The sequence below is a fragment of the Notamacropus eugenii genome, chromosome 6 (assembly GCF_028372415.1).
Source record: "Notamacropus eugenii isolate mMacEug1 chromosome 6, mMacEug1.pri_v2, whole genome shotgun sequence".
In the NCBI taxonomy this organism is placed as follows: domain Eukaryota; kingdom Metazoa; phylum Chordata; class Mammalia; order Diprotodontia; family Macropodidae; genus Notamacropus; species Notamacropus eugenii.
In genome coordinates this window covers 198,056,468-198,128,556 of record NC_092877.1, presented here as the reverse complement: position 1 = coordinate 198,128,556, position 72,089 = coordinate 198,056,468, and the positions used below count along the sequence as shown (strand labels likewise).

At 36.1% G+C, this 72,089-nt stretch overlaps 1 long non-coding RNA gene and 1 pseudogene across 1 annotated transcript; one reads left to right on the top strand and one right to left on the bottom strand.

Annotated features, from left to right (window-relative positions):
• The first annotated feature begins 40,400 nt into the window (after positions 1 to 40,400).
• On the top strand, positions 40,401 to 46,900 carry LOC140512573 (complement component 1 Q subcomponent-binding protein, mitochondrial pseudogene; annotated as a pseudogene).
• On the bottom strand, positions 41,069 to 44,068 carry LOC140512575 (uncharacterized). The gene is made up of 3 exons (XR_011969832.1): positions 43,994 to 44,068; positions 41,999 to 42,068; positions 41,069 to 41,520 (listed from the first exon to the last, which is right to left on the bottom strand). It is a non-coding gene; the product is annotated as an uncharacterized lncRNA (long non-coding RNA).
• Positions 46,901 to 72,089: the final 25,189 nt, after the last annotated feature.

Below are 72,089 nucleotides of genomic sequence, written 5' to 3'. Positions count from 1 at the left end.
ACAGTGTTTCCACTGTTTTCTGTTATTAAGATCTCAGTTCGTTTATACCAAACAAAAATCCAGTGTTATTTCTACAGACATTATACCTGGTAATCTTTTCTCCTTTTTAGTCATCAATCCTTACGTGGCATGACTATTCCCTCTCAGGGTTTGCGTCTTTCTTACTTTAGCAGTCAACACCTTCTCCTTCATCAAATGAGGTCCAGAATTATATTATCTCTCTGTATTAAATCCATTGAGCATAATTTTCAGACTAAGATCTTTTCTTAACTTTGACTCAATTTAGCTGTAGTCTATTTATATAATATGGAAAGAAAAAACATTTAGAGGCCTATAAGATTTAGAGGTGGAAGAGGACCCAGAATTAAGTTCAGAATGAAAAAAAAATATTTTAAAATAAAGAGAGCTTTCAATGACTTACCTCAACTTTCTCTTTGTAGTTGGAGTTAAGAGAGAGGGGTCAGACAGTGTAATAGGCTTCAAGAAAAAGTCTTTAAAACAACTGTGAAAAATAGAGCCAAAATGTCATACGAGAGGAGGAGCCAGGTAAGAGAATGAAAGGTTTCCTTTGCAGCAGTTATGATGAGATAATTTTTAAAAATGAATTTAATAAGCAAGTATATATTACTTGCTTCAGCAATGTGTATTTATAGGGAAAGAGAAGGAAGACAGTAGAAGTAAAAGAGGACTTTTGTTTGGGGTTTTACTTTTGTGTTTGTGTGTGTGTATGTGTGTGTGTGTGATTGAATTTTGAAAGGAAAATGGAGAAAAGAATTCTGGGTTAGAAAGTCATGTTTATTTAAACTGGATAACTATAAAGTCAAGACTTCAAAAGGAGGAAAATGAGATCACAGCAAAGATGACAGAATTGGAGAACAGACAGAGATGGAGGTCCTGGAGGTGAAAATGAAGATAAAAAATGGGTTTAAGAAGAGTGATGCAGAGGGATAGATGGAAGGACATAAGGATCAATGAGTGTTTCCAAACTCTGGATCACTGAGGTAGAACAATCATAGATAATAATGAACTCAAGTGCCTGATTATTCCTGTGTGGGATGAGGGAAGTCACATGAGTTGAGAAGGTTAATGAATTGAGAAGTCAAGGTATTTGAGGGAACCTTAATGTTTATATTCAGGCCAGGGTTGAGTAAGCAGACAATTTTTAGGGCACCTTTTCTAACCCCCTTCATGACACCAGGAGGTGAGCGGTGCGGTCCTTAAAAGGCTGCTCAGACACCCAGGGGGCTGCCAAGTCCCACTGCTGCTTCCTCTTTTCACTAGAAAGATTCTATGCCCTGGGCCACCTGTGTGCAGGGTTGTGACTTCAGTTCCCAGTATATCCACATCTGCTGCTTCATCACTTGCCTGTTGCCATAGGGCTTTGAGGTACAATAATAAAGTGGTATGAGTGATGTCTTTGATTCATGCATAAATTGGATTTAAGGATTTAAATTGGCAGAGATGCACAAAGTCATCAGCCTCATTCTCTCCTTCAGAGTCATCATAGTCCAGTGGCAGGACAGAGTCAAGACGAATGGAGATGGCTCAGGATGCAGTGGATGATCTTGGTGTCTTCAGTGTTTAACAAAGCTCTGTGTGCTCCACATCACCTGCTTCAGTTGCCTTCATGGCCGTTGGAACAAATTGTTCTCATCAACCCATTCCACCAGGGGAAGTCTTCACATGCTTGGGGTAGACACCCCCTTAACTTACCAATGGCTTTCAGACCCCGTAGTTACCCTCAGCCTGGTTTGGCCTGACTGCTGAAATGGTTTACAGGGATGTGGCTGCTGTGCATGCTGCAGCTTCTTGGAGCCACAGATGAGAGTTGGGTGCAACAGGTGGACACAAAAGATGGAAAGATCCCAGAAAAGGACTCATCATACCAAAGATACTGGTCCTCCCTGAACACATACCACACCCCATTGGTGGTAAGTTCTTCAATTTCAAAAGACTACAAGCCAAGACCAAAGTGGAGGCAGTGTTGGTGCATGATTTTCTGTTTGCAGATGATTGTGCACTCAATGCAGCCTCCAAAGCTGATATGCAACAAAGTATGGAGCAATTCTCTGCATCCTGTGATAATTTTGGCCTAATAATTAACATCAAGAAAACATAGGTGTTCCATCACCACACCACACCACATCATTCATACATGGAACCACTGGCTACAACAAATAGAGAAGTTTTGAATGCTGTGGATAAGTTCACTTACCTTGGTAATATACTTTCCAGGGATGTACATATTGACAATGAGGTTGATGTACACATTGCTAGAGCTAGCTCAGTGTTTGGGAGGCTCAGAAGAAAAGTTTTGGAGAGAAGAGGTATAAGACTGACTTCCAAACTGAATGTCTATGAAGCCTTTGTGCTGACCTCATTGTTCTATGTCTGTGAAACATGGGCGGTCTACCAGCGCTACACTAGGAAACTGAATCACTTCCATTTGAACTGTTTTAGCAAGATTCTGAGGATCACCTGGCAGGATAAGATACCAGACACTGAAATACTTGTTTGAGCTGAACTGCCAAGCATTCAAACTATGCTTCAGAGAGTGCAACTCCAATGGACTGGCCATGTTGTTTGAATGCAAAATGTACACTTGCCAAAAAGACTATTTTATGGAGAACTCACAAGGGGCAGGTGATCAAATGGTGGTCAGAGGAAGCGATACAAGGACACTCTCAAGGTCTCTCTCAAGAAGTTTGGATTTGATTGTGCAACATTGGAGACACTGGAACAGGAGGTGCTGTGCTCTATCAGCAAAGCAGAATTGAGATAGCACAAAGGAAACACAGGATATGCAAATTTGAAGTAACCACCCCAAATATTCACACAATCTGTGCCCAGTATGTGGTAGAGCATTCCAAGCTAGTATTGGTCTGATCAACCACAGTCAGACACACTGAAACTTCACTTTATCATGGTGATGTCATTTTGATACTTTTCAAGAACATAGGACAGCAACCAACCAATGTTTATATTGCACTTCTCAAATATGGAGAAGAAAATGATGGTACTAAATTCCTTGAGTCAGGTGAGAAACTATAAGAAAGCAGGACAGAGTAAAAAAAAGCAGAAGTAAAAATAAAACAAGCAAAACAAAACCAAAAGCACTGTCATGTGGTAAAAAACAGATCAAAACAATGACTAAAAGATGATAGAGTTGAGACGGATTGGGATTTAAGAATAAGGAATGGCAGAGTGGTGGAATTCTTTTTTGCATAGTCTATGTCTCTCAGTCAGAAGGTTTCAGAAAAGAGGAGATAGAATTCCTATGTTAAAGGAAAGAAGATAATATTTGTTCTCTCTCAGATACAAGGAGAAAAGGAGAAATTGAATTGGGGTAGCTATCTATGTCAGTAAAATATGAGCAATTTCACTAGTCCCCAGTGACCCAAATGATATCACATCCAGAACTTAGGAGCATCTCAAGATGGCAAAGATGGTGCACAGTCAGAAGATACCCTGCTCATTCAGTGGGGCCTTGGCTCGTAATAATGGGGATTATGTCATCCTTAATTTCTGTGTAGTGAAGTTGAATTGGCCTATAGGCCAACTCATGGAAACTCAGAGTAGCCACTCCTGGCTATATTAGACCATGCTGGAGCTTTGGGACCTCCTTCTAGCCATGTGTGATTCTGGGCTAAAGGCCAATGAAAAAGGTCCAAACACCCTGTTACATTTGTATTGCTCCAAGTGGCACAGGGCCCAGCACATAGTATGGGCTTAATAAATGACAAAATGAGAAGTGTACCAATGCACAAGGGTGACTAGGGAAAAGATCTAAAAACAAAATTTGGAAATATCTATGGGTATTTTGAGAATGAATACTTGGCAATACAAATGATTTTTTTCTTTCAAACTCCAATATGTATAAAATGAAGCTCTCTCTCTCTCTCTCTCTCTCTCTCTCTCTCTCTCTCTCTCTCTCTCTCTCTCTCTCTCTCCTCTCTCTCTCTCCTCTCTCTCTCTCTCATGCACACACACACACTCACTCACACACACATGCACACATACAAACCCAAACACACTCAAGACATCTCATGTAATACAAGAATGTGGCTTTCTCCTTCCTTCTGAGACAATGCTGCTTATGCCATTCTTTTAGTGAATGGATGTCCTTTCATGTTTCCGTAAAACATTTTGTCTTGCTAATGGCAAATATATTAAAGCAATGAGGGTTTAGAAATATCCACCATTATTATAAGTGCTCCTCTGTGGAAGCAATGAAAGCCCAAAGTTTCCTAGCCAGGAAAAGGTCTGATCCTTCCAGGAATAACAATGGGTATAGGGACAGGACTGGATTTTTTATTCATTGGGATAGGGAAATACCAGATGAGGAGATTCTCTCCACCTATGCAATTCCACACCTTCTCTAAAACTTGTAGTTTTAAAGAGCTGACAAGATCTTTGAAAGGTTAAAATTAAATATAACTCAATGTAACTTATCTAGGATCACAAAACTAGTATGTGTTCAAGGTGAGATGTTTCCCATAATCAAACTAGTAGTTCAGTTGCTAGGAGACCAAATATACAATCCCTAGCTTTATTTAATTCAATAAAGAACAATCTCAGGTCTGAGGCTATGTACTGGATAAGGAGTGGGAACAGAAGAGAGCAGCCACTGTAAGACTCTTAATCCAAAGTAAAGCCTCAAATTCAAACCTCTACCAGATTGGGAGACGGGGAAGACCAATGGGAACACTGCAGTTCTGCCACTCTGAACCTGAAGAGATGTAGCTGACAGGAGCTAGAGCCAATAGTAATGTACTAAACCTCCAATAAGGCAGCCAATAGGTTTATTACCCAGACCCAAGTAGGTTTAGGAACTTTGTCTCAGACCAAGAAGGCAGCAGATTTCACCCTAGATCAGTTTGGGATCAGTTTGGCTTTGGGAATACTGAAATTTTGCTAATCCCTTTTGAAGACACTAGAAAACAGAAAATAAATAGGTTTTTTCTTCTGATGATAAGTAGTACCTATCTAAAACCAATAGCCAACATGAGACTAAGAATAAACTAGAGGCCTTTCCAGTAAGGTCGGAGAAAAAAGCAATGCTAACTGCTATAACTATCACTACTTAACATAGTGCTAGAATTTCTAGCTCATGCAGTAAAACAAAAATGAAGGAATACATATATGTAAAGAGGAAACAAATAATAGTGTAGCTTATTGTAATAGTATTTTTACCATAATTACATATCAAGAAAATTTTTAGCATTTATTTTTACAAGGCTTTGAATTCTAAATTTTTCTCCTCCCCCTTTCTAAAAATCGTAGGCAGTTTGATACATGTACTATTATGCAAAAGATATTTCCATATTAGTCACAGCTGTTAAGGAAGAAACAAATAAAAAAAAAGAAAAAGAATAAAGGGAAAAAAAAACCCACGCATTCAGAGTCCATTAATGTTTATCTGGATATGGATAGAATTTTCCTTCATAAGTCCTTCATACTTGTTTTAGATTCTTGTGTTGCTGAGAAGAGTTGGTTACCACAGAAGGCTGCTGATTCTTCATACAGTGTCTTCCTTGCTCTGCTTATTTCACTTTGTATCAGTTTGTATAGGTCTCTCCAGGTTTTTTGAAATCTGCCTGTTCATCATTTATTATTGCAAAATAGTATTTCATTATATTCATTTTTCACAACTTGTTCAGTCATTCCTCAATTGATGGACATCTCCTCAATTTCCAGTATCTTGCCATCATGAAAAAGGTGCTATAAATATTTTTTTGCACATCTAAGTCCTTTTACCTTTTTTGGTGATGATTTTTGGGACACAGACCTGATAGTGGTGTTGCTGAATCAAAGGGTATGCACACTTGTGTTGCCCTTTGGGTATTGTTCCATATTGTAGTCCAGAATTGTTGGATCAGTTTCTTCACCAGTCGGACATTAGTGTCACAATTTTCTCACATCCTCTCCAATATTTATCATTTTCCTTTTTTGTTTTATTTGCCAATGTGATTGGTGTGAGGTAGTATTTCAGAGTTATTTTAATTTGTAATTCTCCAATCAAAAGTGATTTACAGCACTTCTTCATGTCTTTAGATATCTTTGACTTCATCATCTGAAAAGCTGATATCTTTTGACCTTTTATTAATTGGGGAATGGCTTGTATTCTCATAAATTTGATTCAGTTCTCTATATACTTGAGAAATGAGGCCTTTATCAGAGACGCTTGCTGTAAAGATCGTTTCCCAGCTTTCTGGTTTCCTTCTAATTGTAACTGCATTGTTTTGCTTTTGTTTTCATTTTTGTACAAAAGCTTTATTTAATTTAATATGATCAAAATAATTGTACATTTTGTAATGCTCCCTGTCTCTTGTTTGGTCATGAATTATTCCCCTCCCCACTGATGTGACAAGTAGACAATTTCTTACTCTTTTAATTTGAATGCTTTATAGTCTATGATACCTTTTAGCAAGATATAGTTTCTTTCCTTATCTCTTTTAATTAGGTCTACTTTTACTTTTACTTTGTCTGAGATCAGGATTCCTTTTTTTTTTTTTCTTTTACTTCAGTTAAAGCATAATAGATTCTTCTCCAGCCCCTTACCTGTATTCTCCGTGTGACTCTCTGCTTCAGGTGTATTTTTTGCACCCAACATATTGTAAGATTCTGGTTTTTGATCCCTGTGCTGTCTGTTTCTGTATAGTGGGAGAGGTCATCCCATTCATATTCACAGTTATGATTACTGCCTGTATATTTCCCTCCATCCTATTTATATGGTTAATTTAGGGAAAAAAATCTAGATAGATGAAAATTAATTGAAATAATGATATTAGCAAAATTCTAAGATATAAAAGAAATCCACGTAAATCATCAGCACATCTGAATCACCTACAAACATCAGCAAAAAACACTACAAAGATGTGTGGAAGAATTTTGTAACACTTCCTTTCTAATAAATTGGAAAATATTAAGAGAGATTTTCTTCAGACTAAAACTCAAAATAAGACCTTTCTCAAGCAATTTACTTGAGAGTGGTAACCAAATTATTAAACAAAAAATAATTATTGTTAATGTATATCATTGCCTACCCCATCCCCCCAAGTGAATAAATTGTTGTGCTACTTAAGGGTAGTTTTCTCTATTCTAATCCTTAGAAGCTACTGACAGTATGATTCATCTTTCTCCATTGAGAAATGGCTAAGATGTTGATCAAAGGAAGGAGGGCCCTTGATTTATTCCTAGAAAATACTTAAAGGAACTTGTCTAGGTGGACTTGGATGGTGAATTGGTTACTCAACTTCTGTTTATATACCAAGTACATTCATTTAACTTTTTGTTGTTGAATCATTCTTCAATTGTCTCTAACTCTTTCTGACCCCATTTTGGGCTTTCTTGACAAAGATACTAAAGAGGTTTACCATTCCCTTCTCCAGCCCATTTTACAGCTGAGGAAACTGAGGCAAATAGTGTCAAGTGACTTGCCTACAGTCACTTAGCTAAGACATATCTGAGACTGGTTTTGATATCAGATAGTCTGGACTCCAGGCCTACTTGCTGCCCACGTATTTGTTATTGTTTCTGTTGTGTTTGTCCTTCATTCTCAAAGAGGACCATGACAGCAAGATGATGACATGACTTGCAATTGACTTTGATTTGTGTGAAGGAGGGCGATGCAAGGTCACCAACCTCACTTTCTCCTCCAGAGCCATTTGGATCCAGTGGCCTGATATTCATCAGGATGACTGGAGCTGGCCCAGGATGCAATGGGAGACCCTGGCCCTTTCAGGTTAAGGTGTTATCACATTCTCACTTTAAGTGAGAGCAGTCTGAGGTAGGAGGGATGTAGGCTACTGACTAGCATGAATGGAAGGGCTTGTTTGTGATTTGTTTAAGGCACCTGGTTTGTGGGAAGCCTAGCTAGGGGAAGGCTTGGGGATGGTGTTGTTTTATGCATTGTTATTGTGTATAGATTTTTGTGACTATGATGGATTTTTATTTAATGTAAATGTAAAAGGTAATAATGTAAATGGCAAATGTAGAGAATGCCTGGGACAACATTTTTACATGTCAAAAAGCTAAAGTCTTGCTTCTGGGACAGTAGAAATTATGTGTAGAGGAAGTGCCTTAGAGAGATTGTGGAGGATGTATAGACATTCTATAGTCAGTTAATTAATAACATGTTGAAGGGAAAGCTCATTGATTTGTTAGTGAGATATTTTTTAAGAAGTCCTGTAACCTTAGGCCTCCTATATTTTTCTCACACTCACTCTTAGTAACCTTTGTGACTGACTCCTTCAACCACACCTTTAAGTGAGAGGCAGTGTGGTGCAGAATGTGAGATCAAACTTACATCCTAGTGATTTTGACACATCATCAAGATGATCTTCCAATGTCCTGGCATTTCAGCGTTTCGGGTCTGGACTATACTCTTCAGTACCACATACAGTTCCCTGAGGATTAAGCAGCAGTCTGTTGAGGGGAATGAACCTCAGGACCCCAGTTCAATAGAAGGACTCATTAGGCAGTGATAATGTATCACACCATGTATTTGGTAAAATAAATACTATGTGGGAACTGAGCTAAATTATGAATGAATAAAGTATTTATTAAGCATTTACTTTGTGCAAAATATTGTACTAAAAGGTGGAAATAAAAATAGAAAGGTAAGATAGACCCTGCTTCCACAGAGTTCACATTCTAATGAGGAAGACAGCATATACAAAAAGTTTTCAGCTGCAACTAAGGTAGAAAAATCTCATGGTCCTTAGAGTGTGGTCACAAAGAAGATGTTAATGCTTCACCTTTAAAGTTATTTCCACTGAGAAACTCATATCAGTTTTTGATTTTAAACCATTTAACTCTGTGAAAAAATAGTAATCAGAACTTTCTTTACTGGGTCTGAAGAATCTGTGGCTATGGCACCAACAGAAATAGTTGCCAGGCTGCATCTCTTTTGCTTCCCAGAATGATGACTGAGGTCACTGGGCTTGAGACAATGATACTTCCAAGTTCTAGGCTATATTCAGAAGAGTCTAAGGGGAGATGTTGGTCAAAGTTGTGGCAGTAAGGGTGGCTTAACCTGTCCAGTACCTGTTGGCTCACATCTTTCCTCCAGGGTGCCTTGCTGCTTCCCTAGGATGATTGCCTACCTTGTGAGCTGCAGTTGTTTAAAAGATGGAAGATACAGCTTGTCTCTTTTCCATGTAGTTGCATCTCCAGACAATAGCTGTGAGGGCTGGTCTGGAAACAAGGCCAGTGGTCTGGGGAGTCTTTTATGCTTATCTACCTGTTGGTAACAGTTGATCAGCAGTTATTAGTGGTGATGAGGAATGTGAACACCTTCATGATGATTTTTCTCTTCAGTGGTGGCTTTGGAAACTGAAATAGAAATCAATCAATATTATTCTAAAGGTTCTCAAGGTCAGATCCCTGGACCATCTCCTTTAAGGTATAAGGGGGAATGGTGATCAATGAGATTTATCTGGTACATGTTTCCTCCTGGTTTTCTTTTAGAATGTCTTTCTGCTTCAGTTAGGTTAATTTTCTAGTCCTGTTGGTGGCACTTAGTTGGAAGTTGGTGGAGATGGCTGGTACCTTCTCCACAAACACTTCTGTTCCAATTGATGGCTATGAGGACTGACCTGGAAGTCTCCACCCTGCCTTCCCAGACGTTGGTGACACATAGGAGATTGGGACCCAAGGTTTTAAGGATATATTTGTGCATTTCTTCTTAACATATCTTTGAAGTAAATATTCCTTTATAAAAGCTAACAAAATTTAAGTGGCTAAATTGAACTGAAGCCTAGTCAAAAGCCCCTAACAGTGTAAGTGGGAAAATAGGGGATCAAGCTCATGACAGTAGAGAAGAGAGTCTCTTTGACTCTTCAGGGTTATACCCAATTCCTCATTACACTCATATAGCTATGACATATAACTAGCCACAGTTGATGAAAATCCAGAAAAGATAGTTATGATCATCAAAATTCTTGGTTCAATCACATGATTCAACATCAGAAATTGATATGGTTCCATATATGAAAATGACATTTAGGAATGTATATTATTATCTGCTTTGCCACAACACCCTAAGAAAGACCACATCTGAATACAACCCTGGCTCCAGCAAATCAAGAATAGGTCTTCAGAGTGACTGAATTAGCAGGAGCTCTGCTGCCCCTGGAGTTATTGGCCCATAGACAGAAAGTGTGAAAGTCACCTATTTCAAATTCTGGGAGCCAACATGGCCGAGTAAGCCATAAGTTATTCTCACCATCCCTTATTGACCTTGAAAAGTCAAGAGAATATTGTGTCAGGAAATATTCTGAAACAGTGGAGTCAACAGAATGATGAGGCACAGCAGTCTTTTAGTTCAGAACACTAGGGGTTACGGGAAAGGTCCCTCTTAATGTGGATGAAGGAGACCAGTACAGAAAGGGAGGCATTCCAGCAAGCCAGGGTTCAGCTTCACCTCACCAGAACAATGAGAGATTCTGAATCCCAGGGTGGTGGAGCAAGTAAACACCAACACCAGTCACATACCACCTACTAACACCAGCTCTAGCTCAGCACCAGGTAAAATTCCAGTCTTGAGTTATCTACACCTGTGGCCCCAGAACACAAAACCAGTAACCAGGCCCCCAGCCCCTAGCTTGGAACAGTGTCCCCTCTGCCCAAGAAACACAGATCAACTTTAAAAGCCAGGAAAAAAGACAATATGAGCAAAAAGCAACAAAGAAAAATAATAATCATAGAGAAGAATCTTGGTTACAGAGAAGATCAAAACACAAATTCAGAAGAGGACAATATTGTTAATATTCCCATATCCAAAACCTCCAAGGGGAATATGAGCTGTTCTCAAACCAAAAAAGCCTTCTTGGAAGAACTCAAGAAGGATTTTAAAAGTCAAATTAGAGAAGCAGAAGAAAAATTGAATAATTCCTTTAAAAATGCAGTTGACAGAATGTAAAAATGTACACTGATGAAAACAATGCCTTAAAAAGTAGAATTGGCCAAATGGATAAGGAGGTACAAAAGCTAAGTGAAGAAAACAATTTGTTAAAAAATTAGATTTGCGAAAATGAAAGCTAATGACACATCAAGACACATCAAGACATCACTCAAACAAAATCAAAACAATGAAAAATAGTAGAAAATACCTCACTGGAATAACAACTGACCTGGGAAACAGATCCAAGAGAGATAATTGAAGAATTATTGGTTTACCTGAAAGCCATCATCAAAAAAAAAAAAAAAAAAAGAACCTAGACAGCATCTTTCAAGAAATCTCCAAGGAAAATTGCCATGAGATCCTAGAACCAGAGGGTAAAATGGTTATCAAAAGAATCTACCAATAACCTCCTGAAGGAGATCCCAAATTGAAAATGCCAAAAATATTGTAGCCAAATTCCAGAAATAGGAGGTCAAGGAGAAAATATTGCAAGCAGCCAGGAAAGAAAAAATTCAAATTTCATAGAACCATAGCAAGAATTATGCAAGACCTTTCAGGTTATACATTAAAAGATTTGAGAGCTTGGAATATGACATTTCACTAGGCAAAGGAGCTTGCATTACAACCAAGGATCAACTTCCTAGCAAAACTGAGCATAATATTTAAGGGGAGGAGATAGATATTCAATTAAATAGGGTACTTTAGAATTTTCCTGATAAAAAGATCAGAGCTCAATGTAAAATTTGATCTTTAAATACAAGACTCAACAGAGGCATAAAAAGATAAACAGAGAAGGGAAAAAATGTCATTCAATAAATGCAAACTGTTTATGTCCCTACATAGGAAGATGATACTTATAACTTTCAAGAAGTTATCTTTATTATGACATTTAAAATGGATAAACATAAACAGAGGGGATGGGTTTAAAGTGACTTTGATGTGATGATAAAAATCTTAATTAGTTGGTCAAAAGAAATTGTAATGGGAGGAAAGGAAAGGAGGAGGAAGAAAAGGCTAACTTGCCTCACATGCAGAGGCAAAAATTTATATTACAGTAGAGGGAAAGAGTGGAGAGAAGTGACCATTATTTGAGTTTTAGTCTCATCAAATTTGGATCAAGGAGGGAATAATATACTCAGTTAGGTACAGAAATCTAATTTTTTTTCTATAGGTGGTAGAACACAAAGACAGGAAAGAGAAAAGAAAAAAGAGGGGGGATAGAAAGGAGGGCAGAATGAGGGAGATGGTGCTCAAAAGCAAAACTCTAGTGAGGTGGGGAAAGGGATAAGGGAAAAAGAAAAGCATACATGAGATGGAGAGAGAGAATGGAGAGAAAGAGAGAGAACATAACCATGACTGTGAATGTGAATGGAATGAATTCTCCCATCAAAAGGGAGAATTAAGCACAATAGATTAAAAACCATAATCCTACAATCTTCTGTTTGAAAGAAACACATTTGAAACAGAGGAATACACACAAGGTAATGCTCAGAGGATGGAGCAGAATATGTTATGCTTCAGCTGAAGTAAAAAAAAAAAGCAAGATAGCAATTCTGATCTCAAAGTAAAAAGAAAAAGAGGTCTAATTAAAAGAGATGGGGAAGGAAAATACATCCTGCTAAAAGGCACCATAGAAAATAAAGTAATATAATTACTAAATATATATGCACCAAGTGGTGTAGCATCCAAATTCTTACAGGAGAAGTTAAGAGAGTTACAGGAAAAAGTAGCAAATCTAGTGGGGGACCTCAATCTTTCTCTCTCTGAACTAGAAGAATCTACTCAGAAAAAAAGCAACAAGAAGTTAAGGAGGTGAATATAATTTTAGAAAACATAGTTATGGTATATTTCTGGAGAAAACTGAATGGGGATAGAAAGGAATATACCTTTTTTCTCAGTGACACATGGCACCTCCACAAAAAATTGACTATTGACTAGGGCATAAAAACCTCACGATTCAATGCAGAAAGACAGAAATATTGAATGTATTATGTTGAAATAAAAATTATATGTAATAGAGGGCCATGAAAAGATAAACTAAAAATTAATTGGAAACTAAATAAGTTAATCCAAAGAATGAGTGGATCAAACAACAAATCATAGAAACATTCAATAATTTCATCCAAGAGAATAACAATGATGAAAAAACATACCAAAATGGGATTCTCCAAAAGCAGTTCTTAGAGGAAGTTTTATATCTCTAAATGTTTACATGAATAAAATAGAGAAACAGGAGATCAATGCAACTAAAGAGTTAGAAAAAGAACTAATTAAAAATCCCCAATTAAATACCAAATTAGAAAGACTGAAAAGAGAGATTAATAAAATTGAAATTGAGACAACTATTGAAGTAATAAATAAAACTAAGAACCAGTTTTATGAAAAAAACAGTAAAATATGTAAATCTCTGGTTAATTTGGTTTTTAAAGAAAGAAAAGAAACAAATAACCAGTATCAAAAATGACAAGGGTGAATTCACCACCAAGGAAGAGGAAACTGATAATTAGGAGCTATTTTGCCAAACCGTATGCCAATAAATTCGACAATCTTAGTGAAAGTCTTTATCAAATTGCATATTGACTTGGGATGGATGGAGAGCAGAGGTGGGGAGAAAAATTGAAACCCAAAATCTTATGTTGAAACTAAAATGTGAATGTTGAAACTAAAAATAAATTAATTATTTAAATAAAAAAGAAATGCCAGTTCTTTCATCTGACATGTAACTGAAACTTCCTGCATATGTTGTTTCACCTTCATAGTTCTGAATTTTATGAGAACAGGGATTGTTTTGCTTTTCTATTTTTATTAGCATAGTTCTTTGCGTAAAGTAAATGCTCACTTAATAAACACATTTTCATTGATTCATTCATTGATTCCTTCACTCTCAGATTTACTCATACAATGTCAGAAATTCTACTAGGAATGAACTCATCTTAGTAGAACCCTTGAACTATGTAATAAGTTGCAGAACCTGGACTATAATCCAGGGCTTCTGAGTTCAGAGTCAGGGTTCTTTAAGAAAAATATAGAGGCCACTAAAATGGAATACAATATGCAATATTGCATTCACTTTAAATATGTAAAATACATTAATTGCCACATAATTAAAATTATGAGGGATAACAAAATGAAATAAAATATATCACATATGAATAATAATGTTTGCTTATTAATAGTTTATGATAAAATTTACAGTAGTACAGATAATTCTTTCACATTATCACTTGGAATGCTTCATATTTTATGTTATCTCCTTAATTCAAAATAAGCACATTTGTGCCATAAACACTTTTCTCATTATCCTGTCATCTTAAAAGTCATATGAATTTAATTGTTTCATATTTTAATCCACAACCAAATTCTTAAATATTAATCAGTCTTCTAAGAAGGAAATCTGGAATTCAGGAATAAGAAAATTACTTGGGCCTCACCCTGTTTCTTTGTTTGATCTTAAGCATATTCACTTATAAACAATACAATTGCTTTCTGGGATCTTCTATCAGGAAGTCCTTCCACAATCTTTCCACTGGGACTCTCTGCTGCTCCCTTCCTGCTTTTGTAAGTCTGTCAAAGAACAAAAATAAATCAACCTGACAGGTTTTGAATGTCCATAGGGCTTATCAGAGAGGATACTAGTTGTTTTCCTTGAAGGCTCTTGTACAATAAATTTCAAAATACCTAAACTTATTCTTATATATCTTGCATTGTGAGATCTTCAGAATTCCATGGAAAAATAAGCAAGATTTTAGAAACAAAATAATGTTTTTGGCAGATGAATAATAGACTAGAGGTTTAACAGAAATGTGAAACTGAAAAAACGTGCCTTTCTCATTGGACCTTTTTAAATTGATTACTAGGGAAGTATGGGTATGGGACAGGGGTATGGGTGTGTTATTTTACAAAAGATATCAAGGTTAATGATTTTCCTGAATGATCCACACCAAGAAGATAAGTGAAGGACAGACTTATTCAGAAATAGCCCTCACATAAAAACGAAAAGCATCAGATAACACATTTCTTTTGTAAACCAAAATTGAAACTGGTGTGAAAGAGCTACAAATACAATGGAAAGTTCTGAAGAGCTTCCAAAACTTAAGAAGACTCTGAGATCTATAACATTCAACCGGCAAGCATATGCTATGCCTCTGCAATGTGGCAGGCCCATTACTGAGTGCTGGAGAAACAAAGACAAAAGTGAGGCAATGACTGCCCTCAAGTGGCTTACCTTTTTACTCTGAAGGTAATGTACATATATGAAACTATTTACATAATATATACAAAATAATTTTTCCAATCCTGTATCGTCTATATTTCTTCCTTCCTTCTTTCTTTCCTCCCTTCTGTCCTTCCGTTCTTTCCTTCTTCCCTTTCTTCTTTCTTTCCTTCCTTCTTCCTTCCTTCCTGCTTTCCTTCCTTTCTTGTAGACCAAAAACAGAACAGTGTATTCATTCACTCCCAAGAGACCTACAGGCAGAAGTAGGTATTTGTCTACTTAGGCACACCAGGTTTATTTATCATTATCCAGCATCAGGAAGCCTCCTATTCACTATCACATATACAGAGGGAAAAAGAAAGAAAGAGACAGAGGTAGAGAGAAACAAACAGAAAGAGAGAAAGCCAGAGATGATGAAAGAGATAGAGAGAGGTAAGAGGGGAAGAAAGTTAGAACAAGAGACAGAGAGAAACAGAAACATGTATGTATGTGCAAGCACATCTATATATGCATCCATAATATATGTGCACCCATAATATACATATATTTGTGTATGCAACAGGTGCATGTGGACATTCACAATATATGTGTTCATGTATATCTCCACATATATGGACCCATGTGGGAATATACAATGTATGTGTAATTAATTCAACTTTGTATTAATTAAAATAAGCTATAAGGAGCTTAAAATTAAAATTAAAAGAATTAAAAATTCTTGAGGAAGGAAGTGACTGGAATTGTCAGTTGCATGGAGAATGGATTAGAAAGGAAAGAGACTTGAGCCAAGAGAACAAATAAGGCAGTTATTGTCATACTAAAGGCACCTTATAAAGTGAGCATATATATATATATATATATATATATACATATATATACACATATATACATATAGCATATATACACTTATAAATGCACATGTATGGAAATATGAATGGAGTATATACATACAGATCTATTTTGTTTATATTTCATCTATATTTACTTGTATACATGCTTTCTTTCCCAATAGAATCCATATTTCTTGAGGGCAGGGTTTTTCTCAATTTTGTTTTATATCCTTAGGGACTAAAGCAGTGCTTTGTACATATTAGAAGCTTCATGAATGACTATTGATTGATAAATGATTGATAAACTGTAGCAATTCACATTATACAGATCATACAAATACTTGCCAATTTCTACTGTTTTTGACCTTACGTTAAGGGTTCATACAAATTATACAGCCCTGTCAGGTTGCTTGCTGATGACTGTCAATGTACACAACCTGTCCCTCAATTTCTAGATCTTAAATAGCCTCCCTAAATCTTCAATAATATGTTTGTCCAAGTGTTTTTGACTCCTCTCTTTAGGAAAACTTCAAATGCCCTCTCATTCTTGCCTTATGGTGCCACAGTTCTTTATCTTATCCTACATAGCCCGTAACCTAAGGATCTTGGAAGCAAAGTTTTATATGATTGCTTATTACTGAATTTCCTTGGGATGTGTACTCTTTTGAAAGGTTTATACTATTACAGATATGGAAATGGATGATATATAGATATGGATATAGATATAGATATACCTGTGAGACTTTTATACTCAACCATGAAGTTGATTAAATATGTTGTTTGTTTTCATTTTCTTTCCCAACAAGGTTGGGCATCATGCCCTTGATTAGGAATGTAGCCAGCTATTCAATTATTTCTGAGGTAAAAGAAACATTCAGTTGATTTTATCTAATGGGCTAAAAGTTTGAGAATTCTTTGGACTTGTTTTGTTTTCATCTTTAAAATGGAATTCTGCATTTTCTTTTATTCTCTATTTCTAAAGTCTACTAAACTCTTTCTTGACACATTGAAAGATGGATGAGGGGAAAAATAACAATCATCACATATTCCTATAGCATTTTATGGTCCCAAAGTGTTTTGTCTCCATTATCTCATTGAACTTTAGAAATACACAGCTGTGTAGAGTGTAAAATTTTTGCATTTTGTTTCATTTGGTTTTAACAAACCTTTGATTTCATTCTTGTAGAGAGCTCTCAGGAAGGAAACAACCCCCAGCCCCCACTTCTACCACTACCACCACCCATGCAGTTTGGTGAATGCTTTGCAAGTTAGTTTTAGATATGCCTAGGACATCTAGGGGTTAAGTGGGCTCTTCAGAGACAGGTTTCTGGAAGATGTCAGAAGCAGAATGTGAACACATGATTCCCAGACTCTAGTCTTAGCTCTCTATCTACTACATCATGATGCCTTTTTTCAAGACTTGACTCCATATCTTTGAACTCCCAATCCAGTGCTGCTCCTCTGCTGTGCTATCTCTCCAGAAAATGGTGACTGCTTACTAGGTTCCAAGGTTCATGCAATTGTGTTTTATATTTTTTAACCATCTCTAGTATATTTAGATAAATGGACAATTTTCAAAGCAAAGGAGGTAGAATAACTTCCTTTTGTTTAAATTGTTTTTAGTGAACAGGTTATAGTCTTCAGTGTGACATTTCTGAAACAAGGGTGTTTCTTTTCATCATTTTTAATATCCTGCATTTTCAATTTTTCAGGGAAAATATTTGTTTCAATCAACTCTTGAATATTACAATTCTGATAGCTAATGATGATTCCCTGTAAAGTAGTATTTTCTTTAATTTGTTCTAAATTAACCTCTTAATTCCATGAAATGATTATTTACTCTCTTATTAGGCATCTTTCCTATTACTGCATTTTTAAAGGCTTTCTTTTATTTGTTATCAGTTATTTCATCCCACCCTATGGTGTTTTCTGCTCTCCTTTTCCCTGCCTATCCACTAATCTTACCTCCTTGCTTCAGAATCATTGAATATTATCTCATTTCCTGTCTGATGTGCATAATGTAATTTTAAATTCCCCTCCTTTCTACTGTATTATAATTTGGATGGTGCAACTTATTTTCTGTCTGTATTGATTATTCCCCCACCATCATCTTTCTTTCTTTTTGTTTTCTATTATCTTAACTGATTCTCTCTTTAGCATTAGCACTTTGAGATCCACAGATTAAAGATTCTGTATGAACTAGACTATTATTATATTGTTCTTCATTTTATCTCCATCTCTATTCCATTTTTAGTTATTAGTTATGCTATATATGTCACTCTTATTATCCTGAACTGCATTTGTCCTCCTCCATTGACTCATAGGTCATTTTCTCAACAATGTGTTAGCTAATGCGCGATTTCTGAAAGTTACCGACCAGCAATCCAAAACTAGCAGCTTGGCTATCATTGTAGATAGGCTTACTCTTCTAGAGAGTTCCAAGGAACAAAATTGTGTCTAGTGTTTCAAATTATAAGGTAACCTGTATTACTTCTACAAACCTGGAGAAAGTATGGCATAGGGAAATTGGGAAGCACAGAATTTGATTTCAAATACTAAAACTCTTCCACTTACTACCTTTATGATCTTTAGAAAGTTACTAAATCCATCTAGGTCTCAGTCCCCTCATCTGTAAAATGAAGGAGACTGACTAAATGATCTCTAAGATCCTTTCCAGTTCTTAACATATTATCCTATGAATTTTATTCAATGATGTGTAGTTAAAGGGAAGCTAGGAGGTTCAGCGAGTAGAGCAGTGGGTTTGGAGTAAGGAAGAATTATCTTTATGAGTTCATATATTCCTTCAGATACTTACTAGCTGTGTGGCCCTGAGCAAGTCACTTAAATATGTTTACCTCAGTTTCCTCATCTATCCAAATGAGCTGGAGAAAGAAAGGGTAAACTGCTACAGTATCTTTGCAAAGAAAATCCCAATGTGGTCACTAAGAGTTGGACTCAGTTTTCAAAAACTGACATCCCAACAGTGTGGTGAAAATTGTGACCCTCTAAGCAACCTTTTCAGACAAGTCACACTTTTCTTTTATAAATTATTGTACGGTAAACTAATCTGCAAGGGACCCAATGTGTTGGAGCAAGAAGTGTCAGCTCACAATTGCTTGCAAAGAAAACTACAAAGAAAAATGGAAAAGAACATTTAGTAGGATCAGAGACATGGAGCAGGAAGGACTTCTAGAGGTCATCTAGTCTAACCCTTTTTTAAATTTTCTTAAATGAGCACTTGAAGACTAGATAGTTTTTTGATGAATGAAAAGTTCAAGAGACATAGTTTCTGGGTAATTGATAATTTGATTAATTATGACTAGCAGATATTTTTTAAAATGATCATTGGCTTCCTCTTATTAACCAAAGACCCTTCCTGGAGAATATTATATATTTAAAAAGTCTATGGAAATGGCCATGTCTCTGAAGATAAAAATAATCTCTGATTAGTTAACAATCAATGCGGAGGGGATGAACACATTAATGAAGAGCTGGGCAAAAAATCTTAAGCCCCTCCCACAGAGAATGTGATTGAGACTCAGCTGTCTCCAGAAATCTGGACAAAAGAATCCGTCTCTACCCAGACCCTACTGGTTAGTTTTCCCTTTTACAAGCTACATCACACTAAATTCTAATGGAAGTTTCCGAGGACAGACAGGGGCTTATTAACTAAGGGTGACATCTTGCTTAGGCTGGATTCTGTTTGTAAGGTCTCCCAGTTGGATAGAGTCCTACCGAAGATCAAAAAGAATGTAATTTCAGGAGTTAGGTGATCTCACGTCCCAGCAATGTCATTCAGAGACTGGCTGAATAAGCTACCGAGGATGATTTCTGAATCAGGAAATAGAAAGGGAAAACCTCAGCCCTAATTTTATGATTGGTTATTAATATAAGAGAGAATAATAATTTTTCTCAGTTTAGTGACTTACTTAAGTTCATGCAGGTATTGAAGAAGTAGAGTCAAGATTTGAACTTAGTAATCTCTGACTCCAAATCGAATATTGCTTATGTTGTACCCTGGAACCCTATAAATTGTACGTGTGCATATATAGGTATATAGAGCATGCACTTTACAGAAGATATATGTTTACGTGTGTATATACACATATGTATATACACATATATACACATATAAAAGAAAATATGAGATACATATGTACATTTGTATTAATAATATATAATTTGTTATTTTAAATTTTAAAATATAAATTAAATATTAACATATAAATTTATAAAAAATATAAATAGTATCTATATTCTTGTATAATCCATATACCTACACATATACATGAGTACATAAAAGCGGTACATATAGACATTTCATATATAGACTATATGCATATACATAAACAAACATGCATACACACATATGTTCTAAACTAGAAAGTCTCAGGATTCCTGAGTACCCAATTTATCAATGAATTCAATGAGTATAGCAAACTGATACAGTAGTCCTGAGTTCTCCCTAAAATCTTACTACTAAAGTAACAGAAAATTGAGTGTATCAGTTCCAGCAAATACAAAGGGTAAGGGGAATTTTCTGATGACTTGAAATAGATGTGGCATGTTAGTTTCAAGCAACAACCACAAGTACACAAAATGCAGATCAGCCTCCCTCCTAGAGGAGATGAAAGGATGAGAGGAAAACTTATTTCCCTGACCTACACATTATGAAGGGAAATGGCATGCTTCAAAGGGAAGAGAAAAAGGAAAAAAAAAATTAACCTGTGCAGAGAGAGGAGAATGCTAACTAATGGAAGGATGTTAGGAAGGGCATAAGAGTGGAAAAAGAAGAATGGGAAGAAAAAACAGATTGTCAATGAACCTTTAAAGCCTGTCTTGAACATGACTATTTTTTCCCTACAGATGGAGATGGATCATATGAAAAGGAACAAATTTCTCATGCATTAAGATATGATGAAACTCCACAGCTGTATCCAAGGTGCCATATATTGTTGACCTGAACAATGAGAAGATGCTTTTAACCATTTCAACACAACCTGTATTTAGGATAGGACAGAGAGACTTCAGGGACTTAATAAATTTAATGTCTATGACTAACTGCTTTTGAATGACATAGAGACAAATATTATATCCAGAAAGACTCCAGGAAATGCTGATAAATCAAGAAACTTACAACTTTGATGGCATTTAGAATGTTTTGATGACTACTGACAAGTGAAACAGGGAGTGTCGTAAGGGAAAGCCCTATTTGGGAAACAAAAAGATGATTATGATAACAACATCATAAAATAGGATTTGGATTTCTGCTTAAATTATAAGAATGATGGGGTTTTGGACTAGGAATATAATACACCCAAATGAGATTTTGAAATAGTGTTTCTCTAGAGACATGAATATGATCCAGCTAAATAACTTATAGAGTAGTATGAATGTTAAAAGAAATCTGTAGATAACAAGTAATAAGTAAAAAAACAACAACAAAAATAACAACTACTACAAACGTTACTCATGTTCTTGGATTTTTTTGCACAAATATCTATCATAAATAAAATGAACTACAGTTTTTATTTTTCTTCTTAACATAAATAAATGTAAATTTTTAGATAGAGGATTACTCATCACTGTAATAATATGGAATGCTTTATCTCAGTCAAAACAATGGGTTAAGTGAAAGGGGATGAAGTTGTATTCAGTATGAAGAAGATGCATTCATATTAAACAATTGTGAAGTGGTACCTCACATCTTTCAGATTGACTCATGTGACAGAAAATGGAAATGACAAATGCTAGAAAGGATGTAGAAAAATTGGGACACTAATGCTTTGTTAGTGGAGTTGTGAACCAATCTGACCATTTTGGAGAACAATCTGGCATTCTGAATAAAGGGTTACAAAAGTGCGTATACCTTTGACCCAGAAATACTACTACCAAATCTGTATCCCAAAGAGATCAGAGAAAAAGTAAAATGATGTGTACAAAAATCTTTATTGCAACTCTTTATATAGTAGCAGGAAGTTGGAAATGGAGTAGATATTCATTAATTAATGAATGGCTGAAGAAGATGTGGTTGTGATAGGATACTGTTTTTTTTTCTATAAAAAACAATAAGAAGGATTGTTTCAGAAAAACTTGGAAAGACTTATAAGAACTTATGCAAAATTAAGAGAGCACAACCAGTTCATTGAATCCAGTAATAGCAATATTGTAAGGTTGCTCTGATCATTACAATGACACAAGACAATTTTGAAGAATGAATGATAAAAAATTCTGTCAACCTCCAGAGAGAAGACTCATGAAGTTGGTACAAACTGAAGTATCATTTCTTCCACTTTTCCTTTAAAAAAACATGGCTAATATAAAAATAAATTTTGTATTATTTTCACATGTATAATTGATATCATCTGGGCAGACTTCTCAGTGGATGGAGGAGGAGCACAAGGGAAAGAGGATTTGGAATTTAATATTTTTTAAAAGCTAAAAATAGTTTGAAAGAAAAAGTATATAACAAAAAAAGGTATGACAACACAGAAACTAATACTTTTTTTTCCAGAGTAATGTTATAGTTTCAATCGGAGAATTGGGACTTCATCTGTGAATTCATTAGCATAGGGAAATATTTCTTAAAGAAACTAGTTCTATCAATGCATATGAACACCCTTTTGCAACTTAAAATCTTAACTAATTGTCCAGAGAGGGCTGAGAAGTTGAAGGGCTTGTGTACTTTCAATGAGATTTATAGGGGTAGAGCCAAGATGGTGGAGCAGAGGCAACAATAGAGATCTCTCAATGTTTCTCTCCAACCAACTAACACTTCAAATAAAATTCTGGAGTGTCAAAGTCAACAAAATGTCAGAAAGAAACTTTCTTCCAGCCAGCACAAACCTAGGAGCTCAGAAGGAGAAATCTATGACTTGGAAGTGAAGGTTATCCCAGAGCCCATATTCCAGTGGTGGTGACAGAAGCAGCAACAGCTTCAGGAGCTCTCTAGCTAGAAATGATGTGTACCTGGTAACTTATCAGAAAGAGAATACAGGAGATCCCTGTGCTAGCACTGGACTCAGAACCAGATGTTGTTTTGCAAATTAATTGCCTATAGCCACTTTGTAGTCATAGCTCAAGACCAAAAAAGAGAACTTTGGGAGTCAAGAAGGAATTGAAACTTTGAGGGTCAGTATCATTTTCAGGCCCAAGGGATCAGAGACCCTGAGGAACAGTATCACTTCCAGTCCAAGAGAACAGATGCCCTGAGAGAGATTTTGATTGCAATCCCAAAGGGTCAGAGGCCCGTGCTGGGTGAGAATCAGAGTGCAAATGAGGTGAGCCATGACCTCACCTACTATGCTGGCAGGGAAGGTCAAGACAAGTCTCTGAAGACAATGAAGTTAGAATAGCTACAAGGAAAGCCAAAAAGGAAATAATTTTTAAAAATCAGTATTAGGAAAACTATTGTCAAAATTGCTATTAATAACAAAAACAAAAAATATTGTATGCATCAATGGATACAGAAAACACCTTTGAAAAAATACAACACTATTAAAAACTTTAGAATGCATTAGAATGCATAAGAATCAATGGAGCGTTTCTTGAAATCATGAGTGGTATCTATCAAAATACAAGGGTAAGCAATACCTGTAATGGCAGTTAACTTGAAGCCTTCCCAACAAGAACAGCAGTGAAGCAAGGATATCCCTAAATAACATTATTATGCAATATTATGGTAGAAATGGTAACTATAGCAAGAAGACAAGAACAGAAATTAAAGGAATAAGAATTAGGCAATGAGGAAATAAAACTATTAGTCTTTATAGACGATATAATGGTATACTTAGAGAGCACTAGTGAATCAACTAAAAAGGTAAGTGAAACAGTGAAAAATTTCAACAAAGTCCTAGGTTATAAAATTAGCCTACATAACTGATCAGCATTTCTATATTTGAAATTCAAATCCCAGCAAGAGATAGAAAGGTGAATTTAAAATAATTGCAGACAATATAAAATAATTGGGACTCTACATGTCAAGACAAATCCACAAATGATAGTAACACATTTCACACAAATAGAGTTCTAAATGGAGAAATATTAATTGCTAATTGTTAGGCTGAGCTAATATAATAAAAATGACAGTTCTATCTTAAGTTAACTTACTAGTTCAGTGCAATGTAAATAAAATTACAAAATAATATTTTATGGAGTTAGAAAAAATAATTTAATAATTCATCCAGAAAAAGAAAAGGTAAAGAATACCACCGGAATCAATGAAAAAAATGTGAAGGAAGGTAGTGAGATTTCAAACTATATTACAAAGTGACAATCATCAAAACAATCTGGAACTGGCTAAGAAATAAAGTGGTGGATCAGAAGAATTAATTAGTACACAATACACTGTAGTAATTGACTTTAGTAATCTAGTGTTTGATAAACCAAAGATCAAACTTTTGGGGATAAGAACTCACAATTCAATAAAAAAAATTGTTGGGAAAACTGGAAAACAGTTTGGAAGAAATTAGGCATAAAACAACATCTCACTACTTATACTAAAATAAGGTCAGAATGGATAAGTGATTTATACATAAAGTTTGGTTATGGTTGCTTGCTTTCTGAAAGGTGGCAAAGGGGCTAGAAAAAAAGAGAGAGAAATTAAAACTTAAGTTTTTAAAATAAGTTACACAAAGCAAATATTAATGAAATAAAAATATATTGAAAAATGAATGCTACTTTTTTTTTATCATTCAATAGAGAAACATTTAATGCAGGAAAAAAAAGAAAACCTAAAAGATTTGTCCAGGGTCAAACAGCCAGCATGTGTCAGAAGAACTTAAACCGAGTTCTTCTTGGCTCTATGCCTAGTCAACTCTTTTTCTATGAAACCATACTCATTGCATTACTTTTTCTGTTTATCTCTGTTTCTACTTTTTTTCTCTGTCTCTCCATTGCTTCTCCATCAAACACACATAAAAATAGAGTAGCCAATAAATTAGTGAATTTTTAAATGATAATTTTGTTCTTCAAAAATGAAAGGAAACTTGAGAAGAAATAACCTTTCAGTTTGTAAGACAAAATGAGAGAATGGCCAAGAATAATTCAGTTCTACATTTACAAAGTTTAGCAAGCATATTTAGAAAAGATCAGAGACTAGATAGGTGACATCCAATGATCTAAAACTTTAATGAGAATGTAAACTGGGAGTAATAACAGCTATATAAATTTTTCACAAATTTTAAAATTTGCAAATCATGAGGAGGGCAGAGCCAAGATGGTGGGAGAAAAGGCAGTGATTCACTTGAGCTTTCCCCACAAAATCTCCAAATAGCTTTAAATAATGCCATAAAACAATTCCTGGAGAGTCAAAACTCGCAAAAGGATGTGGTAAAATAATTTTCCAATCAAAGACAAGTTAGAAGGTCAGTAGAAAATATCTGTTGCACCAGGCTGAGAGTGGAGGATAGTCCAGTGAAGGCTGTAGAAGCTCAGACAAGTCCCCACCAATCCATGAGCACACTTTGGGAGCTATTGAATCAACAGAGGCAGCAGCTGCTTATGGAGCTGTCAGAAGGTAAGGTTCTTGAACAAATGGTCAGCAAGAGATTATGGGGTCTCTTTGCTAGAATTGCAGGTAGGACACTTTTGCTTTTTTAAAAAAAATATTTATTTTTAGTTTTCAACATTCACTTCAACAAGATTTTGAGTTCCAAATATTCTCCCCATCTCTCCCCTCCTCCCACCCCAAGAGATTATACCTTCTGATTATCCCTTCCCAAATCTGTCCTCCTTTCTATCACACCTCTCCCTTCTCTCATGTACTTCCCTTCTATTTTATTGTAGGGCAAGATAGATTTCTATACACCATTTCCTTCTATCTCTTAATGTAGAAGCTGCTAGATCTTGTGCTATCCTGATTGTATTTCTACAATACTCAAACTGGTTCTTTCTGGCTGCTTACAATATTTTCTCCTTGACCTGAGAACTCTAGAATTTGGCTACAATATTCCTAGGTGTTTTTTCTTTTCAGATCTCTTTCAGGAGGTGATCCATGGATTCGTTCAATATTTATTTTACCCTGTGGCTCTAGAATGTCAGGAAAGTTTTCCTTGATAATTTCATGAAAGATGAAGTCTAGGCTCTTTTTTTCATCATAGGTTTCAGGTAGACCCATAACTTTAAAATTGTCTCTCCTGGATCTATTTTCCATGTCTGTTGTTTTTCCAAAGACATATTTGACATTGTCTTCAATTTTTTTTCATTCATTTGGTTTTGTTTTGTAATCTCTTGGTTTCTCATAAAATCATTAGCTTCCATTTGCTCCATTCTAATTTTTAAAGAACTATTTTCTTTAGTGAGTTTTTGAATCTCTTTTTCCATTTGACCAGTTCTTTTTATTAAAGCTTTCTTCTTCTCATTGACTTTTTGGACCTCTTTTGCCATTTGGGTTAGTCTGCTTTTTAAGGTGTATTTTCTTCAGCACTTTTTGGGTCTCCTTTTGCAAATGGTTGACTCACTTTTCATGATTTTCTTGCATTATTCTTATTTCCCTTCCCAATTTTTCCTCCACCTCTCTTATTTGATTTTTCAAAATCTTTTTTAAGCTCTTCCATGGCCTCAGATCATTGCATATTGATCTTGGAGGTTTTTTAATGAAGAAGCCTTGACTTTGATGTCTTCCTCTAATGGTATGCTTTGTTCTTCCTCATTCAAAAGAAGGGAGGAAAATACCTGTTCACCAAGAAGGTAACATTTTATAGTAATTATTTTTGTTTGCTTTTGGGCAATTTTCCCAACCAGTTACTTGACTTTTGAGTCCTTTGTCAAGTGGATGGTATGCTCTAGAGACCTGTAATTTCTCAGTTCCTCCAAGGTGTCACAGTTAAGGGAAAGGGTTTACTCCTCTCCTGGCTTATTCTCTGGTCTGGGAGCCACCACAAGCTTTTCTGTCCAGGATCTGCAAGTAGGGTTCCTTCTCCACAATCACCTCCCATTTCCACCAGGTCATCTCAGGGCTCAGGGATCCTCACTTCAGGGCTGCCTCTCAGGGCTGAGATTGAGATCAGCTGCTTGATTATCCCAGGGTCTTTAGGCTGAGGGCTCCAAAAATGGACCCTGCAGCCACCCAGGGCTGGGCTAGGGCAGGACCCTGCTCCCTTCTCACCCATATGAAAGAGCTTTCTCACTGACCTTGGCATTTGTGGGTTGACGAATCTGGAAACTGCAGCTGCTTCACCAGATTTCATGCCCTGAAGCCTGCTCCAGGCATTTCTGTGCTGTGCCGTGTGGCCAAGACTAAGCTGCACTCCATGGACTGTGCTCTGCTCCAAGACAGGCATGATAGACTTTTCCTGTCAGTCTTCAAGGTAGCTTTAGGCTGGAAATCTCTTTCACTCTGTCGTTTTGTGACTTTTGCTACTCTAGAATTTGTTTAGAGTCATTTTTACAGGTATTTTATGGGCTTTGGGGGGAGAGCTACAGCAGGTCCATTCTTCTATTCCACCTTCTTGGGTACACCAGCTCAGTTATCTTACCATGAGGTATTTCACATTGGTATTTTTTCATTCCTTTGGCTTTGTTTTATATTTTCCTGAGTTTTCAAAAAGTCATTAGCTTCCATCTATTCCATTCTAATTTTGAAGAAATTATTTTCTTCACTGAGGTTTGGAAATTCCTTTTCCCTCTGGCCAATTCTGCTTTCTAAGGATTTCTTCTCATTTGCTTTTTGGACCTCTTTTGCCATTTGGGTTAGTCTATTTCTTAAGATGTCATTTTCTTCAGTATTTTGGGGTCCCCTTTAGCAAGAAATTGACATTATTTTTCATGAATTTCTAGCATCACTCTCATTTCTCTTTCAAATTTTTCCTCTACTCTTACTTGAGTTTGAAAATCATTTTTGAGCTTTCCAGGGCCTAAGATCAATTCATATTTTTATTGGGGAATTCAGATGGAGGAGATTTGACTCTGTTATCTTCTTCTGTTTGTGTAGTTTAGTCTTCCTTGTCAGCAAAGTAAGATTCTACAATCTGATTCTTTTTCCAGGATTCATTTACTTCCTCAGCCATTCACTTGCCTTCTGAGCTCTTTGTCAAGGTAGTTCTCTGCTTCAAGTGTGGGTGGAGAAGTGTACTGCCAGCCTCTAGATTCCCCCATAGTCTGTGGACCTAGAGCTCCAGAAATAGCCACTGCTTCTGCCCTTGCTTCTGTGGGCTCCTCCACTCCCTCTGCCACTCTGGGACTGGGGGTCAGACCACTCGACTCTCTTACACATCTCAGACAGGTTTTTTCCACCAAAATTCCAATTTGTCTTTGGTATCTTGGGGTTGTGAAGTCTAGAAACTGCCACATGTACCAGAGATTCAGTCTCCCATAGTCCTGGTCTGGTCCCATCTGTGCTGTCATGGCCTGTGCTCTGCTCTGTGTTCTGTAATAGACTCTTCACATCAGTCTTCCATTCCATTTTGGACTGGAGATTTGTTACATTGCATCATTCTTTGAGTTCTGAAGTTCCAGAATTTGTTTAGAGTCATTTATTTCATATCTGGCTGGGACTGGGGGGAGAGCTCTAGCTAGTCTCTTGGCTCTGTCATCTTGGCTCTGCCTCTAACACTGTTGTTTTGCACATAATTAGATCATGTTCTCATTCCCAAGTGGCAGCCCCAGGGATAAAGAGTAGCACTACACACTAGAGATTTTGGCTACAGTGCAATTGTGACCCTTGTCATAATTCCAAGGCAGAAATAATGTAGCCACTCTTAAATAAAATGAAAATAAACATAATAAATTATTATAGCAAAAATGAATAAATACAAAAATAAAAATCAGTAAAACATGTGGTCATTCCTAAACTATAACACAGGCCAGGAGAGTAGTAGATACCTTTCCTTAGATCATACCACCTTGAAGGAACTGCAAACTTACAGTTCCCTAGAAGTATCTCTGAGAACAGCTGCACAAACCTCTGAAACTTAGGATAGTATTCTCTCCACCTTGGAAGAAGAGGCCCAGTTTAGTAGAATTAAAAGACCAGAAACAGACTGGGAAAATGAGTAAACAACAGAAAAAAATATGACCCTAGAAAGTGGATGTGGTGACATGAAAGATCAAAATACACTCTCAGAAGAAGACAACAAAGTGGAAGTTCCTACATTCAAAGATTTCAAGAAAAATATGAATTGGTCTCAGGCCATGGAAGAGCTCAAAAAGAATTTTTAAAATTAAGTAAGAGAAGTAGAGGAAAATCATAAAGAAAAATGAGAGTGATGCAAGAAAATCATGAAAAATGTGTTAACAGTTTGACAAAGAAGACACATAAAAACAGTGAAGAAAAGTAAGACCTTAAAAAACAGACTAGCCTGAATCATAAAATAGGTACCAAATGTCTATAAAAAAAAAGAATGCCTTAAAAAGCAGAGCCAGCTGGATTGGGGAAAAGAAGTGGCACAAAAGGTCATTGACAAAAATAAACTGCTTAAAAATTAAAATTGGCCATATGGAAATGGAGGTACAAAAACTCACTCAAAAAAATTCCTTAAAAATTAGAATGGAGTAAAGGGAAACTAATGACTCAATGAGACATCAAGAAACAACAACAAAAAAAGAATGAAAAAAAATAGAAGAAAATGTGAAATATTTCATTGGAAAAACACTGACTTGAAAAATAGATACAAGGGAGATAAGTTTATAATTATTGGAACTATCTGAAAGCCAAGATAAAAAAAAGAACCTAAATGTCATCTTTCAAGAAAATATCAAGAAAAACTGCCCTGATATTTTAGCACCAGAAGGAAAATTAAAAATTGCAAGAATTCACTGATCACTTCCTCAAAAAGTTCCCAAAATTAAAACTGCCAAGAATATTATAGCCAAATTCCAGAGCTCCTAAGTCAAGGGAAAAAATATTGAAAGCAGCCAGGAAGAAACAATTAAAGTATCAGGGAGCCACAGTCAGTAAAACAAAATGTTTAGTAGCTTCTACATTAAAGGATCAGAGGGCTTGGAATAAAATTTTCCAGAGGAAAGGAGTTTGGATTTCAGCCAAGAATTACCTGTCCAGCAAAACTGAGTATAATATGTCAGGACAAAAAAATGGTCTTTCAGTGAAATAAAAAACTTTCAATCATCCCTGATTAAAAGACCAGAACTGAATTGTAAATTTGACATTCAAATACAAGAATCAAGAGAAGCATTAATAAAAAAAAAAACAGAAAAGGGAAATTATAAAAGACTTAATAAGGTTTAACTTTACATTCCACCATGGGAAGATGATGCTTGCAACTCATATGAATTTTCTCATTATTTTGGCAATTAGAAGGAGTGTATATAGACAGAGGACACAGGTGTCAGCTGACCAGGCAGGGATGATATCTTTAAAATTAAAATTAAGGGGTGTGAGAGGAATCTATGAGGAGAAATGGAAAGAGAGAGGTAGAAGGAGGTAAATGATCTCAAATAAAAGAGGCAAGAAAAATATTTTACTATATAGGGGAAGAAGAGAGATGTAGGGTAGGAGGAGTGAATCTTACTGTCATCAGAATTGGCTAAAAGAGGGAATACTATATGTAATCTACTGGATAAAGAACTCTATCTTACCTTCACAGACCAGAGCACAGGCTCAGAGAGTAGTAAAGACCTCTCTTTATTTTGGATGCAATGAAAATTTACAGGTTTCTAGAAGTGCTTCTGAAAGGATCAATGGGACAGTGGGCAATGCTTGTACAGCCAATGCAATAGCCACAGCACCCATGGTGGCCATGAATACCATGCTGCAATTCTGAATCATGAAATACTAAAGACTCTCCAGATGGGAGACAGAGCCCAGAAAGCCAAATCCGTTATAGTAACAAAAATGTATATGCAATAGCAATGTATAGAGAAGCACTGTTCCCAATCTTTCCCCTGCTAGACTTTCCACAAACCAAGTCTCTTAAAACATATCACAAGCAGGATTCCTTTTAACAAAATTCAGTTCTCACTCTCACAGACATCTGTGGGCTTGCCTGCATCCTTCAGTTCTGACTGCTCTCTCACTAATTTCCTCTCAGCTCCACCTCTTCCTGTTCCCCCCATTCAGCAAACTCCTCCCACCACAGGCTCCACATGACTCAGACTCACATGACTCAGGTTTCCATATGATCCAGGCAGGTCACATGGTCCTAGTAATGAATGGGAAAGGTCTCCCCATTTAAATTGCCATTACAGCCCTACTTTAACAAACAGTTAAAAGTAAGGTAGATGGGAAAAGGAGCAACAACAGAAAAAAATTAACCATAGAAAGTTACAATGGGGACAAGGAAAAGCAAAACACACACTTGGAAGACAAGTCAAATCTCCTACATCCGAAGCCTCCAAAAAATATGAATTGGTCACAGGTCAAGGAAGAGCTTAAAAGGATTTTGAAAATCAAGTAAGAAAAGTAGAGGAGAAAATTGGAAAGAGAAATGAGAGTGATGCAAGAAAATAATGAAAAACTAATTAACAGCTTTGTAAAGGAGACACAAAAAATAGAAAAGAAAATAATACCTTAAAAAAAACAGACTAGGCCAAATGATAAAAGATGTTCAAAAATCCAGTGAAGAAAAGAATGCCTTAAAAAGAAGATTTGGACAAATGGAAAAGAGGTATAAATGCTCAATGAAGAAAATAATTCCTTAAAAATTAGAAAGAAATGCAATCTAATGACTCGAAGAGAAATCAAGAAAACATAAAACAAAACCAAAAGAATGAAAAAGTGTAAGACAATGTGAAATATCTCATTGGAAAAACAACTGACATGGAAAATAGATCCAGAACAGATAATTTTAAATAGAAAGCCATCAAAAAAAAGTCAAGATAAGATCTTTTAAGAAATTATCAAGGAAAAACGCTCTAAGATTCTAAAACCAGAGGGTAAAATAGAAATTGAAGGAATCTACAAATCACATCCTGAATGATATCCCAAAATGAAAACTGCCAGGAATATAATAGTCACATTATAGAGTTCCCATTTCAAGGAGAAATATTGCAAGCATCCAGAATTAAACAATTCAAGTATGGTGGAGATGCAGTCAGAATAACACAAGATTTAGCAGCTTCTACGTTAAAGATTCAGTGGGTGAAGGCACAGTATCTAGGATTAGAATCAAAAATCACTTATCCAGCAAAACTGACTATAATCCTTCAGGGAAAAAATGGATATCCAATTAAAAAGATGACTTTTCAAGCATTCTTGATGAAAAGACTACTGCTGAATAGAAAATCTGACTTTCAAATACAAGACTCAAGAGAAGAATAAAAAGGTAAACAAGAAAGAAAATCATAAGAGACTTAAAAATGTTCAACTGTTTACATTCCTACATGGGAAGATGAAAATTGTAACTCATAAGACCTTTCTCTTTATTAGGACAGTTAAAAGGAGCATATATAGACAGGGCACACAGATGTTAGTTGAATATGAAGGGATGATATACAAAAAAAATAAGGGGTTGATAGGAATGTACTGGGAAAACTGGAAAAGAAGAAATAGAATGGGTTAAATTACCTCTCATAAAAGACACACTTTACAGTGGAGGGGAAGTGACAGGTAGTGAGTAAACCTTACTCTTATCAGAATTGGATCAAAGAGGAAATAATTTACATTCAGGTATAGAAATCTTTCTTACCCTCTAGGAAAGTAGGAGTTGAAGGGGAAAAGAAAAGGGCTGGGGTGATAGAAAGGAAGGCAGATTTGGTGTGGGGTGGTCAGAAGCAAAGCATTTTTGCAGAGAGTAGAATAAACAAGGGGGAGTTAGAGTGGAGGGAAATACAGTTAGCAACAGTAATTGCAAAAAAAATTGAAACAAGTTTCTTTGATAAAGACCTCATTTCTCAAACATATAGAGAACTGAATCAAATTTATAAAAATAAGAGATATTACCCAATTGAAAATGATCAAAAGATATCAACTCTTTTCAGTCTAAATAATCAAAGCTAAGTGCAGTCATATTAAAGAAAAAAATATTCTAACTCACTATTGATTGGAGAAATGCAAATTAAAACAATTCTGAGGTATTCACTACCTCCTCCCTATTAGATTGGCTAATGGGACAGAAAATGTAAATGGCAAATGTTGAAGGGGATGTGAGAAAAATGAGAACTTCACAAGCTGTTGGTGGAGTTGTGAAATGATTCATGTATTCTGCAAAGGAATTAGGAAATATGCTTAAAGAGGTATAAAATCATGCAAACTCTTTGACCTAACCATTATGCTATTATGTCTGTATCCCAAAAGAACTAAAAAAAAATTAAAAAGAAAAAGGACCTATTCCCTCCAAAATATTTATAGCAGTTCAGTTCTGGGAGCAAGGGATTAAAAATTGAGGGGATATTCACCAATTGGGGAATGGTTGAACTAGTTATAGTATGTATTTATGAAGGAATACTGGTGTGCTATAAGAAATGATGAGCAGAATGCTCTCAGAAAAATGTAGAAAGATTTGCATGGGCTGATGCAAAGTGAAATGTACTGTGTACAAAGTAACAACATTATTGTAACATGGTCAGGTGTGAATGATATGGATATTCTCAACAATTCAATGATTCAAGACAACTCTGAAAGACATAAGATGAACAAAATGCTAACCATTCCCAGAGAAAGAACTGATAGTGTCTGTAAACAGGCTGGAGCATACAATTTTTTTGCTTTCTCTATTTTTGAGTTTTTTTGTCTATGTTTTCTTTCACAACCTATTATCTATGTTTTACATGACTTCATATATATATATATATATACATATATATACATACGTATATGCATATACGTATGTATATGTGCATATATACATAAATATATGTGTGTATATATATGTATATATATGTATATATATATATATACATATATATACATATATATATACACACATATATATCCTTGATCAAATTGCTTGCCTTCTCTTTCAGGAGGATGGGGAGGGAGGGAGGGAGAAAAGTGAGAACTCAAAACTTTTAAAACAAATGTTAACAATTGTTTTTGCATGTTTTGGTGGGCAGTAAAATAATAAAATTTTTAAAAATGATTTATAAATCATTTAACAAATGTAACTATGTAATCCATACAAAATTCCTGGGAGGTACATGTTATTATCTCAATTTTACAGATGAGGAAAGTGAGGCAGAAAAAAATAACTCACCAGTGTTGCCCAACTTCTAAGTGACTGAGAAAGGTTTTGAAGTCTGTCTTTTTTTTTATTCTGGGTTTATTAACCTATTCACAATTCTAATTATATACATATATGCATGCATGCATGCGCATATATGTATGTGTGTATGTATACACACATATACATGTTTATGTATATACACATGTACACATATACGTATATCTATGTGTTCATAGAAATACATACTAGTACACATATATATGCATGTGTATACACATACATGCATATTGTATGCAAATATATGTATACACACATAATTATCCCTATATGAAATGCTTTCAAGAATCATGATAGTATAAACATAATCAATTGCATTGAAGATAAAAGGTAATGGGGAGAGCAAAGGGAGATGGAGGGAGGTTTATTTGACTGATTTAGATAGGCCAAAGATAAGTGTAGCAATGGTAGCAGGAGTGTATAATGGAATAATAGAAAAGTGTAGCACTTAGGGATCCAAGTGTCAAGAATTCTAAAGTTCAGAAAGAGATGCAGTTTGCAATGAATGCTTACGATAATTAAAGGCCTCTTTTCAACCCTGTTGAAAGAAAAATCAAACTATAGCTTGGATTTCTTTTTGAGTGTATAAACTGATAAATTAATACAAGAAAAAATTACTCACTTTTTTTCTTTGTTATTTTTCTTTACCATTCAGATCAATGTTCAGATTGTTAGGAACAAAAATTTTATCAGACACCTGTAACCAGCGATAAGTGAGATATTTAGACAGAACTTAGATTCACTCAGTGGTTTAAAATCACTATGTTTGGACAAACTGAGTCCCAGAAATTGTAAGAAACTGTCAACTGGGATTGTTGAATTGCTCTCTGTAATCTTTGAGATCACAGACTACCTAAAACGTGTTGCAGAAAGAGAAAAATATTTTAGTAGTAAGACGCCTATACCTTCAAGTTGGACTACCTAGGTTTGAATCTTGTCTTTGTCACTTTCTATGTATGTGATCTTTGGGAAATTAGCTTCTCTTTGGATTTAAATTTCTGAAGCAGGAAAAGAAACTGTCAAACTGGAAGATCTCCTCTTAAGATTTCCTCCAGTTCAAATATTCTAAATATTCTATTATTGGAAGCAGATAAATGTGGTTCTGATTTTAAGATGAAGGAAAAGTTAATATTCTTAAAATCATAAAATTATAAAAATTACCATAGTGAATTTAATTTTCTTTCTTAAATTGAATTGAATTGAAAGGAGACATTTGTGAGCATTTAAGAAGTAAACAGGATTCAGCAAAGCCCAGTTTGAGTTCATAAGATGCAAGACAATTCAGGCTAAACTAATTTCTTTTTTTGACAGATTAGATAGTCGATGAGTAGAATGCTGTAGACACAATATGACAGTATTTTAGAAAGACAAAGTCTTTGATGGTATTTCTGTTGATAAGATGGATACAAGAGCTAATTGATAGTTCAATTAGATGGATTGTTAATGCCATGCATTTTTGGATACAATGCATAACTACTCTCCATTGATCTATGTCAACTTGGAAAGAAATCTTTAGTAGATCTACAAGTGATCTCTTTGGGTCCAGGCCTACTCAGCAACTTTTCTCAGTGACTGCTGAAAGCAAGGATATGGCATGTCATACATTTACAAGTAATACAAATTAATTATAGAGGACTTTTCAGGTAATAAATTTAAGATGCCCAAAGATATTAATAGACTAGAACAATGGGTCATATTGAATATTACTTAAATTAGAGAGGATTAACTTTGGGTTAAAAAACATTAACTGTAAGTGAAGATGATGTACAAAGAGATGGTTAGAGAAGTCAACAAGTGAAAGAATCCTTAAAGTTTTACTAGACCAAAATGTCAAAATTAATTAATACTATATCACAGAGCCAAAAAAACTTTATCTTAGGCAGGGGTAGGGAACCTGTGACCTCGAGGCCACATATGGCCCTCCAGGTTCTCAAGTACAGTCCTATTTGTTTTGTGAAGTTTGTATTCAAAGAGCTGCCCTTGAGCACCTAGAAAGCCATACATGGCCTCCAGCTTGAAGGATCCCCAATGATGGGCTAGGTCAAAGAAAGGGCAGCTGAAACATACAGTGCATAAAGCAATAGACTTAGAATTCGACCTCAGACATTTACTACCTGTGTGAACCTTGCCAAATCACTTAACCCTGTTTGCCTCAGTTTCCTCATCTCTAAGATGAGCTGGAGAAGGAATTGGCAGGCTACTCCAGTATCTTTGCCAAGAAAACTCTAAATGGGGTCATGAAGAGTTGACCACAAATGAAATGACAAACAACAATAAAGATCTAAAGAAGCTTGACGTCATATTGGTGAGAAGTCCATTAATTCTGCCCCAGTCATATCATGCTATGTTCAGCTTTGAACACGATTTAGGAAGAACACTGGCAAGCCATAATGTTTGTAGAAGAAGGTGTAAGGGTGATAAGTGACATTAAGGCTATTACATAGTTGAAGAACCTAAGAATGTTAACTTGGAAAAGAGAAGACTGAGATGACATGATAACTGTCAACAAATATGTGAAGGGATTTCACATGGAATAATGATTCAATTTTTTTTCAGCTTGTCTCCAGAAACCAGAACTAGGAGCAATGAACAGAGATGTTAGAAAGCCACACTTCAGCTTAATAGGGGTTAGGGATCTTAAAAATTAAAGTTGTCACAAGATGGAATGAACTACCTCAGAAAATATGTTCCCCATTATTGGGTGACAGTTTCTCTAGAATACCTTATAGGGGTCCATTGTTCATCTATGTGCTCAGATAGTTGATTTTTGAGGTCCTTTATGACTTTAAGATTCTGTAGATGTCACCTCTCCTTGAATATTTCTACAATGTTACAATGTCTACAGGCATTTTACCCTAATGTTTATGCCTTCAACTGATTTTCTTTAATTTAATATTGTCAGTCAATAAACTTTTATTAAGTGACTTTTATTAAGTGTTAGGAACTATGAAAAGCAGTGGAGATAGAAAGAAAAATGAAAGTCCCTGTCCTCAAGGAGCTCTCAGTCTAATGGGAGGAGACAACAGAAAAAAATGGAAATGAAAAATACAAGGAAGGTCCCAGAATTAAGGATTGGGAAGGACTTCCTTTAGAAGGTGGAACTATACTTAGTATTCAAAGAAAGTTAGGATCTTATATCTTTTTGGAAATTATTATCTACATTTAATAACTCAAGAATCTGAGTCAGAAAGGCATTAAGTAACTCACCAACAGCTAGTAAGTGTCCAAGGCTGGATTTGAATCTAATTCTTCCTGACTCCAGGTCCAGCCCTCTATACATTGCACTACATAGCTGCCCTTTTCTATGAGAGAATGATCTCAAAATATAACAAATTCTTCCTGATTAAGTCCATCATAAGATCTACCTCTCTCATTGCAGGCATACAGTTCTTCCCTTATGGAAATGCATTTCAGAACTCTTCCTCCCTATTGTTTTGAGAACCCCTTTTTATTTTTCAGTTTTAATCACTCCTTTCTTCTACCTCTTCCATTCTCCTATTCATGATAAGAGGTGATAGCAGTTATCATTCTAATAAAAAAACACCACACACACATTTGTCTTGTACGCACACCCCTCCCCCATCTGTATTTTTGTCTCTGAAAAACATCTTGATTCATCTATAAGATATGATTGAGTTTAGTTCATGAATCTTTTTTGTTATGATCTACCACTTTTACTTCTCTCACATCTTTAAATTCTATGTAAATCTTAACTTCCTTGCATGCTTTTTTACCTCTTGAGGAGGTATAGTGGGGGTTAATGGGGTATGATGTTAAGGGATTTAAGGATTAGCACACTCTGAAATGAATTCATAAGTATTTTATCCTGAAATTATATTTTATTATATTTTTTCCTGTGGAAGTAACTGCAATTATTCTATACCTGGCACATAATTCTTCTTTGGGATTTTTCTTGAGAATTAGTGGGACTTAGAGAAATTGTCTGGTCTGTGCAATGTTGTTCCATAGGCAACAAACTTCCTGTCATAAATCTTTTTCTTTCCCACTCCTTTTATCTAACGGTTATTGCTAAAATCTGAATGTCTCCCCACCCCATGACACAGTCTCCTTGAGCACCCTTACTGACAGTATTTTCACTTTTAGCCCTCACTTCATTGATTGAGACAGGGGAGTTGGACTATTCTTTCCTTCCCATTGCTACTTCCAGGTTCTTCTACATTTATCACACTCTTTCTGTGTGGTTCATGATATTCATATCTACCACCCAATGGAAATCTTGGTCAGATTTTCTTACAGGAAAATTGGATTGGAAGGGAATAACATAAGAAAGGGGTGCTCATAGAAGGGATGGTGGGTTGGGGGAGGCAATGGTCAGAAACAAAACACTTTTGAGGAGGGAGAGAGTGAAAGGATAGAGAAAATAAAATAAATCGTAGGGATATGATGAAGGGAAATACAGTTAGAAATAATGACTGTGAAAAAAAATTGAAGTAAGTTTCTCTGACAAAGGCCTTATCTCTCAAATATATAGAGAAATGAGTCAAATTTATAAAGCAAAGAGCCATTCCACAATTGATAAATGATCAAAGCATATGAATGGGCAGCTTTGGGATGAAGAAACTAAAACTTTCAACAGTCATATGAAAAAAATATTCTAAATCACTATTGATTGGAAAAATGAAAATTAAAACAACTCTGAGGTAACACATCCTACCTATAAGACTGGTTAGCATTACAAAATAGGAAAATGATAAATATAGGAGAAGATGTGGGAAATTTGGAACATTTGAGAGATGAGACCTTTATCAGAGAAACTTGCTTCATTTTTTTTCCCTGTAGGGAAATATAGATTTTTTTTTACCCAATTGAATTTGTATGTTATTATCTCCTTCAGCCAATTCCAATGAGAGTAGGGTTCAGATATATCTCCCCATCCCTCACCACCACTGTAATAAATTTTTCTTGCCTCTTTTTTTTTGTGATATTTTACCCCAATCTACTACCCCCTTTCCATTTCTCCCAGAAGTTTTCTCTCTTACCCATTAATATTACTTTTAAAGATAAGATTCCATCATTTTCAGCTCACACCTGTGCATTCTGTCTATATATACTCCTTCTAACTCCCCTGATAATGAAAAAGTATCATCTTCCCATGTAGGAATAAAACAATTTAACCTTACTGAGTCCCTTATCATTTCCCTTTCCTGTTTACCTTTATATGCTCCTCTTACGTCTTGCATCTGGAAGTCAAAATTTCTATTCATCTTTGGTCTTTTTATCAAGAATGAATAAAAGTCCTCTATTTCACCAAATGTCCATTTTTTTCCTGAAGGATTGTATTCAGTTTGGCTGGATCGATGATTCCTGGACTGGTTTTCCAGGGCAGTCATATTTCTTTTTTCTTTTCTTTTTGTATTTAATATTTAATTTTTCCCCAGTTACAAGTATAATTTTTAATATTTGTTTTAAAACTTTGAGTTTCAAATTCTCTCCCTTTCTCTCTCCTCACCACCCCTCGTTGAGAAGGCAAGCAATTCTATATGTTATACATGTGTAGTCATGCAAAGCATAGACATAATTTGTTGTGAAAGAAAACATAGGAAAAAAACTCAAGAAAAGTAGAGAAACTTGCTTCAACCTTTTCAGTTAATATTACTATTATTTTCCTTAATCCTATTCCCCGTAACCCTGCTTGTTCCCTCTCTCCTTTCACCCTGTCCCTCTTCAAAAGTGTTTTGCTTCTGAATACCCCTTCCCCCAATCTGCCCTCTCTTCTATCACCACCCCCTTATCCCCTTCCCCTTCTACTGTTTTCTGTAGGGTAAGATAAATTTTTATACCCATCTCCTGTGTACCTTATTCTCTCTTTGAGACAATTCTGATGAAAGTAAGGTGCACTCACTCTCCCTGTCTTTCCCCCTCTTCCCCTCCATGTTGCCTCTTTTATGTGAGATAATTTGCCTCACTCTACCCCACTTTTTCTCTTTCTGCCAGTACATTCCTCTCATGTACTTTAATTCACAGAATCGTTATCTGGCCACTGGACCCAGATGTCTCTGGAGGAGAAAGTGAGGCTGGTGATTTTGTGCAGCCCTTCCTCACTTAAATCCAATTCATTTGCAAGTCATGGCATCACCTTCCTGATGTCATGGTCGTCTTCAAGAATGAAGGCCAAATCAAAACCTCTGAGTAGTTCAAGCTGCCTGAGTGGCCAGCTGGACAGTTCCAGTTGAGGAACTCAGCTCCTCCTCTCCCTTACCCTCCTCTCCCCTCCCTTCCCAATAATGGAGAAAATATTATGACGTTTAAGTAAAGTCATAATGTGCATTAGTGTTGTTTTTTGTTTGTTTGTTTGTTTTCACTGATACGATGCCCTGGTTGTGAGGTTCATGTTGGGATGAATAGGAGAGAGCAGTCACGTAAGACCTAAAGGTAGTTATAGCACAGTGGTTCAGTTTTTCCTTCTCGCTACACTCAGTGTGTTTCCTAAGTGACCCCCGCTGCTAGTTTTCTGGTTAAGTCATTTTGGTCAAAAGCTTCAGTGACACGTCTACGCTTCATCATCTCGTACCAGATGTAAGTACTTGGTCAGCTTCTCCACTGTCCCAAGATTCCCACACAAAGTACATTGAAGAATGCAGTTATGCGCTTCCAGTCTCCGTTGTCGCTTCCACCCCCCTCCGCTTGTCTCGGTCATGGACCCGTCACTGCTGCCACTGCTGGGGCACCCTGTGGCCCGGGCTCTGTGCCCTGCCACCCTCCTGACGCTTCGCCCTGCTGTGGCCGCCACCACTCGAGCCTTCGGAGGCTTTCTGGGAGGAGGAATCGCCAACAGGCCAGGACGCCCACGCCCCCGCCTCTTGCAGCAGCCCCGGAGTGCCCCTGGCCTAAGCTCGTGCACGTGTTGGGGTCTCCACACCGAGGGGAACAAGGCCTTTGCTGAATTCCTGACGGATGAAATTAAAGAGAAGAGGAAAATCCAGAAACACAAATCTCTCCCTAAGGTGTCTGGGGATTGAGTGTGCAGGGGACAGAGGCCAAGTTAGGTCAGAGATTAGCGAACGAGATGATCGCGATCACATTTAATATTAACAACTATCCCATCAACATTTGATGATGAGCCATTAGAGGGACAGAAAGTCCAGGAACCAGAGTCTGAAGTTACATCAACCCTAAAGTTCATGGTGGAGGTTTTGAAGGATGATACCAAGAAGGCCCTTGTGTTGGACTGCCACTATCCTGAGGATGAAGTTGGACAAGAAAATGAAGATGAGGTGACATCTTCTCCATCAGTCAAGTTACCTTTCAGCCCACCGCTGAACCCAACTGGAAGGATGCAAATTACACACTCAACACAGATTTCCTGGATTGGGCCCTGTATGACCACCTGATGGACTTCCTGGCTGACCTTGGAGTGGGCAACACCTTTGCAGACAAACTGATGGAGCTGAACATGGCCTTAGAGCACCAGAGTACATCAGCTTTCTGGAAGACCTGAAAAGGTTTGTTAAGTATCAGTAGGGAAGCCTGAGGCCAAGGCCCTGATGGGCATCCAGAGCCCTTCCTTCCAAGACAATGTTATCTAGAAGCTGTTGTGGGAGAAAGTGCCACAAATACCACCAGGCCTGAAATATGTTCCTGAGCCCTCCTTTGTTGGCATTTTTGTACACCACTACAGAATGATGAGAAATCACATCTAATCATCCTAAACTGAACTCATTTCCCCATTCCTTTGAAGGTAAGAATTGCAATTTGACTCAATAGACTAGAGTTCTGCAATGAACCTAAGATCTAAAAGGATATACTTTTGTGGGATACATATTAGCATCTATCCATACCTACCCATTTTTGGCAACTCTATCCCATGTTCTCTAATAAGTTCTCCACCACCCTAGTAGACTGGGACCTTTCCTCATTTTCTCCTGATTTTATGAAGCTACTAATGATGTATCAGGAGCTATCAATCACTTACCCCTCATCCTTGCCACAGGACCAATTTCTCTTCATTTTTGCTTATGGTTTCCTTTGATGATAACCTCTTTCTGTCAAATGAAAATAGATGTTATAATATATATAAGCATATGTGTGTCTATGTATGTATGTATTTATGTATGTGTATATATTATATAATGCAATCATTGCTTGAGGAATTAATTTTAATGCTTGATGAAATGAAATTAAGAATTCTTTTTGTTTCATTTGCTTAGTGAAGAGCAATTGTGTCTACATTATGTCACACAGTTTAATTGATAGCCATTGAATACAACTGAATTTTTAAAATGCATTTTTTAAAGAATCTAGAATGTGCACTCATTCTTTTTGGCTTGGGATATAGACAAAAAAGGAATATTGTCTTGCATTTAAAAGGCTTACATTTGAAATGTCAGTTAATGGTAATTTAGGCTTAGCCCATGACTCTTTTGGTAAACATTGTTCTTATTACACAAATACCACTGTTCTAGAAATCCATTTGTAGAATGATTCATTTAACAAAGTCCCAAATATGTCATTTGCATCCATTTCTCTTTTGGTCCAGTGTTCTTTGACTTTCAGGGTTGGAAGATACCTTAGAGACACAAATTCTCCCTACATGAAGTATGACTCGTAATGACAATTTCCCCATGTGGTCATAAAGAAATTTTGTGAATACCTCTAGTGATAAAGAATTTTCTCTTTTAAAGGGAAGCCCATACTAATATTGGGCAGCTATTTATTAACAAAGGCAGTCAAGTGACATGCAGCAGATAGAGGTTTGGGTTTAGAAATCAGGAATACATCTTCATGAGTTCAAGTTCAGCTTCAGACACTTACTAGTTGTGTGACCTTGAGCAAGTCACTTAACCCTGTTTGCCTCAGTTCATCTATAAAATGAGCTGGAGAAGGAAATGGCAATCCACTCCAGTTTCTTTGCCAAGAAATTATAACATTGGTTCACAAAAACTAGGACATAAGTGAAATAACCCAACACAAGAGCAACCTAATTGGAAATTCTTCCCTATATTGAGCTAAAAGCTTTCATTCTATAACTTTCATGAACTGGTTCTACTTCAACTCTCTGGGGTCAAGATGAAATTCATAAAACCTTCTTTACTTTGACAATCATCCAAATACCTGGAGATAGTTTAACAATGCTCCCAGTATTTCTGAGCAACAAGTACCAATTGAGGACTTACTACAATTTAGTACCTAAGTTAGTTATGGAATAACAGTAGAGAAATATATAGGAAGAGCATAGAGAGTCTTTATTCCCAAGCAGTTGACAACTAATGTGGAACAACAAGACTCAGAACATGTAAAACTGGAGAAATCAGTTGAGCCCTTTCTAAAGTATAGTTCAAACTTCAGTGCAATAGAAGCTCAAAATGGAGGGAGGAGGTTTGATATAGGTTGGGACAATCAGGGAAAGCTTTCTTGGAGGAAGTAGAATAAAATAAAATTTTGCGGTTGATCTAATCTTTTTTGGTTCAAATCATAGATAAAAGATAAATTCAAAGAGATAGATTTCAAAATGTTTGTCTAAGAGCAATCAAAACCTTTTGCCAACAAATTCATAATAAAGTGACAAATTGATCAATCTGAAAGTCAATTTAAGATCCTTAAGAAGAGAGACTGTATCATTTTTGTCTTTGTATTCACAAGGCCTGCACACAGTGGGTTGACATTTTTTTTTGACCACAAATGTGTTTCATTTTTAAGCAACTGATAAGATTCAGAGAAGTCGCATACATTCAATATTTTTAAACCAATGTATACTTTAACTGTGTTGTAGAAGGGACACCATTTAAGAAACATGTTTATCAAATGAAGAACTATGTCTTTTCTTATACCAAAATATCTCTTTTAGTTAACTCAGTACTTCCAGATTCTGGGATTTCATCTGGGTGAGCACTTTGTCCACTAGTTTAGACTACAATCACTCCAAGCCTCTTCAGGCTTTGTGATTTATTGGACAATAAAATTTCCTCACCTGGTGGTGAAATTTCTGAATGCTTAGCTTCCTTGTTGGACATCTCCTGTCAGTATTTGCATTTTTCTGACATAGTCTTACAACCAACTCCCAGAATTAACTCTACATCATAATGAAGCATTGACAGAGAGGTAATTAACACTGGGAAAATGGGGCTTTGCTCTACAGTACTAACTTAGGGGTGAGGTATACTCCCCCAGTAGGAGGTTGTATTTGCTTCTCATGGTGACTGATGCCTTTGCATCTTATCTTGCCATCTTCTAGAGCCTGCACTCTAATCAACTCTCTTAGGGTCCCCTTGCCAACGCTCCATCTTTCATGTGACCTTCCTTTTCACCTCTAACCAACCAGGGAAAGGATTATTTTCTAGGACTAGCTGCCTCCCCACCCCGATTTGGCTACGCACAAATTTTTTACTATTTTCTGTGCTCTTGCTACCAAAGTCCCCTTAATCATTAACTTTATCCCCAAATGAATTTATCCCAATTATGGTTGGATCCAGTTTTCTGTACTGGTATTGAACTTTGGTGAAAAAATTCTATGTATTAACTTTGGACTATGGGCCATTGGGTTTTCTTGTAGCAAGACATACCTGAAAAGTGACATTTTTAAAAGTTTAAGCAGTAAACACAGCACAGGGGGAAAGAAAAATCACTAGTTGTCCTTGGAATTAGGTCATTTTCAGATTCACTAATCAAGAGTAAAATAACTACATTATCTCAGTGATCTACAAGAATGTGTGTTTCCTACATCTAAGTTATTAAGTGAAGAATTAAAACTAGCTTCTCTACATATTTATTTCCCCTACTCTGTTTTATGAATGTAATATATGCTGGTTTTGTGTCTGTGTGTTTTAATGTATCTGCTTCAGTATAATAATAGCTATTTTCTGTTTTAATTTAGTAACTACCCTGAACATGTTTTGTGGTTCCTTTAAAACCTAAGAGGATTGTACAAAATGGCTTTTGAAATAAAAAAAAAGTAAGCTCTGGCCTGCTGAGTAAATATGAATTTCACAGTTAAATACATAAAATAATGATTACATCCAGTGGTCATGAGGGACATGTTTTTAGGAGTACACTAATTAAACTACATCCTTCAGATAACATGTTTCTACACTTACTAGAAATGAGGCATATCTGATTTGTCATTAAGTAATTATGAATGCTAATGCAAATCAAGCACCTTTCAAATGGGACTTCAGAATGGAGATTAATCATATATTATGCTTTCTGATCTTCCCACAAAAGGGTCACTTAAAAAAAAAAACAACTAAGAAAAGAATGAGAGGTATTGTGCCATTGTTGTTAGAGAGATGGATTCAAAGTCAGAAAGAACAGGATTCAAGTTTCTCCTCTGATGTATATTAGCTTTGTGAACTTGGCCAAGTCATTTAACTTTTCATTACTTTAGGCATCTCTAATTCTATACATAGCAGAGAAATTGTTGACCTACACTGATAGGAGAAGTTTCTCTACCTGGGAGTTTGCTAATTCCAATAAAATTACAGGTCTAGGACCTATTCTTAGTAAAAGGAAAGAATGAGATACCAAAAGACAGAAGGGTATTATTCATCGAAATACTGATCTTTTCTGTTCCATTTTTTTCCATTTTAGTAAAAATACAACAATGCTAGCAATCACTTTAGCAGGGAAAAAAGAAGGCTCAGACTGTAATTCTGTCACTCTCTGTTCATATTATAATTTATATTTCTCAGTTCTTTGTAGTGAGCCAAGTTCCTATAGAATATCAAAGATAAAAGACAACAGTATACACAAAGCCAGGAAGAAGGTGAGGGAGAAATGGAAAAAGAAGTGACCCTGGGACAGAAATGAAGAGAAACAGTAAGTTACAATCTATGAGAAGAAAGGAAAATGAAGCAAGTACAGGAATAAAGAAATGACATTGAAAAAAAAAATCTCAGACTTGAAGGGACAGAGTGGTTAATAGAAACTAAATAAAAGCAGCATGAAACTAAGGGTTATCAGGTGTCCCCACATGTCATAAATATGATATAGGCTTTAGGAAAGATTTCAGAAAGAACCCTTTTGGGGGACAAATAAAACTACAGGAGCAAAAATATCCCGGGGGGAGGGCTATTTTATAGTTAATTAATATATACATTTTATAAACACTAGAAAGTTTTGGAGCATTAAAACTTTATTCCTTTATGTGAAGAAATCATTATCGCATTTATGCAAATATATGAAGAATCTGTGATTTCCTTTGGGCTAATAATATCAGTTGATATGAACTCCCATTGTGTGGAAAGTCCCCCCACTAATTCAGATTGTATCCCGTCTGTTACTTTTTACGTAAGATTTTGGAAGCTGCCTAGGGCAGCTATTTTACCAGAATCAAAAAGTTAGTGTCAGGGATAGGATTTAACCATTAATTCCAAAGTTACTCTCCATTATAAAATTAAGGAAAAGAGAGAGAGAAAAAATCTACTGTGTAACAGATCTGTCTTCACCTAAATCTATATTATCAACCACATACAAAAACCAAATATCCATAATGTTTTTTCTGTTATTAGAGGCTTTTAGTCAAGCCACCATTGTGATGATCATCAATAAAATACATTCATTTATGTGAATATCATATATGTGTGTGTCTTATATATATACATATGCTTTGTGTAGCAAGGCCAATAGATATGACATATTTATATATAACAACCCTAAATAAAACCTCAGACTTTGTCCAAAATAACTTTTCTACAGAGAAAAGGGCATTGGACTTGGAATCAAAAGACCTGGGTTCAAATAATTGCTCCACTGTGTATTAACTGGGTGACCCTGGAAAAATCACATCATTTTTTGGCTCTCTATCAGTTTCCCCTTTTTTTAAAATGAGGAAGTTGACTCTCCAAGGTCCATTCTGGCTGTAGATCTATTACTCTATTACATATATGTGTATGTGTGTGCTATTTCAAAGTTTAGTAATTGTCTTAATGTTTTAAATTTTTCTCTCTATTTTTCTTATATGTTAGAAAAAATTAGAAAGAAGGAAGGAAACTTCCTAATGACTATGAAGATAACTTTAGAACTCAGAGAATACATACATATAAATATATAAGCATGCATATATATACACACAAATATACATACATACACACACATATATGCATATGCAAATGAATGTGTGGATCAGGATATGTGTTTGTGTATGTATACATACAAACATGCATATATGCATACATACACACATACATATAGACATGCACAAGCACACATATATGCACACACATGTGTGTATAGATATGGATATATGTTTGTGTATATGTGTGTATAGATAGATAGATATCTATCTGTATAAGTATACATGTGTAGGTGTATATGTTTATGTACACACACATATATACATACATATATGTGTTTGTGCATATATACACACATACATTCATACAGACATATATGCATATATAATGTACAGTGTATATATGCATGTACACTTGTATATGTACATATATGCATATACACACATATACATGCACATATGTGTATATGTATACATATAGACACCATATATATTCTCACACACATCATTGTATATGTACACTGACATATACACATATATTGTCTAAAATATATATAGTACACAAAGTGCATATATATGCATATATATAAACTTTATATACTATATACACTTTACACACACATGCACACACATTATCTATCATCTCTCATGTATTCACGCAAGTGTATGTATATATACCCATGTGTATATACACCTTGCACACATGTGTGTACATGCACACACACATGTACCCATATGTGTATGCACATACATCACATGCATGTGTGTTGTGTGTTACATATACACGCATATGTATATGAGTGTCTGTGTGTGTTTATGTATGTGTGAATGTGTGTGCATATGTGTACTATGTGTGCATGTTTGTTTTTATGCATATATGCATGAGTCTATGTGTTTATTTATGTGTGTATATGCAATTGAGCGCTTGTATTAGATAAAGTTGATACTTTTCCTGCCTTGCCAATATTTATTCTGTTTATAGCTAAAGAATATCCTTTTCCCAGGTAGAGCAAAGCCCAGGATAGAAATCTCTGTGTGGTATTGTAGGGGCACCCATTCTCGCACATTTTTTCTCTGTGAAATAATAACACAGTTTAGAAGCACTCAAAGTCATAGATCATGAGTGAGACTCCACTGATGTATTTGGACTTGGACTCTTATTAGCCAACAAGAATACATATTTGTTCTAAACAAAATGTGTTTCATCCAATAACACAGGAAATTGAAAGAAAAGTTCCTCTCATGCATACATGCGGCATATTCTCCCACAACTGTCAGTGGAGGGGAGCACACATTCAGAGAATACTAAGAGCATAAGTGAAGGCTATGTGTTCAAGAATATATATATGAAATATATATGAATATATTAAAAGTACTCACATACAGAACATGTGCCCAGAACCACCACTAGAATAGCGCAGAACTTCTGTAACACTCTGGGAACATCGCCATTATTCTCTTCTGGTTGTTGTATCTCTTCTAGGACTTACATTGCTATATCTGATTGGCCAGGTGCTCTGTACCACCACTACTGAAACTTGGGTATTCATAGCTATCTATCTATTTACTGACTGTTCCCAGCTACCAAGGTGTGCTGGCCAGAAAGACTCTCCTTCAAGTGTAGATTGACTCTTACCCACCCAACCAATGGCAACCAAAGAAATCTAATCAGTTCCCCCACACCAAGTTTGAAACTCCCTTATTCCCTTATAGGGATAGGAAAACCTGAGTCAAGGATTCCATTAAACTACACACACACACGCGCGCGCACACACACACACACACACACACACACACACACACACACACACAGGTCATGCTCAGATCTCAATTGTCTTTCTACATGTTGAACCCAGTTCGGAAGAAAGATAATTTGCTCTTCTAGTCTGTAGAAGCTACATTTCCATGAGTTAGATGGAATAAATGAACTTGTCTATATTGCTTGAAAAAAGAACCTTGTAGGAAGATACTTCACTATCAGAGGTAAGGGAAACATTCATGAAATTTCCCTACCAATCCATTAGCAGCAAATGTAAGTTAATTTGCCTATTCATTACTTAGTAAATGCTTTCTTTTTTACTCTTGGCTTGTCTTTGTCCTCTTCCTTGTACAGGCAGTGAAGTTCTCTAAAGCAATCGACTGCAAATTAGGATCCTCTATTGCACATGCAAGTAAAGGCAGATGAGTTATGGAGAACAACGCACTTGTTCCTATACCTTCAATGGTCCTTAATTTGGTTAAGGAAAATAGCAAATGACATGACCAGTACTGGGAAAGAATGTAGTGTATTGGGATAAGGAATCTACTCTTTAAATTCTCCAAGATAAATTACTTTATACCTGAGTAACTGATAGTGATAATAGATAACAATTATATAGCTCTTTAAGGTTGATAAGCCCTTTTTTTTAACCTTACCTCAATTGATCTTCATAAATCTGTTATTTGGTATTCTGGATATTGTTATTATCATTTTAAAGAGGATAGAATCAAAGCTCAGTATGTTTAAGTGATTTCTACAGAATCAAATAACTAGCTAATGTCAGAAGTAGGATTCAGACTGAGGCTTCTATGAACTTCAAGTCTAACTAATGCTCTTTCTATAACACCATACAGCATAATGCATAGAGTAATATTGCACAAATTACACTAAAATGTATACTGGATATATCTTCCTTTTCATACTGAATTGGTACTAAAAATCCTGAGAGTGAGCAAATGAATAGAATCACTTTATGGAAGGAGCCACAGTGTCCTCAAATTTATTGGTCTCAGGATCCTTTAAATTTAAAATTTACTAAGGATCATAATAACCACATCCCACATCTTCCAAGAGCTTTTATTTATGTGAGCTAAATATAGCAAGATTTACTCTGTTAAGAATTAAAAGTCCTAATATGATTATGAAAAGTTTTGACCTCACAGAGCCCCTGAAAGTTTCTTGGGCTAGGGGACCATGCTTAAAAAAACACTGGTATAGTGGAAAAGTGGTAAGATATAAGTGGAAAGACCTACAACTCAGTCTTGGCTCTTCTACTCACTATCTCGATGACCCTAAGGCCTATCCTTTAACCTTGACTTCACTTTTTTTTTATTTGTACAATACACAATGGGAATTAAAATACGTGACTACTACTATTCCTTCTTGTTCTCTCCTTCTGTCTTTTCAGAGCCCATGGAGTACTAAAAATTCACATTTATTTTATAGTTTAAAGTTTACAAAGTGTTTATGTCAAAGCAAATTTCTAAGTAATTATCATTATTCTCCTTTCCCAAGAAGATAAGGAAAAATCTCAAAACTGTTAAGTCCATTTCAAATTAGTATGGAATCAATATTCAAACATGGACCACCTGAGTCCATATTCTCATTATATACTATATTATCACAATTTTTGATGAGGAAAAGATACATCCTTCCTTTCTTTGAGGAGGTTGGGCACTACAGTAATGGAATATTGTCAGATAAAGGTGATGCGTTGATTAGTTTTGTTAAACTGCTTTTTTCCCCTTTTTTTCTTCTGTGATTTTTCCTTTTTTAAAATTTACTTATTTATTTTTTGTTTTCAACATTCATTTCCACAAGATTTTGAGTTTCAAATTTTCTCCCCTTCTCTCCCCTTCACCCACCCCAAAAACCCATGCATTCTGATTGCCCCTTGGCTCAATGTGTCCTCCCTTCTGTCACACCCCTTCTTTCCCTTATTCTAATCTTCTCTCTTTTCTTGTAGGGGAAGATAGATTTCTATACCCCATTACCTGTATTTCTTATTTCCCAGTTGCATGCAAAAACAGTTCCCAACATTCATTCCTAAAACTTTGAGTTCCAACTTCTCTCCCTGCTTCCCTCCCCACCCATCCCCACTGAGAAGGCAAGCAATACAATATAGGCTATACAAGTCTAGTTATGCAAAAGATTTCTATAATCATCATATTGTGAAAGACTAACTATATTTCCTTCAATGCTATCCTGCCCCCATTTATTCTATTCTCTCTTTTGACCTTGTCCCTCCCCTAAAGTGTTTACTTCTAATTACTCCTTCCTCCCATTTGCCCTCTCTTCTATCATCCCCCCACCCTGCTTATCCCCTTCTCCCCTACTTTCCTGTAGTGTAAGATACATTTTCATACTAAATAGAGTGAGCATGTTATTCCTTCGTTAAGCCAAATGTTATGAGAGTAAGCTTCACTTTTTCCATCTCACCTCCTCCCTTTCCCCCTCCATTGATAAAACATTTTTTGTCTCTTTTGTGGGAGATAATTTGCCCTATTCCATTTCTCCCTTTCTCCTCCCAATATATTCCTCTCTCATCCTTTAATTTTATTTTTTTAGATGTGATCCCTTGCTATTCAATTCACCCTGTGCCCTCTGTCTATATATGTATATGCATAATCCCTCAAACTACCCAAATACTGAGAAAAGGTTCGAGAGTTACAAATATTGTCTTTCTATGTAGGAATGCAAACAGTTCAACTTTAGTAAGTCCCTTATGATTTTCATTTCCTGTTTACCTTTTCATGCTTCTCTTGACTCTTGTGTTTGACAGTCAGATTTTCTATTTAGCTGTGGTCTTTTCATCAAGAATGGTGAAAATTCTCTATTTCATTGAATGACTATTTTTCCCCCTGAAGTATTATACCCAGTTTTTCTGGGTAGGTGATTCTTGGTTTTAATTCTAGTTCCTTTGACTTCTGGAATATCATATTTCAAGCCCTTCAATCCCTTCATGCAGAAGTTGCAAGACCTTGTGTTATCCTGATTGTGTTTCCACAATAACTCAAACTGGTTCTTTTTGGCTGCTTGCAATATCTTCTCCTTGACCTGGGAACTCTGGAATTTGGCTATAATATTCCTAAGAGTTTTTCTCTTTAGGTCCCTTTCAGGAGGTGATATCAGTGGATTCTTTCAATATTTATTTTACCCTCTTGTTCTAGAATATCAGGGCAGTTTTCTTTGATAATTTCATGAAAGATGAAGTCTAAGCTCTTTTTTTCATCATGGCTTTCAGGTAGTCCCATAATTTTTAAATTGTCTCTCCTCGATCTATCTTCCAGGTCAGTTGTTTTTTCTGAGATATTTCACATTGTCTTCTATTTTTTCATTCTTTTTGTTTTGTTTTATAATTTCTTGATTTCTCATAAAGTCATTAGCTTCCATCTGCTCCAGTCTAATTTTGAAAGAACTGTTTTCTTCAGTGAGCTTTTGAACTTCCATTTCCATTTGACCCATTCTGCTTTTTAAAGCATTCTTCTCCTCATTGGCTTTTTGTACCTCTTTTGCCATTTGAATTAGTCTATTTTAAAGGTATTATTTTCTTCAGTATTTTTTGTGTCTCATTTAGCAAGCTGTTGACTTGTTTTTCATGATTTTCTTGCATTGCTCTCATTTCTCTTCCCAATTTTCCCTCCATCTCTCTTACTTGATTTTCAAAATCCTTTTTGAGCTCCTCCATGGCCTGAGACTTGCATATTTATTTTGGAGGTTTTACATGCAGACACCTTGACTTTGATGTCTCCCTCTAATGGTACACATTGTTTTTTCTCTTCTGAAAGGATAAAAGAAAATACCTGGTCACCAAGAGAGTTACCTTCTATAGTCTTATTTTTTTCCCCTTTTTGGGGCATTTTCCCAGTCACTTGACTTTTGAGTTCTTTGTCAAGTGGAGAGTATACTCTGGGGACCTGTAAGTTCTCATTTCCTCCAAGGTGGTGCAATCAAGAGAGAAGAGTTTATTCCTGTCCTGAGCACTCTAGTCTGGGAGCAACCACAAGCTTTTCTGCCCAGGATCTGCAGATAGGGTTCCCTCTCCACAATCACCTCCAGTTCCACCAGGTCAGTGCTCCTCCTCACCCCAGGGCCACCGCTCAGGGATGAGATCCAGATCAGTGGCTCAATTGCCCCAGGGTCTTTAAGCTGTGGGCTCCAAAAATAGATGCTACCACTACCTGAGGCCAGGACCAGACCACGTTCCCTTATCACCCAGGTGAAACAGCTTTCTCACTGACTTTGAAGCTGTCTTTGGCATTTGTTGGGTGAGAAATCTCAGAAATAAAGCTGCTGCCCAGGATTCCTTCTCCTCCACTCCTGTCCCAGCCACACCTGTGGTTAAGTCTGGCCATGATCACCTCTAAGCCCATTGTGATAGACCTTTCCTGTACACCTTCCAGGCTGTCTTAGGCTGGACATCTCTTTTACTCTGTTGTATTGTGGCTTCTGGTGCTCTAGAATTTGTTTAGAGTCAGTTTTTACAGGTATTATTATGGACTGTGGGAGCAGAGCTTCTACAGTTCCATCCTTCTACTCTGCCATCTTGGCTCTGCCCCCTCTTTTCTTCTGTGTTTTATCCTATAGCTTGCTTTCCTTTATTCTACTCTCATAATCCAGAACCAGAGACTATCAGAGTTGGAAGGGACCTCTTTGTCCATTCTTCTTTGTTCAACCCATAGTTGAATTAGAATCTCCTCTACAACACATTTAGAAAGTAGTGAATTCATCTTCCTTCTAAGATCTCCAGCATAGGGTCATCTACTATCACCTGGGATAGCCCATTTCACTTTTGGGCAGCTCTGATTGTGAAGAATTGTTTCCTTATATTAAAACTGTCTCTTTTATTCATTACTTTCTAGTAACAAATAGAAGGAATCTTACACTTGACAAATTTTCAGATTCTTAAAAACTTCTATAACATTTTTTCTTCTACAGGCAAAAATATCTAATATTTTTCTAGAAAAAATTCTTTAAACACCAAAAAGTGTATTTGTATACACATAGAGGAACACAAAAGGAGGATTATATATGAAATCATAAATCTCCATTTTATATGGCTTACTTTACTATATATGTATATATATGTATGTTCATATACATGTATAAATATAAATTACACAATTTACTTAAAAAATCTATTCTGTTTGTGCTTCCTTTTGAAATTCCTTCTATTCTATAAATTTAAAAAAAATTGCAAAGTAAAAAATATTACAAATGGTTTTGTTTTTGCTATTGCTAATTCCTCTTTTCCTACATAACTTCTCCCTTAAAAAATACTAGGAGAAAAAGAAAAAGCAATAACACTTTTTAAAACCTGCTTTCCCACTAATTAAATACCCAGAACAATAGGAAAAATAACACTTTTTTTTCAACCAAATAGCATAGTCAGGTAAAATGAAGCCACCTGTTTGAAATTTTGTTTTTGTGCAAAATATCCAGTTCTTTCAACTCATTCTTATGTAACATAATCTCTACTCCTCTCCACTCACCATCTTAGTTAATTTCCCTCTTATTCACCCAGTTTATCTATTTCCTTCCTGAAGTATTGCACTTGAATTAAAAATAATACTGTATATATGGTATATATGGTATAATATCCTTAACACATTAGGGATTTCCTTTGTTTTGTTTTTGTTTGTTTGTTTTTTAGTTTTTTGGCTTCCATTTTGTATGCAGTACTTATACTGAGTATATAGTCTACTAAAACTCTAGAATCCATCATTCTTAAAACTTCCTCACATTCTAAACAGCAAACCCTGAAATGCTGTGGTCTGATCACATTTTTCATTTTTTTTAATGTTAAAGTAGCCTTTGTTCCGTGTGTGTGTGTGTGTGTGTGTGTGTGTGTGTATGTATGTTTGTATTTTTACCTACAACTGTTAGTCCCTCACCTTAACATAAAGTCCCAGCCATACTTCTCACTTCAATTCTGGCTCATTAGCTCATTTGTTCCATCTGCACATAGGTTTCCTTGATCCTCTGGGAATTACTAGGCTACAAGATTGACTCAATGACTGGCAGATTCCTGTCCAGGCCAGGATAGTATACTCCCTTTACTTCCAGGTCAGTCTCCAGTCTCCTGTCTTTTCCATCTCCAAGAAAGTTGCCTTGCCCCAACATGGGTACCTTCTTCCCCGTCCCCCATTCCACCATCTCTCCATCACCCTAGGGTCTAGCCCTTCTTTATATTTTATCTTAATAAGTCTAAGGTTACTTCCTAAAGAGAAGGAATCATCTTGTTTTCTTGTTTTTCTGTCCCTAGTCATTAAAGTAGTGATTGTTAAATAATAAGTACTTAATTAATGCTGTGCATATGTTTGTGTGCATGTATGTATCTCTCTATCTATTGCATCTTCTCAAATTTTGTAGTTTTCTCCCTACCTCATTTTATCAATGCCCTCTTGATTCTCCTACAGTTCTATTTGTGTTTCCTCTATCTTTTCTGCTGGTTTCATCACCCACCTCATTTACTGGAAATATTGGCAAAGTGTGCTTCGTTGACTCTTCTATCTCTTCATGCTTTTCCTTGGCAAACTCATTTATTCCACCAGCTCTTTATGAGAAACATCTTTAGGATGAGAGAGAGAGAGGGAGAGAGAGAGAGAGAGAGAGAGAGAGAGAGAGAGAGAGAGAGAGAGAGAGAGAGAGAAAGAGAGAGAGAGAGAAGGAAGGAAGGAAGGAAGGAAGGAAGGGAGGGAGGGAGGGAGGGAGGGAGGAAGGAAGGAAGGAAGGAAGGAAGGAAGGAAGGAAGGAAGGAAGGAAGGAAGGAAGGAAGGAAGGAAGGAAGGAAGGAAAGAAAGAAAGACAGAAGGTGTTAAGGAAAATGAGAGGGAGAGGAGAGGAAAAGAAAGGAGAGGAGATTAGTTTGGCATTCTTTTTCACTTGATTCTATTTGGATCCACACTACCTCATGCTGATCATTCCTTCACTTTTTAGGTACTTACCAAACATTTCAACCTGTCTTAAATTTTTTCCAGAAATTCAAATAAGCTCACCAAACTAGTTTAAAGAATATCTAATTTTTCCCTTTTAAAAAGAAAACTTTTACCAATCTTTAATTCTATTGCATTTTCCAGGATTTTTCAAAGATTGCTATAAGAATTGAGCAATTATGAAATTTCATGAATCTAGCGATTTTAACTATCACTTCTGTGCTGATGACTTTAAATTCTGTATCTCCAGCTCCAAACTCCCACCTGAGCTCCAGTCCTGTTTCTCAAATTGCCTATAGGGCATCTCCATTTATATATTCCATTGTCATCTCAAAAGTCAGACTGTCTAAAACTAAAGTAATTAAGCTTCATGTCTAAAACAGCTTCCTCTGACACCAATTTCTTCATGTCTTTTATTCTCTTAGTTATTCGGACTCTTATGCTTAGTTACTTTTCATTCCCTGTTCTGCTTCATCCCTACTTTAGTCACCAAGTTTTCTTAATGCTTCCTTTAAAATATTCCTTGAATCTATATATCTATCTCAATTCCCATATTGTTGTTTAGTCATTTTCAGTTACATCTGACTCTTTATGACCCCATCTGGGATTTCTTTTTTTACAAAGATACTGGAATCTTTTTCCTACTTTCTTCTCATTTTACAGATGAGGAAGCTGAGACAAATTGGAATAAGTGACTTGCTCAGGGTCACACATGTCTAAAGCCACATTTGAACTCTGGAAGATGAATTTTCCTGACTTCAAGCCCTGCACTCTATCAAGCATGCCACCTAGTTGCCCCCTATTCCCATGACCACCGTCTCATTCATAGGTATTCATGCCTAGAAAAACGTAGCAGCATATTAATGACTGTCCTTTTCCCAGTTTGGCATGATCTAATCAATCTTGCACATCCGCAACAGATTAATCTTCCTAAAATATCGTTTTGGTCATATGAAGTCTGCATTTTTTAAAAAAATCTTGAAGAAATCCCCATTATATACAGAGCATTGCCCAGTCCACTTGGCCTAAAATAAAAGCCATTCACAACTTAGTCCAATATACTTCTATCTCACACTTCAGCAAAATGTGACTTGACTTGTACATGAATATCTCTTGTGCTCTCCATTTTTATGTCTTTGTTAACTCCATTCCTTCTGCCTAGAATGTCATCCATACTTTCATTTTTCCTTCAAAGTTTGGTACAAATTGTATCCCATCCATTACTACCCATTATTTGTGACTTTCCTCGAAGTCCTCCCATAGGTTCAGCATAAGATGTCCACCTAACATATTAAAGGCGTTTCTTTTCTTTCTTCTGACATTTCTAGGGTACCAATAGACCTGTCTACATATTACTCTTCATTGTTGTCATGAAATCAGCCTATTTTCTTTTTCATGGCATGAAATTTCTTCATTAAATCTTCTGTTTCTTTTCTCCCGACTTCCTTATTGGTCACCTATTGCCACCTGATCATACTCACTATATGATGCTCCATTGTACTTTGTACAATATTTATTTTAAGTTTTCTAAAGGCAATTTTCTTCTAGGTCTTGCTGTCATATACAAATGCCCTCCATAAAAACTAATTTTAATTCTTCATCATGAGATGACTGAGTAGAAACTGTTGCACATCCTATAATGTTGAAAATATTAGAATAAGCCCACAGTACCAAACTAAAACTATTCTTTCATTGCCCACCTAACTGACCATAGACAGACCTATCACCAATAGAGTAGACACCAGTTGATGAACTATTGTGGCCACAGTAACGTGGCATATAAAATTCTGAAAGACAGAATTCTGGGTATGAAAAATCAATTTATTAATTAGAGCAAAAAATAAAAATTGAGGTCAATGATGTTCAAGAACAAAAAGGTAGCTTCTCCAGCCAGTTTAAGTCCCAGTTTGACTCCCTCACAGCACATTATTGGGACTTCCCATGACAAACAAAAGGCAGTTCCAATTGGTGGACAGTTTATGAGAAGGTTGGAGGCAGAGGGGAAGTGAAAATTGAGAATATGACATCCTCATGAGATTAGGAAGCCTCGAGCCATTTGAAAGAGGGAAACCATCCAAATCAGGATATATCTTTGTGTATGTTTCTCCTTCGTTGACCAAACTTTAATGAAGGGAGGAAGGATATACAAATCTCTCTGGGTAATGCTGACTTGCTAAGTTTGACTTCTGTTCACAGGGTACATAAAAGTAAAGGTCCTTGCCCAGATCCTGGGGGAAACTGGAATCTGTTAACATTCCTCATCTTGAAGAGGCTGGGAAGGCAATAGAAACAGAACATTTTGAACAAAGAAGGGAATATTACAAATTAATATTAATAACCAAGTGATACAGAATTAAAATTAATTTTCCTCAGCAATGCACTAAATAATAAAGTCAGTTCTGTGTGGCCATCTTCTATTTCTTCAGTGATGACAGCATACCTACAAGAAAGGTGTACTAGAATCAGAATTTCTAGGGAGTCTATAAACTTTAATTTAACTACTCGGACTTTACATGTGACAGCCCTCTCTAATGACCACTGAGTGGTCAATGCTGGAGAATGCTGGATGTCAATCTTGACATTTTCATTATAAATAACACAGATGTTTGGAAGTATTAGTGGTGGTGGTGGTGGTGGTGGTATCTTAACAGTAGCAGCAGCAGCAAAATATATTTCAGTAACTTTAAAATACTTACATATAACACTACACATATGATTTCATTAGTATAACAAAGTTTCAGTGAAACATTTAACATTGACCATTGGTGCATTTTCTGCAATCTAGTCTTTGAGAGTTGACTGGATCACTGAGAGATGAAATGAAGTGTCCAGGTTGACATAACAAATATTTTTCAGAGGTAAAATTTGAACCTATGTGTTCTTGTATCATAAACCTCGTCTCAATCCAATATATCATGTTGTTTCACAATAAGAGTAACAACAGAACCTACCTTCCAGGGTAGTTATGAAGATCAAATGAAATAATAATGGCAAGTGCTTTATAATCTTAAAGACCTATATTAATGCTCTCTTTTTATGGCTGTCAATGTTGTTGTATATTGTTAACAAATGTTCTTTTTTTTCCTTTTGTGTGGTACGTGTGTCTATATGATTATAAAAGTTTTCACAGGGAAAAAGTGACACCTGAGCACAAGGTTGCTGAGAAATTCTGAAAGTTGGTAATGGGCAGGAAATGTACTTTTGCAAGTACAAAAGATGACTTGTTCAAATATGTAGAGACAAGCAAACGAACCCAATATTGAGACTATTACACTACGTGAATTGGTTGTCTGAAATGTTGAATTCATGAAGAGAAGAGGAATGTAAAATAGGGCTTGACAGAGAAGTGTCTGGAGTCAGATTTTGGAGGGCCTGACTGAGGAGTTTCTATTTTATTCTTGCAGTAAGAGTAAGATATTGAAGTTTTTAAAAATGGGGGTTGGGGGTGGGGTCACATGGTAAACCATGAGACTTAGAAAGTTTATTTTGACAGATTTGGGGAGGATAGACTAGAGAGGGTTAGGTTGGAAGTAAGGGAACCAATTAGGAGGCTATACATCAGTCAAATGAAATGAAGGGAAGGCTATACTTCACTTCAGGTGAGGAAGACCTAGACTAGGATGTGTATGCACCAGTATAGGCGAAATCTAAGAATGTGAGACTTATTATGTAAGCCTAAATGGATATCAATTGGAAAGGGTAGGGTAAGAATATAGGACATTTCTGAGATTATAAACCAGAGTGACTGGGAGGATGGTGCTCACCTCTTTTATGATAATCAAAAATGCAATGTGACAAACTGCTTTGCCTAACATATATAAAAGTACATTATTATTGTTGTATTCAACTTTCATGGTTATTTACATGCATATAATCTATTCTACTAGACTGTGAGCTCCTGACAACAAGGCCCTTCAGTTTTTCAGTCACCTAAGAAACTTAGGAAGTATCATGAATGAAAATTAATTTAACTTGAAGAAGAATGATAAAACTTTTCCCATTTATTTCATTGTAAACTACAGTGGGTATAAAAATATGTTGATAGAGTAAATTGTTAATTTGTAAGGTGTTTTTATTGTTATGGACTATTATGATTATTGTGGATGATGATGTACTCAGACATCTCTCAACATTTTATGGAATGCAATCATGCATCCTAGTCCCAAAGCTGTACATAAAGTTGATTTTCCCAGTTGCACATATTTTATAGCATGATTCATCCTGGAATCATATCAGATTACCCATTGGGACTCCAGTTTTTCTGTGGAGATGTAATTGTAGCTTGGATTTCTGGTTGCTGCGAGGTACAAGACAGTGACAGGTGAGACAATGGCTGTGGGCCATTTTTGGAAGGAAGATTGACTGAATAATGAAAATGTGGACTTTGCTAAAGGATTCATAAAGACATGGAATTATTGCCTGACTTGATTGGCTTATTTCTTATGGCAGAGACAGACTTGCTTTAGCTCAATTTTCTCAGGTGATGACTTTAATTCTGATTCACTTTGCCCGATTAACAAATTGTTAAGAACCCACAGTATTCTGTCTAAAAGTGTAGCTATCAGTAAACTAATCAGTAATTAGTTTTTCTAATCAGTAATGAGAATTTTAGCATCTTCCTCATTGTTGACTCTTCTGATATTTTGCTATATTATAGCATTACCTGTCTTCTATTTCTTTTTTTGTTATGCAATTTTATCTAAAGTTTTATGTGTTGCTGATTTTTCAGGCCAAATACTTGTTTATTTATTGATCGAAACAATTCTCTTTGGTTGAGGATTCAGTTCAGGGTGCAGAAAATAAGAAAAAGGAACTTTCCATCAAAGTATACTGGAAGCCCTCTAACCTTTATCATCAGGATGCGAGCTATGAGCCCTCCATAAGACTAAAATTGAATTTTGATCCTTCAGTCATTAAACAATTCTTTTGGCCAGTGTGTTTATGCCTCATCTCCCTGAATCAATGTAAAACTGCTTGAAGGCAAGAATGCATCTCATATTTCTCTGCAAAATATAGTGTCCTTTCCCCTGTCCTTATCCTGCTGGACCTCCTTGTAGCGTTTGCTACTGTGGTTGACCCCTATAACTTAAAACGCTCTTCTTTGATTTCTGGGACATTTCAGCATGCTCCCTCTCTCGCTGGGTCCAATCTATTGCTTTTAGCTAATCTTTACTAGGTCCTCTCCCTTTTCATGCAATTTGCAAGTGCCTCTGAGAGTTTTCCTCCTTGACTCAGTGCACTTTTACTCCTTTGAACACAAAATCAATTTCTACAGTTTAGACTATTAACCTCCCTGTGAATCACTCCCAAATTTACATGTCTAGCCTGGACATTTTCCCTAACTTTGGAGTCCCAGATCTCCAGCTGCTTGCTGGGATAGCCTTAATAGGATTTTCTTATATCACATCAGAACCAACATGACTATAACTAAGTTCATTATCTTATCCAAAATACTTACTCTTTCACCTCCATGAGAAAGGGGACAGAAAATTAAGGAATTTTGATGGGAATGTACGATGAAATTTGAAATCAATATTTTCAAAGTTCAACTCAAGTGCCACTGTCTACTTGAAGCCTTTCAAGATCCCCTACCTCCACAAATTATGTGATATTTATTTTGCAAGCATTTATGTACATATGCTTTATCTCAGTCAATCAATAAATATTTGTCTGAATATTTACGATGTACCAAGCACTGTGGTAAGTACCTAGGATAGCAAGAAAGCAAAACACCCCCACTCCTGGCTCTCAAGGAGGACACATGCTAATAGGAGAGAGAGTACTTAAATTCAAATATCTAGACACAAACTAGATATAGCAAGCATGTGAAGTTAATCTGAGAGGGAATTTCATGGCAGCTGTTTCCGAGACAAAATGTAGGTTCCTTTGAAAATAGGGACAATTTTATTTTTATCTTTTTACTTAGAGAGGTAGCATGGCATAGTAGATAGAGAGCTGGTCTTGGAGCTGGAAAGACCTGAATTCAAATCCTGTCTTTCATGTATACAGGCAAAGACACTCTGGCCAAATCACTTAAATTCTCAGACCTAGAGCATACTCATTAACACTACAGGTTAGAGAGAGGTTCTCAGCCAGAATTTCCCTATATTAATGAAATCACAGATCCAATCTTTTATCCTCAGTGCCCAATGCTCTATTTATTGATTGATCAAGTGTTAGCTTGTGGAGGGCCTTGAAGGCCAGGCAGAAGAAGATGTTAAAATAGTGTAATACAGAAGTTTGTACTTATTTGGGAAAGTAATGTGGAATTACTGAAAATATTCAAGTAAAGAAGTAAGGTCAGGACTATACCTAAGAAAGGTTTTTCTAGTGCAGTATATAGGATTGATGAGGAGGGCAGAAAATGGAGTAAGGAAGATTTGAAGAAGAGCTAATGAAGTAGTCCAAGTAGGGGCTTTTAGGATAAACATTCAAAAATGTGTGGAAAAGGAATGAACATGACCTAACTTTTTTATTATGTGACAGAGGTGAGGTTGATGGAAGATTCAGTCAAACCCAATATTATATGGGATATTTAGTGAATGTATGACACTAATAACAATATCAGAAAAATGATATAATAGCAAAGGGTATAATATGAACTCCTTGAGGGCAGGGACAATTTCACTTCTGTTTTGGTATGCCACGAGTCTAGAACAGTACTTGAGACAAAGTAGGCATTTAATAAACAGTGTTAATTGAATAATTAAAATATAATGAGCTTAGGTTTTGGAAAGTTCAATTTGTGGTGCAGATGGGATATCCTAGTAGAGAAATCTTTTTGACAATTGCAAATGTGAATTAAGAGCTCAAAAAGATTCAGAAGTATATACATTTGAGCATCATCTGCATAGAAGAGAGGGACAGTTAGGTGGTGCAGTAGGTAGAGCACCAGCGCATGAGTCAGGAGGACTTGACTTCAAATCTCACTTCAGACACTTGGCATTCACTAGCTGTGTGACCTTGGGCAAGTCACTTAACCCCAATTGCCTCATCCTGGGTCATCTCCAGTCATCCTGATGATTATCCGGTCACTAGATTCAGATGACTCTGGAGGAGAAGTGAGGCTGGTGACCTGCACAGCCCTCCCTCACTCGAAACAAAGTCAAGTGCAAGTCATGTCATTATTTCTCTGATAGCATGGTCTCTTTGGCAAGGAAGGATGAACATGAGAAAGAGAGAGAGAGAGAGAGAGAGAGAGAGAGAGAGAGAGAGAGAGAGAGAGAGAGAGAGAGAGAGAGAGAGAGAATCATGTAATCTTTCTTGGTTTCAGATTTCTCATCTATAAAGTAATGGGGCTAGACAAGATGGCATCTAAGTTTCCTTCCATTTTTTTTAGATCTATGATTTCATGTTTCTATACTAGTAGGTCAAAATAATGATATCGACATATATTGCCAAATTTCAGCAAGGTATTTGGCAAAGTCTTTCATTATATCCTCCTAGACAATAAAGGTGAGTGTAAACTGGGTCAAGTGAATTTGATCGAAACACTAGCAGTGTGGTGATTAATAGAATGATCATAATATTGAAGGAAATCTCTACCACAGTTTTCCAGGTCTTTGTCCTTGGACTTCTGCTATTTAAGATTTTTATCAATGACTTAGGTAAAGGTATAGATAGTGTGCTTATCAAATTTGTAGCTGACATAAGGGTGATAGGGACAGCTAACATGATGGATGACAAAGTTAGTATCTAAAAAGATCTTGACAGACTAGAACAATGTACTGAATCTAATAAGATGGAATCTAAGAGGAGTAGAAGTCTGACAGTTAGCTTCAAAAATAAATTGCAAAAATACGAGAGAGGTGAGATGTTGTTAGACAACAATTCATGTAAAATAGCCTAGAGTACTTTACAGAATCACAGCATTTGGAACTGGAAGAGACCTCAGTGGACATCTAATATAAAAAAAAGGAATCCTTACTATAACATACCTCACAAATGGTCATCTAGGTTCCACTTAAAGACTTTGAAGGAGGGGAACCCACTACCTCCAGTGGCAACCTGCTCCAATTTTGGATTCACCAAATTGTTGTGAAGTTTCAGGGTATCTGAACTTTCAAGATTTCTGAATTAACTTCTTTGTAATTTCCTGGGCTTCTAGTTTTGTCTTCAAAACCAAATATGCCTAATTTCTCATCCTTAAGGATTATCTATCATGTCCTTTACTAATTCTTTCCTAAGATAAATTCCTTCAGATGTTCCTTTAGTGATACTTCAGTGTTTTAATCATGGCCTTCTTCTGAAAACTCTTCATCTTATCAATGTCTTCTGAGACTGTACCACTCAGAACTGGACATATTTTATATATTGTCTCATTAAGGCAACATACGAAGAGACTCATCTCCTTATTCCTGAAAGTCATGTGCGCTCTTCCTTTTCTTTTTGCTTGTAATCTCTATCCATTGGTTGTATAAATGATTTTTTAAACCCATTTATGACTTAACCTATTGAATTTCATCTTAGGAAAGAAAAAGGGAAATAATCATTTATTTAGGTCCTACTATGTTCCAGACACTGTTCTAAGCATGTTATAAGTATTATTTCATTTTCCCCCCTCACAACTGCCTTTGGAGGTAGGTACATCTACATTTTACAGTTGAGGAAATTGAAGCAGATAGATGCCTTGGTCAAACAGCTAGTAGATGTCGGAGAACTGATTTGAACTCAGGTCTCCCAGATTTCAGTCTAACTGCTGCATCCATTGTGCCACCAACTTGTCCAGTTATTATCTTATTAGGTTCATTCAATGATCTGTTCTGTCAAAAGCTTTATTAATCCTTCCATCAGCTGTGTTAGGTATCCTTTATACCTTAGTGCTATATGTAAATTTGATAAGTATCATTTATGCCTTTATCCAAATCATTGATTAAAAAATGTTAAATATCAAAAGCCATGCCCAGGTCACCAAAGTATTTCACCAAAGACTTCTTGTCTAGCTGACATTGCCCCATTAAAACCCCACCAATTCCTAACCCATCTAATTATATCGTCAGTGTTTCTATTATGTCATCCCTAATCTCCACAAGAATAATGTATTTTATTAAATGTTTTGTTATGACTTAAACCAAGGATAAATATAATACTTGTCTGAAATTTAGTAATACTATCAAAAAAGAGAATAGTATTAGTTTAGTCTGTAATGATCTGCCAAGCAAAGTCATGATGCCTCTTTGTAAATGCTACTTACTTTTCTAGGTGTTCACTAATTGAACTAGCTGTTCCAGGAATTGAAGTCCTGGCCTATAGTTTTTAGAGTCTATCGCTGAGTATATTATGCCAACTAAGAATATGATATTAAGAAATTACTTTTAAAGATACTACTTTTCCCCTCAAGGAACTTATAGTCTAATCAGGGAGATGACATAGAAATACTATGCATATACAAGATTCTGCTGTAAAAGTCTTCCACTTCTCAGAGAGCACACAATGAATACAAGAATTGAACATTATTGCTTTTCCACTTGTCAATTATTATCAATCCATTCCATTTTCTCCAAGCAGCCATCTTATGCCTTCCCCTTGATCATACCCTTTCCCACACTATGCATAAAAAGAAAATGAAAAAGAAAAACAGAAAGAAAATGTTGTTGTTATTTTTGTTCTTAGCTTTGCTCTCAAATAAGCATAAAGCAATCACCAAGTTTTGGTTAAATCCCTACTATGTGTTAAGTCAGTATCAAACATTTGAGATACAAAGAATGCTGACCCATGCAATAATCAACCCTAAAGGAGCTTACATAAAAATGTGTACACACTTGACAGGGCAGACGTGATAGCCACTTTCAAGAACTCAAAGATTTAATAATGGAAGAGATTTTACACTCATTTACTTGAGAGGTATTATGGAGCTGTCCATAGCCAATTTTTTGCCTTTGTCTTGTCACTGGACTCTGAAAACTACCAGAGAGGGGGTCTAATGACTTTGCACAGTTCTGCCTCACTCAGATCCAGTTCATGTGCAAGACAAGATATCACTCTCATGATATCATTGGTCCTCTTTCTTCTTTCATCCCATCAACAAGGGATGAAGTGAATAGAGGGCTAAACTTGGAGTTAATAAGATCTTGGTCCAATTCCCATTTCTATTAGCTACATGTCTATCGGAAAATCATCTAATTTCTTTGAGCCTGAATTTCTATGAATTATGGTGCTAGGGAAGACTTTTGAAAATTCCTTGGATAGTAAGGAGATCAAATGATTCAATGCTCAAAGAAATTAACTCAAACTATTCACTGGATGGTCCAAACACTGAGCTGAAACTTAAAAATGTTGGCCACATAATGAGAAGATTGGCCTCATTGGAAAAGTTCCTTATGTTCAGGAACATTAAAGGCAAAAAAAAAAAAAAAAGGAAATTGATAGTGCCATGGAAACACTGAATATGAACTCATACAGACTTTGAGAGAGTACAGAATAGGAAGAACTGGCATTATATCCATGGGGTCACAAAGAGTGAGACATGACTGAACAATAACAATGAAATTCAAGTCCCTTCCAGCTCTGAGATAATGTTTCTTTGAGTCACTGAATTGCTCTTACCATCTTAAATATATTTCATTTTTCTTTTCAAAATCTTTCAGATTGTTGCCTTTGCAAATGAAGAAGGATGTAGTTTGACAAGGGCAGAGTACAGCAAAACTGTCTTCACCACCACTTAAGTCAATGTAGCCTATGACAATATTATATTTGAGGAGTAACATAGAATAATGAACAAAACTCTGGATTTGGGGTCAGAAAATCTGGTTTCAAAACTTTGTTTTGTCATTTACTTGTGAGATCTCAGAGAAGTTTGTTGTTGTTGTTTGGTGGGGTTTTTGTCTTTCTTTCTTTGTTTTTTACCTCTCTAAGCCTGAGTTTTATGTTTGTAAAAGAGTGTGTGTGTGTGTCTTTCCTTGTGGAAGAAGACCATTCCATCAGAGAAATAATGACATGACTTGCACTTGACTTTGTTTTTTTTGAGTGAGAGAGGGCTGTGTAGGTCACCAACCTCACTTCTCCTCCAGAGCCATCTGAGTCCACTGACCAGATATTCATCACGATGACTGGAGATGACCCAGGATGAGGCAATTGAGGTTAAGTGACTTGCCCAAGGTCACACAGCTAGTGAGTGCCAAGTGTCTGAAGTGAGATTTGAACTCACATCCTCCTGACTCTTGCACTGGTGCTCTATCCACTGCACCACCTAGCTGCCCCACTTGTAAAAGAAGGCACTTGGATGAGGTGACTTCTAAGGTCCCTTCTAACTCTAAGACTGAGTTCCTATGACATCACATCATTGATTTATCAAAATGAACTTGGAACCAATTCAAACACTCAGGACTTTCTCACATGAGCTACTCTCCAGGTACATCTTCCATCATGCTTTTATAGGTTGAAGAGTTGAACTTAGGAGACAGAATGATAGAGCATAGATAGATAGATAGATAGATAGATAATATGGAAAGGATTTTAGATGTCGTTAACTCCTCTATTTTTATTTGTTCCTAAAAAATTAAAAGCCCAACACCCCCACACCCCAAAAATTTAGACCTTTTTGTGCAACACAGAGAAATAAGCGAAACAAATATATTATTACTATTATTATTATTATTATTATTATTATTATTATTATTATTATCAGATTCCAAATGACTTTTTGAACATTCTATCCCTAGTATCTCCTTAACAGAAGGAAATGAATTTCTTCATGTGTTTTCCTGTACCAGAATTCAGTCCCCTCATTTTACAGGTAAGGAAATCATGCTCATGGGAGGTCCAAGTGACTGGCCTTAAATCATCTACATTGTAAGCAAAAGTGCTCTTTTTAGAAACCAGGTCTTGTGACTTCAAGTTCATGGTTCTACATTACTAATTTTGAGTAACGAAAAATTTCTCCATAAAATTTTACATTCCCAAAACTTAAAAGACACCTCTGTTTCTCTCTTAATAATCTGAATATATGAAGATGAAGAGCCGTGATAAGACTTTACTCATAGAATGGGGTCAAGAAACATTGTTATGAGTTACTGGTGAAAAGCAGTATTCACAGTTTCTGTATGAAATGCAATGATTCAGTTATCCTTTACACACATGGTGGATACCTGGGTCACAGAAAGTTTGACCTTTCTGTTGTGTTTTATGGAACTCTGCAAAAGTAAATGAAAAAGAAACATCTTTGAAGTCTTCGTGAGTTTATTCAAGTAGCTGCAATAAAGTCTATCAGTTTTGCATGTAGAAATATTTTAATGAAAAAATATATTTCCCCCCACCCCGCCTTATGCAATCAGATTGCAGACTAAATGACAATATATGGGAAAAGTCTTTGAAATATATAACATTATAAAAATGCAAGCCATTCTTAACACTTTCAATAGTAACAAACCAAATTATTCTGATTCCAGATAAATTGAAGGTAAGAACTAGATTTGGAGATCTAAACAAGTGCTTTCTACCTGGAGCAAAGATCTGTAATCTAGTTCAAAGATTCTTATCTGAAACTGCTTTATAAATTTTCTTACAATTCACTGGCAGCATATTAAATGTTTCTTTCTGGGAAGGGAAGCCAGGGGCAAACATTATAAATCAGTTTTCCATTTCAAATTCTATTGCTAGATTTTACTTGTGAAACAAAAGATTTCTGCGGACAACTTTTTCCTGATTGTAAAACTGCATACTGCTAGCTTTTCTAATGAGAAAAATCCAAGGATCTGGCGTTCACATTCTAGTCAAAGTCTATAGTAGATGAATTCATGGGTTTCAATAGGAAAAATGACATCACAGCTCCCCTGCTGTAGAGCTTACTCAAGACAGTCCTATAGAGACATAATCCCTATTGTGCCCCTGAAATTAAAATGAATCATATGTGAAAACAGAGCCAGCAGAGAAGGACTGTGTAGCTTATTATGGTTATTATGCACCACATAACTGTATACAGTGCTTTGCAATAGGTAAATCGTGCCAAATAAAGAATAGCGGCTGCTTGGTAATAATTACAATTTACAAAATGCCACTTGCTAGCAAGTGGATGGACTCAGAGAAAAAGGTTCAGAAACATACAAAAACTAAGTTTCTTTCTGAATAGAGAGCCGAGTTAAAGCTGCTACTACCATCGATTAAATCCCAACCCAGCCTGGATCTTATAAAAGAAAATAAGGGGAAAAAAAAGGCAGCAAGAAATGAGGCAGATTGCTGGCCAATCTGACTAGGCCCAAACACTTCTCAACCTTAATAGCTAATATTCAAAAGGCAGATGGCAAAAGCCTAAACAAAACTAAGGAAATCCTCCAAGATTTTGAGAACTTCTATTCAAAGCTTTTCAATGTCCTTATGACAAAGGAAACTCTCTATCACCACTTGAAAGATATGTTTAAAAAAATATATTTGGAGCAGATTTTGTTTCCTACTAAGTTTTGCTAACTTAAAAATGCACTTGGGTCATGATAAAATCTGGTAGGAATTTGAGAAGATTCTCAAACTCAGGAAACCAGATGGAAACCCACTGGTTTCTTTAGGATCTTTTCTTATTAAATGCTAGCCCTCATGCCCAGGGGTAATTTAAATCAGCATGCAGATTTTGGTGGGGGAAAAAACATATTTCCTGGCATCTTATCCGACATAAAAGGGGAATCAGAGAAGGAGATCAGAGATTTTCTCAATCAATTATTCCAGCCCTTTCTCACTTTTCATTTTTACCATTCTTCTGTCAAGCATAGGTAAATTTCAGCCAGTTCAAGGATAAAACAAGCAAACAGTCCTTTCTGTTGACCTGACTATGTTTGTGCTATCTTTTGGTTTATGAAAGAGCATTGATAAACTGTAATTTCTGAAGGAAGAAAACTAGGATGGTGAAGGGTCTTGGGTCCATATCATACGAGAATCATTTGTAAGAATTGGGCAAGTTTGGCAAGGAGAAAAGAAGACACTCCACATGACATGATCATTAAAATACTGTTTTGGGGAGGAGTGATCACATCTATTCCATATGGTACCAGAGGGCAAAACAGAACAAGGGGTCATAGTTGCAAGGAGGCAAATCCAGGTATGAGAAAAAAAAACAACAGTAATGAAAACAACCAAAAACCTTGCTAACAATTAAAGTTGCTCCCAAGTGGAATTGTCTGCACAGAGAAGTGGTTTCTCTTTGGCTTTCAGACAGGGTAGCTGGATAAGTATTTATTTAATATGTTTGGAGATTCCTTTTGTGGATGGGTTAAAATAGATAGTTGCTGTGGTCTCTTCTAAATCTCAAATTCTATAATTCTCTGACTGTAATTTTGACTGCCAGATTTCTGAAATGGATGCCCTCTACTCACTCCCTCAACTTCTCACTAGCTGTTGTCTGCTTATCCCCCTTCCATCTGTTTTCTGCCTCTACCACTTACTGAACTAAAACAATTATGTGAAATGTCACCAGTTCTTTGTAAGGGGAGAGAAGAAGGAAGAAAGGGAATTATCACCCCCAAATCCTGGGGTGGTGGCAGTGAGGACTTACCAGCTGAAAAAAAAAAACAAAACATGTAAGAAGCAGGCACTCTGTGTAGCTCACTTCTGTTTTTATGTAAGATTTAGATTACTTTAATATGTACTGGTTATCCTTCTTTTTGAGGAACTTTTTTTATTTTGAGCTCAACCTCACCACCCAGTAGCATGACACATTTGATAAAAGCACTAGAAGGTCAAGAATGTCTAAGTCTGAAGCCTAGCTCAGTCATTATAGACTCAAAGATTTTAAGAGTTAGAAAAAGACCTTAGAGATGTTTTAATACTAACTCCTCATTTACAGATGAGGAAACCGAAGCAAGGAGAGGTTAAGGCACAGGTGTTAAGCATCTAAGGTAAGATTTAAAAAGAGGTTGTCTGAATTCCAAGGTCAATGATTTATTCAGTACTTCACTACTTATGGGATCTTGAGGAAGTTATGCAACTTCTCTGGAATTTGATTTCTTTGTCAGTAAAGTGAAGATTGCACAAGATTGCCTCTATAAACTGAACCATCTCTAAATCTGGGAGTTCTAAAATCCCTTCTTCTATAGTGCTCCTATGGATAAAAATCTTGTCTCAAAAGACATTATATATTAGATAGATACACAGACATGTGTGTGTATATGTATACATACATATACATACATATGGTATTCACATATAGAGAGACTGATTCCTATAGATATGATATATTGTTTAAATGTAATATATGAATATATAAAATATACATATGTGTGTTTATATATACTATATATATTTGTGTATAGGCATATACACATATCTATATCATCTAACATATAGGGAGGAGAGAGACAGAGACAGAGACACAGAGACAGAGACAGAGAAAGTCCATCCCTCATTTGGAATCTACCATTACTTCAAGCAGTTTTGCCTTTTTGGTTTATCTTAATCAGAATAATGAGCAGAGGATTTTGTTGGGTGATTTATGGCTTTCTTATATTTTAAGGAATTATCAAAAACATGTCAAGAGAATATAGATGGGAGAGATGAGTGGTGAAGTAGAGAAATATTAACTCTTTGAGTCAGTGGATTTAATTTCCTTATTATGACTCAGTGGTGTTAATATAGATCCAAGAAAATTGTTAGCTTGTTAACTAGTGCCAATAGCAGGCAAGTAAAGACCTAATGTCTCCATAGGTAAAGAGATACCTGATTGTAATTGATTGTAATACCTTCTTGGTGATAGAATGTTGAAAAAATCCAAAGAGGCATTTGGACTCTGCAGGACCATTTCCATGAAACTGTGGCAAGTGTAAAGTAGGTCACATTTTGAACCAAACACTAATTGACAGTTTCCTTTAATGTGCATTTTGGGGGCTAAGGCAGTGGTAGTGCGGAAACCTCATTATAAGCCCTATAAGAGTAGAGTGTGCAGTATTATGACATGTCATCTGATGTTCTGAAGAGGGTTTTGACTGGATATGTGTGGCTTTGCCTCAGGATAAAAACCACCCTTTTACCAGCATGTGGGAAAAAGGCAACAGTGGCCTGCAGAAGTGCCCTCAGGCAGTGAGGTCCCTGTCACCTGCTCTATAGTCCTGGCTTTGAGAAACCCTTCTTCTCCATTTCCTTTAAGGATCTAAACCTTTCACTTTTACTTTGCCCACCAAGAAAAGCTGACGGGCCTTAATCTTGTGTTCCCACTTTTAAAAAGGCCTCCTGTCTGACAGATTTCCGTGTTCCCAGATTAGTGTGTAGAGATGTTACAACTGGATAGTCCCCAACAATAAAAATCTCATAATTGGGTATCGTTTTATAAGATTAAGTGAAGACAGAGAGCAAATCGGCAATGCCCTAGGTTGGAAATAAACACCAAATGACTGGATTTTTGCCTTCCACTAACCCATGGCTCTAGGAGTTAGAGATTGTTACTAAA